Source organism: Miscanthus floridulus, chromosome 11 (genome assembly GCF_019320115.1).
Source record: "Miscanthus floridulus cultivar M001 chromosome 11, ASM1932011v1, whole genome shotgun sequence".
Taxonomy (NCBI): Eukaryota; Viridiplantae; Streptophyta; class Magnoliopsida; order Poales; family Poaceae; genus Miscanthus; species Miscanthus floridulus.
This window is the reverse complement of record NC_089590.1, coordinates 101282357-101351526: the sequence shown is the minus strand read 5'-3', so window position 1 is coordinate 101351526 and position 69170 is coordinate 101282357. Positions and strand designations below refer to the sequence as shown.

The following is a 69170-nucleotide window of genomic DNA, read 5'->3' as shown; positions in this document are numbered from 1 at the left end:
CTACTCATTGCCCTCTCATTCCACTCACTCCCTCTCTCTCTAGGATGAAGAACAAGAGAAAGGAAGGATGAACTAGAGTGATAAAGTAGAGAAGATGAAGAAGAGAAGAGCAGTCAAGCATACAAAGGGCAGCAAGATCAGCTATGGATCAAGACCTTGAGCTTCACCAAATCTCTCATCTCATGGTTAGCTCAAGAACCCTCTTTTCTCATTATCTTGAGTTTAATCCTCAAACCCTAACCCAAGTGTCTCTCATTGCATGAATAGATCATGAGGGTGTAAGGAGTATCATCATCTCAAGGGTAAGAATTAAGTGTTGCTACAACTAAATCCTCTCAAGTTTTCTCTAATTTTTCTCTCATATGGGTTTATGGAAATTTTTGCAAGAAATGTTGGAGTCCATCTTTTTAGCTTGGAAGCAAGGATGTCAAGTGCTCAATCTTCGATCTTGGTGACAAGGAACTCACCAAAATCCCAAGCTAAGTTGCCATGCCCAATCTCAATCTCTCAATCTCTCTTGTTTAGCATTTCTAAGTTAATTTAGGAAGCACTAGTTGCACTTGTTAACCAAAGTCTAAACCCTAGGTATCTTGAGCCTAGCAAGCTACCTAAACCACTATAGAAATATCTTGTGCATGCATGGAGCCCTTATTTCTACATCTAGATATGAATCACCGAACCCTCACCCAAGAAGTCATGAACATATATGTTCTGTCACTCGTTTGATGGAGTGTCCGTCAACACTGACGGAGAGTCCGGTGATCCCAAAGTCTAAACAACAGAGCCTTTACACCCTCTCGGTGCAAATCAATGGAGTGTCCACGGCAACCAGCGGAGGGTCTGCCAATTTATAAAATTGATGTCCAGAGAACCCGACAGCACCCAATTTCCATCGGAGTGTCCGTGACATTTCCTGGAGAGTCCGCTGATTTATCAACAAGGAATTTTAAAGAACCCAAGAGCTCCTAGTTCTTACCTTAGTGTCCAACAATTGGCGCGGAGCGTCCGTCGATAACTATCTCACCAAAAAATCCTAAGTCCTATCACGGAGTGTCCACCACCTATGACAGAGAGTCCGTCAATTGTTTCAAAGCCGAAACAGAGATTGTCAGTCTCAGGAGCTACCCTAGCGGAGTGTCTGCCACATGTACCGGAGTGTCTGCTGAATAACATAAGATGTAAATGTTGTCTAAAACCCTATCCTAGAGTTCAACAAACCTTAATCACAATAGATAACAAATAGTGCAATAGTAGAGCACAGTTAGATGTCTCTTCCCAAGTTCCAAATTGCGATCTCTATCTTTGTCTCCTTATCGATTCATGCGACTATCTCCAATCCATGTATCATCTCTTTCAGGTTCGATCAGCATGTGAGGATCGTGTACAAGTCATCATCGTCATCCTCAGTCATCGGGATGGCATAACCAGGCAGGCACCCCACTACTATGAACCCTATTTTGGATACTCATTACTTGTTCATTATGAGTTGCATTCCATGTAGTTGTAAGTACTTATTTAATGGAGACTCATCTTATCAATCTAGAGCTACTCATCTAAGTAACATGACCTAAAATTAACCAATGGGTTGGGATTCATTAATGCTTAGATACTAGCTTTGTTAGAAGTCAAGTTTGAGAAGGGAGAACTCACTGTTGCGCGTGTAGGATCCTACACCGAGCTAACTAATTAATAAAATTTGTAAGGTTGACAACTTACCTAGTTTCCAATTTGACTAAGGACCCACTCCAATTTGGTAACTTAAGTTGATGATCAATTTTGATAACTTCTACTCATGCGAGGGGTAAGGTCACTGTGACTGTGGGATCTCGAGTGACATAGCTCGTGGAGTAATTAAGGACTGTTCATTAGGATAGTGAGTCCGAGTAACCACCCATACAGACCACATGTCGTAAATGGGGGCGACAAGTAGTAACTAATTACGACCGGTTTGTTCGTGAAACTGGCACGAGGGTGGCGTTGGGTAGATCGTGGTAGCATTACCCGAGAACTTATTGAACCCTTTCGTGAACACTTTTGGCCGAATTTGGGAAAGGTTGGAACCTTGAGGCAACCCTTATTCAGGCACGGGTATGGAGGTTCGTCCTTGGTGTCCGTGTGGGTACAGTTGTACACCTCTGTAGAGTTCATTTGAAAGCCCAAAGTCCTTCAGGACTGATAGATCGGTTGTTCTTACTTCTAGACCCATTGTAGTTCTTGTTGATGGCACATACATGTTATGAGATATAAACTTGATCATTGAAACAATATTCTTCATACTCATCATGAACATATAATTGTTAATTAGTTTAATTATGAATCATGAGCATATCATTCTTTAATCTATGCCATGCTCGCCTGCAAATGTACAAATGCCTGATAATCCCTTTTGCATCCACCAAATACTTATATGTTGGAATTAAGTCGTGCTAGTACAAAATATACTCACGGTGCTGCCAATAAGTTATTTGCAGGTACTTTGGCTTGATGACAATTGAGCCATGCTTGATAAGCTCAAGGGTAGTAGACCTTGGAATGGAAGATTCCAAAGTGAGTTGCAAGTTAACTCTAATGTTTGTGCATGAGTGATTTAAGAGAGATCAACCATAGAATGGGTTAAATTTGAATTATAATTTCATTACATGGTACATTTGAATTATAACTATCTTTGAGTTTCAATATCAGTTGTAACATTTGTGTATTATACATGGAGTCACGTGTTAGTTTATCATTTGGATTGCCATATGTCACTCAACCGTAAAAAGAACCTGAAGAGGAGGTGCGGATGGCACTCTCCTGGGGGCCTATGTCGGTCGGGATTAGCGCAAGTTGGTCAAGAGGATGACACTTGTGTTAATTTGGCAGATATGGGAACATTCCCTCACAGTTGGCTTGATCATGTTGCTAGTGCTCAACTAGTTCTTTGGAGTAGCTCATTGCGTATGAGACAAGACATGATGTCATCGCAAAGGAGTGAGTCCAATTTGAATAAATCATTGCAAGAAGTAGAGGTGTCCCTTTTAGTTATTTCAATTGATTCTTCAATTTTAGGTTCCTTCGGGGGTACTATGATGGCTTCAAGTTTGCTAGTTAGCTCATCATTATGTTTGCAAAGGGTTTCCATTTTAACAAGCAAACTATCATATGCAACTTAAGAGCTAGCTAACTTTTCTTTTAGATCATTTATGATTTTAATTAGTTGCGTATCGGTAGTTTTGTCACAATTCTTTGCTTTTGCTTTAGTATACTTGCTAAGCTCACTAATTTGTTTTCTTTGAGTAATGCAAATTTCATGAAAGAATTGGACATTTTTAGCAAGTTCTTCATAAGAAGGTTTTCATCATCATCACTCACTCTCACTAGAGCTTGAGCTTTTGATGTTACCTTGTGCCATAAGGCACACGTGAGAAGAGCTTGATGATGAGTGTTTGTGGCCGCGCGTCATGTGTTGGGCTTCATCTTCACTTGGTGAATCATCCCAAGTATTGATTGTTATGAGGGCTTTGGCTTTGAATGCCTTCTTCTTCTTGTCCTTGGGTGTAGGCTTGTTGGTTGGACAATCTTCCACAAAGTGCCTTTTCTTTCCACAATCATAGCATCATTTCTTTCTTTGCTCTCTTTTTGGTTGGTGAAAATGCAATCTCCAATTTGGATGGGCACACCGCGAACGTTCAACTTGCGAATTATTTTCTCCACTCCTTGTATAAGCTTGATTTTCTAGAGCAAAACTATTAGTGCAGAACCAGAGCTTCGGCTAGGCCTACCAGACCTCCGGTCAAGATGCTCGGGTTAAAAAAATCAAATTTAGAATAAATCCCAGGACCTCCAGGTTTGCATAACCGAAGCTCCGATAAGAGCTCTTAGCCTGGAACAACTAAAAATTTGATTATTTTCTAGACCTTCGGTTTGCAGACCGGAGCTTCGGTAGGAGCTCTCAGATTTCAACATGAAAACTAAAACACCCATACCTTTAGCTTCTGAACTCTGATTCTGATGATCTTGGACATTCCAGAAAGTTTATCTGAAGGGCTATCCATCCCAGCAAAGGACAAGCCCCAAGATCAACATGTGAAAGTGTTGTGACATGTGTTTCTCTCGTGTTAGCACTCGGGTTCCGAATTAGTTTGAGCACTTGAGACTTATCAAATTATTCATGTTGCATCTCTCTTAATAGTACGGCGTACCTAAACTCAAGATCAAAAGGATATATCTATTTCCACCTACTTGAGTTTTCAATATCTTCATATGCCATTTCTTTCAATCTTGGACATTTGAGGGTGAACAACAATATTTGCCTCATTCCTTTGAGCAAATTCCACCTTGAGCATATGACTCGAACCATTTCCAAACATATGATTTCATATAATGTAATCAAGTAACTTTTTCAATATAATTCAACAATGATTTGATCCTCCTCACAATATGACTTCCCATAGCTTGACTTGTGCAAGACCCAATGCAAGTACTCACAATGGAGACGTAGGGCACCTTGTGGTGGCCCAAACTCTGGTCAAACAAATCTTCACGTTTCTTGGTTGGTTTGTCTCACACTTGTTCATAGTTGCATATATCATTTGTGTTTTCGCGTGTGGCTACTCGGATGTTGTGGTTTGTATTTGTAGGCAGTGTGAACTTGTTCACACACCAATAATCAAGCCACACATCAAGCTACTTTGACGCAGAAGAAAGAGGGAGGAGCAAGCACACTTTGGCGCATGCTCTGGCCAAAGTCGACTAGGCCAACATAGCATCTCGGCTAGGCCGGGTTTGGCCCTGTGCCAAGTCAAAGTCAGCCAGGCCGGCATCAGGGATTAGCTTGGCCAGGTTTGCCTGGATACTGTGACTTGATATTTTTATGTGCTAATTTTTGTTTAAAAATGTTTGCAGAGTCTACTCAACAACCCCCCCCCCCCTTCTAGGCACCGAAGCGGTCCTTCCATTTACGAGGTGGAGATCTCCAACGCCAAGCCCTCCTTTTTTAGGGTGGGTTTAGTTCGCGAAATGAAATTTTTTGGATGTCACATCGGATGTTTTGGGATGTCGGAAGGAGTTTTCGGATACTAATAAAAAAAAACTAATTACATAGCTCGCCTGAAAACTGCGAGACGAATTTATTAAGCCTAATTAATCCATCATTAGCGCATGTTAGTACTGTAGCACTTATGGCTAATCATGGACTAATTAGTCTTAAAACATTCGTCTCGCGATTTCCAACCAAACTGTGCAATTAGTTTTTTTTCGTCTATATTTAATACTCCATGCATGTGCCGCAAGATTCGATGTGATAGTTTGGGGTGAAAATTTTTGGGAACTAAACCAGGCCTTAGGCTTGCAAATGGCATCCCACGATCAATAGTTGATAGACTTCTTGTGTTGGTCAACCTGTACTCCATGCCACCAGAATATCCTAATAAAGTTGTGATCTTTGCAAGGAATTTCTTTGTGAAACATGTAGTAAATGGGAATGGGCATTGGACAACAACATCCAGCCGGAGCACAAATACATGCATTGTGGCCTCGTCATCCAACCCACTCCATAATGGTGCTTGAAGCCTAACGGGCCGCAGCAGCCACAGATGCGAGCCAAATAACACGCAAAACAGCTTTCAAAAAACCGTCAGGTTACCTACTCACTGTACAACGCTCCAAAGTCCAAACAGGTGACTGATGTAAAAGCAGCCCCTCATCAATCACCTGTCAGCTAGACACACCCAACACAGTAACCATTTGGGCACCAGAGGTATGTGTGCTAATGAGAAATCAGATAGCAGTCGATGACAACATTGAATCTTTGAATATTGGGAGGAACAGGGAGTATGCCTTACCACGATTCTCTGAATCTATCTAGAAACAAGAATTACATGAGTGGGCAATAAACAACAAACACCCACCCATGCAAGTCATCACAACTCACGATACAACAAAAAAATGCATATCCCATGGCTGGCTGTTCACTGTTCATCACTTCTATAAGCACCCACGCTACTTTAATCAGCTTTCATTCGAGTCAACAAGTTGCTATTGCTCTTAAGCTTTGCTGGTTTCAGGCATTCAACCCTTTTGGTCAAATGTTTTCAAATACTACATTCATGTTCAACCTTCTGATCTTACCACCCATGTTATAATCGAACAAAGCACGTAACATCAACTTCATCTTGTTCAATGTGCTTAAGGTTAGAGAAGAATATAATAAATAAAGTTTTGGTTCTGTGTCACGCCACTCTTCCCAACGAGAGGCACCATTCTGTACCAATTATACTGGGCCAAAATCAAATCCCATCTACTTCGAAGATTTTCTAGCAGTGCACATCCACTGCCGTGGCTTTTCAATATCATCACCTGTTGTTGTTGGTACATGCCAGCTTCCATCTTCAGATTCCTACACGCCAACAATGGTAATAGCATCGACTGTGCTGTTCAGTTTCTTCAAGGCATATGATTGTTTCTGTAGAGGGATGTAAACTTTATACAAACTTTATACAGATTTTAGTTACATCACCTGAATAACAATTGAATAGGGAGGCGGCAAGTGAAGGGTAGGGCCACGCCCAGAGAAAGTTAGTCTGACCTGCGCATAGAGTTGCATAGGTTATACACATTGAAACTTTGAGATGGAAACAAAAAACGATGACAAAAGGGTTTGGGCCTCAGCACGAGTGTGCAATGTCTAATTTATGAGCAAGCCTTTTGTGCTCCTTAAAGTGGAGCAGCAACCAGCTCTAGACAATGCAGACTTCATGGCTGTGTAATGTAAGAGATATACCTGATGTTTCTCTTTCCACCTAGGAAAAAAACTAGTGCCAAGCAGTTGAAACAAGTGGTCTCGCATCTCATCATTTGTAACAAGCAACGATCGGCAACTGACAGCTGCATACAACCAGTACCTACAGCACGACAGGAAGAGATGATTTGTGGATACAGAAAATATATAAAACGATTATGCACTGAAACAGCGTATACAACTGATACTTCAAATGGGGAAAGCAAACATTAGCATGCCCTAAATCACTCCCTCAACAGAGTGCACTTCCAACAACCTTTTGGTAAATATATATGAACTTGCTGGTATGTTAAGCAGGAAAAAAGGGGCTCACCAATCATCATTGGAACCAGGAGGGGTCGCATACAGAGCTCCAGCATTCCTCCAACTCTCCAGAATCTTCTGGTTGTATGGAGCCTTTGCAGGACCACCGTTTACACGGTTCCTATGCAAAATGATCAGTGGCAACTTCTTTGATTTAGTTACTCTCTGTATAGCATTTACAACAGAGTTAACCTACAAGGAGAGGGGGATCCAAACTTGGTATTATTAGCTCTGTCTGCCTGCCTTTGTGTTAAAGAAGTATTGGATCACAACTTTACTGGTTGGCTGAACAAAAGCCTCCTACCTGTGAAAAACTGAAAGCTTTACTATTGTAAAGGCCTACATTAGCAGCGTCTATAACAGCATCGAATGGTCCATGGCGACGTAGCCAGTTCTGCAGAGATGAGGGAGGTCTTGGGTCAGAGAGACAAGCTTATAGAATGAAAAAAGAGTAGCACTATATGGGATGGGGGTGAAAGAAGATGGTGATGGATTGGAGACAGACCTGGAACACGAGGAAATCTTCCTTGACGTCACGCTTGATGGCAAGTTCGGTGAGCGAATTTGCGAAGTTGTCAGTCTCCGTTGGATCAATGTCTATGCAGACAAGCTTCTCCCCACAACGTTGGCATGTCCCATCCTTGTCCATCTCGGTCCAGCCAACGCTCCATGGCCCCTTGCCAAGCCATCCCTGGCCATGCCAGCCGCCGCCGCCCTTGACGATGCCCTCCTTGACCTTGCTGGGATCCCACTTGTCCACCCCCGCCTGGGACGCTGCGTCCGACCGGAACCAGGCCTCGACCACCTGGGCGGTCGTGTCGCAGACCTGCCTGACGAGGGCGCGCGTCCTGTGCAGGAGCCTGTAAACCTCATCGGCCTTGCCCTTGTCCGCATTGACGCGGAGCAACGCGGCGAGCTCGGGCTCCTCGGGCACGACGCCAGAGGCGTCCATGTGGGCCTCGACCTGCTTGGCGCCGTCGGCGTCTTTAGCATCGCAGTAGGCGAAGAGGGCTGGGCCGTACGAGCGGAGGCGCGGCGGGGTGCCCGCAGTGGCCATGCGGCGGACGACGGAGAAGGCCATGGCGGGGTCGCGGGTGGCGGCGGCGAGGCGCGCGACGCTGGTGAGGGTGGCCTCGTTGGGCTGGACGCCGTCAGCCTCCATCCTGGCGAAGATGTCGAAGCCGCGCTGGGCAGCGGCAGCGGCAGCGGAGCTGTCGGTGTCAGAGTCGGTAGCGGCGGCGTTGGAGCAGAGGTAGAGCAGGCAGGTTGTAGTGGTGGAGGGAGAGCGGGACGGGGGTGTCCGGGGAGAGGGCGTCGTCGTAGAGGCGGAGCGCGGTGGTGAGGTCGGCGTTGCGGGAGCACATGTCGAGCTGGTGGCGGAGGAGGCCCTCGGGGGATTCGCGGGCGCGGCGGCGGCGGGCGGCCTTGCCTTCGCCACTGCTGGGGCTGGAGTCCTCCAGCGCTGGGGCCGTGGCGGTGGAGGAGGAGTGGCGGCGTCGGCGAGCAAAGGGGATGTGTTCGACCAAGAGGCGGCGGCGCTGGTGAGGTGGGGTGAAGAGGAAGCGGAGGGTGGCGGCGGTGGGTCGGAGGGCCGCCGCCGCCATGGCGGCACGCATGGTTTTGTTGGGGTTCCGGGTTGGGCCTTGCTTGACTGACCTCAGGAAATTCAATTCCTCTTCCCTCTTTTATCGTTCCCTTCCCCTTCCCCTTCCCCTTCCCCTTCCGGCGTCTACGAATGAATGAACAAAGACAGGACAGAAACCAAATCCCAAATCAGATAACCAATTCCACAGATAAATATGAATAAATATGCAGACACAACTCCGTTTATTCTGTGCTCCTGTTGTACAATTCTCAATGTCTTTTACAACCCCACCGGCTAAGACTTAATATGAATCCCATAGACACCAGATTCCTTAAAAAATCCACACATACTTATGCTGCCTTTGGTGAATCCATTGCCCAATCATATGCTATTATGCTACACTAGCTCTACAAAATATATCTACATTCCGAAATAAGCAACACCACCTCGAGAAAGAGCTCTACACCAACATAGATCCCTCCCAAAAACAGAGGACCTTCCAACATTATCCCCCTTAACTTGCAACTTTGCAAACAGCAACATTACTACGTATTTCCCCAGTAAAAATCTTTCTTTCCTCCTTCCAAGGGCTTTGGAGTCAGAGTGAGTGTCGGTCATGACAATGAATGGCCTCTGGCTCATCATAGCTTAGCTTCAGTTTCATTTGGTCGCCATGTCGTCTTTTGCACAAACAGCAAGCCTTCTTTATCCTGGGAGTAAGACATGCGGACCTCCCAGTGGAGAGATTTCACAATGTTCTCCACCTCACTTATTGTTTCAATGTTGTCTCTGACAATTAGCCGGCCTTCTGGCCTCAACACCCGATCCACTTCCACGATAACAGGTAATAGTTCACACCTGTCATATCAGACAGAACATGCCAACAATCAGTGTTGAGGATGAAACTCGCATGACTATAGTATGCACAAGTGCAAGTGCACTATCTAGTTGAACAGTTCAGCCCAAGGCAATTTGGTAGCCAAAGCAGCATCCACAATAGCTGACTACTCAAGGACGGCATACACTTACCTCTTCTTAACCTTGGAGAACAGATGGTTGGCGTGCAGAAGATCGTAAGTTCTCGGATAGGTGCTAAATGACTCACACCAGTCATGGTACAGTCCAAACAGCCCACGTTCATATATAATTGGAAGTGTGTCAGGTGAATCAATTGGAACCACATTCATGACCCACACCTTGAGATCGCGCAAAGCTGCTGCGAACCTACAACAGAAAATGGGTGAGAGAAATGACTGTGCTCTGGGCAATCATCTTTCGTTTCAGGAATTGCAAGTAGCAGTTAAGAAAATAAAGTCTAACACGGATCCCAGTGAAAGAGAAACCAAAATCTGAGGTCAGAGAAAGAATTCCACATGCTCAGAAGGTTAGAGTGAACAAATAAGGCAAGTGCACCTCCTTACCCTGCATATACAGCTTTCATATCCATAACATTTCTAACAGAAGACCAATCAATACCCAAACCATTCATGTATGAATTGCTCACGACTCGCTTCCAGTGTTCATAGTCTGCTTGAAAATCCTCTGGGGCAGCTTTCCCATATACTCCAGCCTCAGAACCTCTCAGCCAATAAGGCGGTTTCTCCAGTCTCAATGGCCATAACTCGGGCCACTGTGAACCACGAATGGTAGGATCTACAGGCAACTTATGCATACAAGTCCCCAATGATATGTTCCTGGACAGTGACAAGCGATGAACCTAAGATTAGGTTTATAATTAGGGGATCAGCATCAAATAAAGGTATAGCCTGTTGAGAACAGTTACCAGGCTGCATCAGGATCATCATACTCTCCACAGAGTGGAGGGTTTGTTTCAGATCTTGCTTCATAGCAGCTGTTGTCTGTTGGCTTTCTGTAAATCGCTATACCCACTCTATTCACCCTATCCTTTACTTTGTTGACCATTTTCCAGCACATTGAACTGGTTAGAGCAGACATGGCTAGAACAAGCCACAACAAAGATAACTCTTAGGCATGAAATTCGTAATTCATTACAATAATAGTAGAAAAGAAAGTTAAAGTATGAACCCTCAATAATACCTTGCCATATCTCAACATCTTCAGGCAGCTTCTGGTATACGGGTGTAGCAGACCACACAAAGTAACCACCAGGACGCAACAGTCTGTCCAGTTCAAGCAAGAGTTTACCGCCTGCCAAATAACTAACAGGCATAGTGTCACAAAACAGCTACAGAAAGGGACTGTATTGTACTAGAACAGGCTTCTCATGATGGAAAGTACCTTCAATATGCCATGGTACCCTACATCGCGCACAATGAACAACATCAAAGACCCTACTGGGAAATGGGAGCCTTTTTGTACCCATAACAGTTGATATAGCAGGTATTCCTCTTTCAAGAGCAAATTGAACCTGAGCTTCATGCTCATCTTTAGGTGCAAATGACATAGTAATCACATCTCTGTCAAATAGATATCCTCCAAAGCTAGCTACTCCACAGCCAACATCTAAAACTACACGACTTTGTTTTCCCCATGCTACGTCCTTCTTTGCCTGTGTAGTATAGCATTAAAAATGTCAGTCAATTTTGTAAACAAGCATAACTACTACATATGCATAAATTCAGTCCAAAGAAATTGGTGCAGGGCACCTACTCAATGAATCATGAGCATTTTGTTTATCATCTTAGCAGATATTTATAATGAATAGGTAAGAAAATATTATAGCGCACATTAGCAACTGAATTGATACACATGGAAAGGATATTACCTCCTGAATAAAATCAATGTAGTGCAACGCACCATGTTTAAACTGAGTCCCACCTCCCGGGAAGATGAGATACTCTCCAGAAACCTTAACCCAGTTTTGGTGTCCCTTGTATTCAACCAGCTTAGTATGAGGAACATTGTTGTACCATATCTGTAGCAACCAAACCTTGAGTAAGTAAATCGACTTGGCGGATAACATCTTATAATCATTAAGGCATATGAACGGCCAGCACAAACCTGATCTCTGCTCTTAGGCCACCTTATTGGATTCCTGTAGCCCTCTGGTAGAGGAACAAGGCAGGTAGGAGGTTTCTCAGGGCAATGCCTTTCTCGGTGTTCGTAGTGCTTGGTGGAACGGAGCTTCTTGATAGCTTCTATGTTGTCAAGGCATGGAATATAATCTGCTCCAGCGTCGACATTGCATAGCGCCCAACTAAAGCTCACTGGGCTACTGGACGTCAAGGTTTGCTCCTTAGTGTCCTTGTTAGATTGTGCAGCCTTCGTTTGCCATGGTCCTCGCTCTGTAGTGGTCTCATTGAAAAGCTCCGCTTGACTCCCATCAAGGAACACCTCTGGTTGCTCTGAGGCCCTCTGTTGGTCAGGCTTCCTAACTTGCTCCTTGACATCCTCTTGCTGATTTTCACCATCCATGCTGTCTGTTACAGGAGGCAATTGTTGTGTTACAGGTGGTGGATCATCACGGATGGTCTCCTTGGCCGGCACTGGATCAACGAGCACATCCCGTTCCATTTCACGGATGCCATCGCCCTGACCTAAGCTTCCAGTGGCAGGAGGAGAGTCATGAGGCGGCAATGGACGGACTTTGAGCTCAAATGGAGAGAACTCGGCAGGGGTGACGAGCATGGACGATGCCATCCACACAGCCACCAGGCAGAGCGCGACGAATACGGCGACGGTGGTTGTGGAGCAGGAGAAGTAGGAGGACTGCGGCGCACGCCGGACATCGAGCCGCGTGTGGCCGAACGCCATATTGATCGGTCAGTCCGATGCTCACATCCAACACGCCTGGCCTCCTACAACAAGAGGAGGTAAGAAGATTGCATACATCGCTGGCATTCTAGAGAAGGGAGGCAGTAAGAACAGTAACTTGATTGTTGGCGGTCCGATTCCAGGGTAAGAATCGAGGAGGGGAACTAGCTAGAAGAAAGAAATCGGGAACGAATCTCAAAAGGAAAAGGAAAAGGAAATCGAATTGCAGGAGCATCAGGAGTTAGGAGAAGTAATCTGGTGCGTACCTTGCGGGAATGAATCGGTGGAGGGGGAAGGATTGAAGCAGGGGACTGGATCCAGATTCCGCGTGTCGGCCGCCAAGAACAGACACCGAAATGGACAGGCAGACGTCCAACTCTACTTTATGGTCTTGTCGTCTTTTGGCGGAGAGGACTGATGGGCTGTAATCAGGTGGCGGATAATTTAGAGCGTGTTTACTTCTAGGAGGTTGGAATTTTGGGTTAATATAGTACTTTCGTTTTTATTTGGTAATTAGTGTTTAAATATGGACTAATTAGGCTCAAAATGTTTGTCTCGTAATTTCCCATTAAACTGTGTAATTAGTTTTTTTCATCTATATTTAATGTTCCATGTACAGACCGTAAATATTCAATGTGATAGATACTATAGCGCTTTTTAGAATTTTAGGTAGAACTGAACACGCGCTTACCGGGAAGGAGGAGGCACGGATCAGCTATCACGGCAGGCACTGGGCACCAACTGTCCTTCGCCCCATTTTCCTTCGTTTGCTCCAAGTAGGCTTAAGCCATGTTTAGTTTGTAAAAATTTTGGCGAAATAATATTGTAGCATTTTCGTTGTTATTTAGTAATCAGTAGTCCAATCATAAGTCTAATTAGACTTAAAAGATTCGTCTCGTGAATTTCGTCTAAACTGTGTAATTAGTTTTATTTTTTATTTATATTTAATGCTTATGCATGCGTCCAAAGATTCGATGTGACGGAGAATCTTGAAAAATTTTGCAAAATGAAGTGGAACTAAACGGTACCTTAGTTTTTCTTATTTAGTTTCAGGGTTAATTCGAACCATACTATAGCAAATGTCTGCTATTACAATTTGTCTATTTGATTTTAGTCATTACAATTCGCTCTTTACATGAATCATGCCATTTTCTACGGTTCGATGACATTGGACCCACATGCAGACAATCATATTTTCATATTGCCCAAAATACCCCTTTTCTTCTTCCTTGTTTCTTCTCAGAACTCAACAATGGTGGTCCTAGGCTGCGGGATCCCGATGGTGGCGCACCACCACGGAGATAGGAAACGACGACGCTAGGGAGGAAGGAAGGTGTGAAGCGAATGGGACAGCTCACCAGCGCCGCCGCCTCCATGCCCCCTAGTGGTCGGTGCTCGGGGGGTCATGGTCGTCGTCGTTCACGCTCGTCTACGCGCCTCCAACCGTGCCCGTGCTCACAGATGTTGACTCCCTCCGTGCTCGCGGTCACTCGTTGGCGTTGTCGTACTCGCGTCGTTGCCCATGGACCCGACCGCATCGGCGTCCACACCGCCACCCGCGGATCTAGCCATGCCGCCATAGCAGCAGGTGGCCCCAACCCTCATGCCACGCCCGCCAAACGAAGCCCACACGCGGCGCCTCCTTGCCCGTGTCTCCGCTATGAAGAGCTCCCCGTAGCAGCTTTCTCCACCGTGGATGCCACGGGAAGAAATATGAGGGAGAAAGAAAGAAGATAACACATGGGTCCAATGTAAGTGAGATGGAGAGGGGAGTGGCAAGGGCATATTGGACCATACGAAAATTTTACAGTGCTACATATGTCTACATGTGGGCCCAGCATCGTCGAGAACATAGAAAATGACATGGTTTAGATAGAGAGGGAATTGTAATTGTACGAATCCAAATAGAGGAATAGTAATGGTATATCTCAAAACTGTGATATTGAAAGGACCGAGGATGCCGCCTAGAGGGGGATGAATAGACGTTTCTAAAAATTCAACCCTTTAAAATAGCGGAAACGATTAGTGTTGGAGTTTCCAATTACTTGGAGACTCCAAATCAGAGAAATAAACCCCTCATGAGTTAGCGAAGAAGTATATAAACTATATTGAATCAACCTATAAGCTACAACCCTGCAACACAATGATTAGTGCAATGAATAGATAAAAGCAGCGTTGGGGAAAAATACCGGACACGTTCGGTATCCACGAATTCTGCAGTCCAGCTCGCAACTTGCTCCTACCGATTTATCCTTTCACACCAAGTTGCAGGCACTCAATAGTAACCTGTAGACAAGCTCAAGCAACACAAATAGATCACAAATGCCAAATGAAAAGAGAGATCGAGACACGGTATTTGTTTTACCGAAGTTTGGACTCCGTCGAGTCCTGCTCTCCGTTGAGGGGACTGCGAGCGACCCAACAAAGATCAGCTCTAGAGGATCACAAAGGTCACTCTAGCCAGAATCTTTTCCAACTCCCACTAGTTGATTCCTTCCCTTGCGGCGGTGGAATCGAATCGTTACAAACTTTTCGAGGCACACCACAATCCCTTGAGTGCTATCCGGTGATTCCTAGCCATTTAGGATCGAAGAGTCCAAGACTAACAAATGCAAATCACGAGATCGACAAATATGCACAAGTGCTCAAGGGTGGCTTGCTCTCAATTTAGAATCTCACTCAACCCACAAATGGATTTTGCAAATTGAATCAATCACTCACTAAGAGAGGGTTGGAGAGCGTCCTCAAGGCTCAAAACGTGTATAGAAGTTAGTAGAATCAGCAGCCTCCAAAGATGGAGACTTAGGGGTATTTAATTTATAGCCCCTTTGAAAAACTAGCCGTTATAAAGCCGACGTCCAGTATTGCCTGCACACCGCCAACGGTCACTAAGTCAGTGGTGCGTGTGAGGCGTCGAAACTCCTGAAGATTGCCAGAACTCTCGACGAATGAAACTCCAGAGCACAAGAGGTTGATGTGGCTGACCCAATACCGGACATGTCCGGTATTTTCAGCCACAGCTAGATCAAGTTAGCTCTAGGCACTCTCTCTCACTCGAACCTCGCATGGGTTGGCTTGAGCACTTATGTATAATCATCTATCAACATGATGCATCCCTCTTAATAGTACGACATACATATTTACTCAAGATAAAAAGAAAATGGAATTTGAGCCACTTAAGTTGATTTTCTTCAAACTATATGCCAAAGCTTTCAATCTTCATCAAGTGAGGGTGTCAACATGTCATCTTTGATTTTGTCCTTGAGCATAGCCATCTTGAGCATGTGACTTGACTCCTTTCAACAAATGTGAGTCAACTTCAAAAGCATCGAGTCACTTCTATCAATTCATCTAAGATTTGATCCTTCACTTCAATGTGACCATCATGATTTAATTGGTACATCAACTAAATGCAAGTACTTCTTTCTTCATCCTAGATCGGTTCCTCAATTGCCAAGCCATCGCTTGTCCTTCACCCTTGCTTAGTACCTCGAAGCCTTTCCTTGCTATTTTTACCATCTCAAGCCATCAAGTCATACTTTATGTTGAATCATCCTATAAGTTCATAATTCATCCTTTCAATGTAGCAAGTTTTAAAAAATGAGACCATTCCATATGCAATCCCTCATGTCTCGTTAATCAAATTCATCAACGTGCTTGCTTTCACATTATTAATAGAAATCCCACAATGAATACGCCTTGCATGAAGTTCATTTATATTGTTGTCTTATGTTTGAACTAGATTGTTTATACAACAATACATCATTTTGGCTTTTATCAAATACCTATGAGATGACCCATTTCCTATCTAACACTTAGCAAATCGGTTAGATCTTTAATCACGTTGTCATTCAATATCCAAAACCCACTAAATGGCTAGATGCACTTTCAGATATTTATAATGGCATGGTTAATTTAAAGTAGCTAGAGACACAAGGTTTTGCCAGATTTAGGACACGTTTGGCACCGGCGCATCGCTCCTCCGTGTAAGCTCCGTGGGTAGCTAGAGCCTGTTTGGTGAAGTAAGGTAGTGTTTGGCACAGCTCGGCTCTAGCTCCCTACCCTACAGCACTGTGCATCCCTCTATTGCCTTGTAGCGAGGAACCAGACGGCTCTGTCTCCAATCAAAATCAACACGCAAAAGGGAAGGGGCCAGGGATTTGGGGATTTGGTAGGCTCCTCCATAGTATTGCTACAATACCCAGGAGCCAGAGTCACCGGAGCCCCTCCAAATAGGCCCTAAGTTTGTGTGGCACTTCTCCCAAATGCGAAAAATGGCTTCAGCTTCATGCTTTGTTAGCTAGAAATTCTCCTCCGTACAAGGTGTTGGTGTGGCTTCATCCACTCAGCACTCGGAGCCGGTGGAGAAATCGATGCAAGAGCCACACCAAACGAGCTCTTAGCTTATCGAATGATTCTAGTTTCAAACTTCAATAAAAAAGCTCATGCTTATTGAGGTATTAGGGATTCGTGCTATCTTATTTTCATGGATGATGGATCTAAAGAGGTTATCCGACTGGCTGTAGAGGCATAACCTCTAGGGGTGGTGGAAGAGGCTGGTTTAGCGATGTAGGTGATGAGGGCATATAGCTGCAATATGTTTCGCATGACAATGATGACATGTTGTTGTAGCCATTGCCATGCTGGCTGACAGCTCTAGCTTCCATAACACCGCAATGTCCAAATCACAATCGCTAGTTGCTTCACAAAATGTCAAAAGTGCTTGCACGAGCAGCTAGTGCCTAATTTGATAAAAAGGCTAAAAGACCTTGCTAGAACATATGTTATGATAAAAGTTGTAGATGTCTTAGCGCAAATAATAGATAAAGAGGTATAGCGAAAGAGTCTGATAAAAAACATTAGCCTACACCGCTCTTTTATGACGGATGAAAGTCATAAGATCTTCTTTGCATATATGGTCTATAGATTTTACACAAGGCATACAACAATGTTAGTTCATATTGAGTCTATCTTTAGAGATGAGAGTGCCACCCTGAGCCGAATTGACCAATGACGGTGGTTGGGAGGATGCAGTGGAAGAGGCAAGAGGAGAGAAACAAAGTTAGAGCATAAAAAATAGATTCCCTTTTCTTATGACCTTCATACAGGGGAATGAGATGAAAAAATTGCTCCACCAAATGCCCTTTCTCGATCCCATTTCCCTCTATTTTTTCTTAATCCCTCAAATGTCAAAACCTCCCTTTAATTCCTCAAATGGAGGATCTGCCACCATTTTTCTCAATCCCCATTCCTCTTAGTCCTGTCACTGATGTCACGGGCCCACAAGATGGTGGAGTTGCTAACGTCTCTGTCGTGAGCATGTGGCTACCGAACCACCATCGCTCCGGGCGGCAGAGAGTGCAAGCCGTTGTGTCGGGAGGCGAGTGCGCGGGGCCGGGCGAGCACCTACCTCGCGCCATCGAGTCACCGTCGCTGAGGGGTAGGTGCTCGGGCTAGCCACGCCTCCGATTTTGCCACCGTGTGTGGAGCAAGGAGATAGGAGGAGGAAGAAACGAGATGTGTCGTTGACAGTTGCGTCCCACGTAAACTAAAGGAGATTGAGTATTCTCACTCTGCTGCAGCAGTGCTCCCCTGTAAGCTTCAATTCAGTTTTTCTAAATCATCACTTACATAAGGTTCCAAAAAAATCTCATACAAGATTTTTAAGGAAATGGGATATCCAATCGATGGAGATGCTCTTAGGTCTAATTTGAATGCAAGAGAGAGGCAGACCTAGAGATGGAAAGCTTCCGTAGAGAACTAAATGGTTTACTAAAATAAGAATCAAATAAATTACTCACTTTGGAAAAAAAAAGTCCAGAATCCTAGGAATTTAAGTTTCAGAAAAAATAAACCATAAAGACCAATGGTTTGTACGTACGATCCCAGCAGCCTCTATTTAGAGCTTGTTTGGCATAGCTTAGCTTCATTAGTAAAGCTGTTTTTTTTTAAAAAATAGCTTTATGAGCAACTTTTCTATGTGAAACTGAGCTGTTTTGGAAAAACTGTTTGGCAAAACAGCTTCACCAACAGCTTCATGCATGGTTGGAAGAGAGAAATGAGGGAGAGAACTAGGATAAGCTACTTTTTTTTAGCTTTATCCGAACTTATGTCTTTGTGAGAGGGGGAGAAAAATAGCTTTACGGGTGAAGCTATTTTAGAAGTGAGTGTTTGACAAATAAAACAACTCACACCAATGAGCTGTGCCAAACATCTTCTTATTTGCCAAACTATATTACTTTAAAATATACTAATATTCATTTTTTAAAAAAATACAGCGCTATTATTTTTCACAACAGCCGAACGGAGTATGTAAGGAGAAAAGGGTATTTGAGAGGAAGAGAGGAGAATTCAAGGCTGCGTGGCTGGCGAGCGGAGGACGACGGAGCAGAAGCAGCTGGCATCAGCCGCTGGACAGTGGGCCTCGAGTGAGTACCAGATAGAGAGAGGACCGGGCGAGAGCTCCGGGTGCTTCCTTGCTTTTTCAGTTGGTTTCCCCTTCCGGCTGCCCCCCCTCCGCTCAGGCCTCAGTCCTCAGATCGATCGAATCCAGCAGAGCAGTTCCAGCTCCAGCTCCAAATCCAATACAATCCAACCCCCCTATGCTTATGCTGGACCACGACCCTCCCTCCTGGTGGACACTCGAGATTTCCATCACCAATTTCACCTTCTTCCTCCGCCAGCGCCGCCGCCGCCGCCCCACACAAGGTTAGCTGCTATCCCCAAATCGATTCATCATCCGTGTCCTTCCTCCCACCTCCTGCTGGCTTCACTTCATTCCATTTCATTTCTTCTTCTACCATGCTGATGCCTGATGCTGCAGCGCGGTGCTTCCAGTCGGTCGCCGCAGCACAGACCCAGAGCATTCCCTTCGCACATCAAACTAACCAGGTTGGTACTGTACTACTTTGCTTTGGTCGATTAACAACCTCAGCAACCCCCCCCCCCCCCCCCCCCCCCCCCCCCCCCTGCGTATCTGCTGCACTTTCACCAACCTCGGTCTCCTCTCCTGGAGTCCATTGGATTGCTATCGCTATCAATCTCGTCTCATTCCGTTGTTCATGACAGGAGGCAGGCAGGCAATGCACGCACACTTGTTTAGAGCAGAGCTGATCCAGGATGGGCCTCAAGGAGCAGCATCCGCAGCTCGACCAAACTGATGATGTCATCAACTCACCCGCTTCTGTTTCTGACGACCACCACCACACACCAGGCATCCCCCGTGTCTCAAGCTGCAGCACCGACAACGATTCTGGCCTTCCACTTTGCCGAGTCTGTCATTGCGTCGAACCCGATCTGAGAGGCGAGTCCGCTCTCGGATTCTTGGGCATCGCGCCGCCTTCCCCTCCGAGGACTGACACTGACTCCACCACCACGACGTCCACCAGCAAGGATGCCATCACTGGGCCAAAGGATGATGCCGCCAGTGCTCCCAGATTTGTTGAGTTCGTAAGCCCCGAGGGGGAGATATTCGTGTGCGCCACTGACGTCGAATCGGGGCCTCTGCACCAGCAAGACCATCTTGTGGATCTAGGGTGTTCTTGCAACAACGACCTTGCCCTCGCGCATTATGCCTGCGCGTTGAAGTGGTTCATCATCCATGGATCCACCACGTGCGAGATATGTGGAACTGTTGCTGCAAATGTAAGGCCTGACGATTTCAATAAGGTTCTCGCTTCCCTCAAGGATTATGAAGCTCTCAGGGAAAGGACATCCACAGGGGAAATCTCATACTTGCAGCATGGGGCAGATACTGGTGTTGATCCAGATGCCGTCGCGGCGATACGAAGGCAGCGGCTTAGCGAGATATCATCTTGGTTCAATCCTCACAACTCTCACGTGGCTGTTGCCCAAGGCCACATTGATCAACCTCAGCCGCCACTTAGTCCAACCAATAATTCTGTTCTGGAGCATAGTGTTGTGGCAGCGACATGGGTACATACAAGATGGAGTTTGGAGAGCACTGGAGTTTTTGTTGCTACCTGCCTAGTTGTCATTATTCTTGCATGGTTGGTTGCTCCACATGTTGGCAAGGTATGTTTCGCTGAAGGTTCTCTTCTTATTTACACATCCTTGTGTGAAAATTGCAACTTCTCAACTCAATTGCATACCCCTTCTTATTATAACTGTTAAAAGAGAATTGCTCGGTAGTTCTCCTTTACAAAAACTGTACAAATCATAAAGCGGACAAACATTAAGATAACTACACAACCCTGAAAAAAAGGAGAAAGAATTAGATCCGCCATATGAAAAAAAAAATGAGAAATAATTTTATAGATGCGTAGAGCAGGTTTTCCATCTGGTGAAGGTGCTGCACGTGTTAAGTATTATTGACTGAAGGACACTGTTATCTGCTGAAACATACTTGTATAAGTTACTGATCATGTGGCTTTCTTTTTTACCCTTGAGGAACTGCAGTTTAGTAACTATTAGTGTTATTTTAAGTTATGCAATTTGAAGTTTGTTAGATAATAACAGTCATCTGATCCATAGAAGTAACTGTGAGCCTGAATTAGAAAGTTTAGATGCAGCTATCCCTTTGTAGCCTATGGTCGTTCTTGGACCATATTGAGGGTGCTCACATGCATAGTTATTTCTTGCCTTCTATAAATCTGGCATTTTGTATATATATAATTTTCAGCTAATTAGCAACGATTTCTTGCTCTCTTGAGGAAAACAAAACTAATGAGCTAGGTTGATGTAAAAGAAAGGTTCCCCTATGGATGAAGCATTTGATGTGAAGTATGATTTTGTTTTTGGGCTTCTGTGCAGAAAGCTGCTGTAATCTGTCTTCATATGCTTCTTGGAGGTTTATGCGTATTGACTGTAGTAATATCCCTAAGATTTGTAAGTAGACGGTGATCTTTCATGATATATTTCATTTCCTTTTAGCCAGATTTTTTACCTTTGGCTAAGTAAATGTTTAGAAAGCGATGGTCTTTTACCATTGCCTGAATGCTAAATGATCCTTTCTGATTGCAGGTTTTCCCAAGAATCCAGTATGGGTCCATGCAGTATTGGGCAATCTTGTTTGTGTCCTGGTTCCTTGTGTTTGGTGTTTGGGCTTCACGAACACGCAGCGCACGCTCCTCATGAGCATATAGTGTATGCATGAGTCATTGCAGCAGACCCGATTGCTTCACTATGGCAGTTTTAGGTACTGCGTCCTTGTGTATATTCACGTGTACTATATAATGCTTGCCTTTTCCCGAGTTGTTCTATATAAGATGTATATGCTTGATTCAGAAAAGATGGAAAACCATGTGCAGCGCTCGGTGTGATTATTTCCCCCATTTGTTTGAGATAAGCAAACTAGGGTAATATTGAATGCTAAAACAGATAAAACTAGCCCATAAGTAGTCAGCACCATGTTTTTTTTTTGTTTTTTTTAAATGAGTAGTCACCATGTTACAAGAGAAGAAGTTGGTCAAGCTTCAGTTATAGGGTAGTTTGTATTATGTAGTTTGGCGCTGTAGCACTGCCCTTGAGCACATGCCCCTTGGGTTGCTTCTTATTTATGCATAGAGGATGGGATGAGAAGTGATTTGAAGCATAGCCCTATTATGGTTTCTGATATTTGTTCTTCCTCCATGGAAATGATCCTTGGGCAGATTCACAAGAACTTGAGATGGATGTATCTGTGCCTGACAAGTCGTCTATATGTATAGTGGAATTTGCACATGCCACCACTTAAGATGCAGTTTTCATCAATACCATCAGGCTAGTCGATGACATGTGGGGGTCTAATCCTATGTGTCATAGACTTAGGCTGATGGTAGTAGAAGCTTGACCTTAAAACACCACTCTGGCCCTCCCCTTAGAAATGAAGACACCAATCGGTTGCAATGGGGGTATTTTGCTTCATTTCCTCCATCCATCAGGTATTCAGATATCAGATTGGGGTTTTTATTTATTTATTAATTCAACACATCAGCAGAGCATAAATAGCTTTGATCTTCCCATTGAGCTATCTATACTACACTAGTTTACACAGACACGGCTAGCTGAAAAAACGGCTGATGCTGATTTGTTGTGAGAGAAAAATACTATTATTTCGTTAAAACGGTACAACTGATAAGTTCAAGTGAACAGGACAATCAACTGATCAACTGCATTGTCCATCCTAGGCTAGGTAGCTCAAATATTATGCACTTTGCTGCACATCTAATCCATTCCAAGTAATACACACTTTGCAGGTTGCAGCTGTTTACAATTGCAAATGGACCCCTTGTTCAAAACCAACTGGTACTAGTATCTATCGCCAGCTTCATTCATTCTATTCTACTTCTTGGCTGAGTGGACTACAATCAGTCTCCTCATCCTCCTCGTCCTATACAAGTAGGAACCCCCTTCCTGCTCCCTGGCATCCATCACCTTTCACCAAGTACTGTTTCAAGAAGGGCCTCCTCCTCCTCCTGCACACCACACACAAGTTCAAGAGATCTTATCCACCTCGTCTTAACCAAAACAGTATTATGAACTACATACATAAGGTAAAGACCAGGCCGCATACCACTAGAGCTGTAAATTCTGTCTCTTCATCTACCGCATCCAGAACTGCAGTGTCTTCCATCAGATCCTGAAAAACGTTCACGGCGCGCGTGTAAGTGGTTGCTATTTCCTCTGCTCTAAATACAGACTGGGTTGATAAAGGAAAATGCTAATCACAACACTGCTTACATCCTCAGCAATGCGTAGCACACCATCCTTACCCTACACAAACATGTGACAACATTCTCAGACATCATGTACAAACTAAATTGCACCACAAGTTGAAGAACCACCTACTAACCTTGACTGCGACGAACAGAAGAGGATCAACTGGTGTATAAATCATATAGTGTGCACCATCCTGCAGATACAAAGTGTCAGCAATCACAAGCATGCCAATGAAGACCCAAGATTGACTACTTGTCAGTTACTTATTTGTCACTGTACCAGTAGCGGCATGCTACATAGGCCAATTATCCTATGAAGTATGAAGCTAACTAAATCACATCAACTGTACATCTAAGTTGACAAAAATCAGAATTTCATATTTAATATTACATCCAGGCAGTTTGCTCACCAAATTGAAGCAACAAATCTCTACACCTTCAAAAGGTACACCGTCACCACCATCACCAGAATCTGCAATCTTTATATGAGATACCAAAGAGGATATCGCAAATAGTAGATTGTACTAGTAAGCAAATAGTTTCTGAAATTGTTGAGATATTCAGCCTGTTCGCTGGTTGGTTTCTGGGCTGATAAGCCCGGTTGGTGTTGGTTTGTTGTGAGAGGAAAACACTGTATCATGGCTGATAAGTCTTGGCTCAAACCAACAAGCGAACAGGCTTGTCTAGAAAACATTTCATGTTGACTACTACGTTGGCCTAAAAAAATATATTCATCCGCAAATACAGAATTTTTTTTTGTCTTTTCTTAATCATTTTGACTAGATGACAAGATATGTTGGCCTCAGAGATTAAAAAAAAATCGATGCCTGTGATTTTGGTTACCATGAAACTCTTGAATGGCCTCTTCTGGAAAGCAGAAGCCACCCCTTGCTTGTATAACAGAATCTGAAACGGAGAGGAAAGACGCTTGTACAAGGGATATCGCGATAGAAGCAAAGGAATGAACAGATATATCCTGAGGCGTGTGCACGGTCCTTACCCGCTTTCGACAAAGTGCATATGTACTCTGGCAAGGGCATAGGCAACAGATGGAATGATTTGCTTGAGTTGGTCGTCATCGACCTAAATAAACAGGTAAACGTTGTGCATCAAACGTCTAGGAAAGGAAGAAAGCATTATTCCATTACATTAGGAACCATGGAAAAAGAAATGAATAATCAGTTGAAGGAATGTATATAAGGCAGAGAGGGTGAAGACATACAGCTACCCAGCCACTGAAATTTGTGCTCTTGAGAACCTGCACAGGCCTGGAAGAGTGTCACTTGGAGTCTGCCATGAGTATGAGTGGCAATGGACAAATGGTACGAAAGTGTTGGCCGTGGAGCTTTACATGTCAACGGGGCAGAGAAGCAAGCAGTCGTGGTCCTGCGAGCTCCTGAATACTCTTCGGATAATGCACTCCAAGGGGCGGTTGCTGGTGTCGTCGATCTGCAGAGCACAATGTTGGTTTGGCTTGAGTTATCTGGTACTTAATTTCATTTGTGATGAAAGAAAGAAATATGAGCTGAATCCAACCATACCAAGGTGCAGAACGAAAGAAAGGAAGGAGGAGGAGAGGAATGGGATCGGTAGGCGTACGATGGTGACGATGCGCTTGGATGCTGCGGCGATGCACCTGCCCTGGTCATCCAGCACGAAGCCGGCCGGTGGCTTGGGCATGGCGGCGGCCCGGGTGCCCCCAGCGAACCTCCCCTCCTCCCGGTCGTCATAGCCACCGCCGTCGTCGTATTCATAATCATCTTGGTCCAGAGGGACCCTGGGCGGACGGCGCGCGGGTCCGGGGGGCTTATTCCTGGGAGGGGGCCGTGGGCGGGCGCGGTGTTGCTGCTGACGGGGCGGCGCGGCCCGGACGGAGACGGCGCGGCGCGTGAGGCGCAGGGGCAGGGGGGGCTTGGTGGTGTGGACAAGCACTAGCTGCTGCTGCCCCCGCTTGCACAAGACCGGGGGCACGGGAGCGGCGGCGGCCGCCGCCGCCATTTCTTGTTGCCTGGGAGGGGAGCCGGAAAGCTTGGAAGAGAAGAGTGGATGGTGGATGGATAGCGCGCTCGTCCTTCTCTCTCAACCGTCCCAGTCGCCATGGTGGTGGACATGGACTGGTGGTGGGTTGGAAGACGAAATCGTTATGGGCCTGTCTGGGCCACCTCCGCATGCGGTAATGCAGCCCATGGGCCAGCACCGAGGCAGCCCACAACCCCTGCAACCCAGTACCGGCGGCGGGCAGACGCTGCTAGCGCTAGCGACTCGCACGGACGAGGAGCTTCCCCCTCACTGCCTCACAGCCGCAGCACCGCCGCCGGACAACCATGGCGTTGTCCAAGCTGCAGCTGCCGGCTGACGACAGCGTCCTCCTGCTCGTCACCCACTCCAATCTCTCCACCTTCGCTGCGGACATCCGCGTCTCCCAACAGGTGGGTGTGGCTCTCATCTTGCCGGGATCGGGATCTCCATCGTCTCTGCTCTGCTAATTGCATCGGATCGCAGACCACCGTCGAGGCGCTCAAGGACAAGCTCTGGCGCAAGACCGGCACCGCCGTCGCCTCCATGCGTCTCCAGCTCCGCGACGACACCGGCGCCAAGATCGCCGACCTCGATGACGACGCCGCGCCCCTCGCGGCCTACGCCCCCTACAACGGCTACCGGATCCATGTTGTTGATCTCGATCCTTCCTCACTCACCTCGGGTGGCTGGTTGGAAGACACTTCCCTTGTCGACAAGTACAAAATGTCCGATGAAGCATACGATAAGCTCGACAGTAAGTTTAAGTTCCCCGGCTATTCATTCCCTTTTTCTTTCCCAGTCAATGTATGCTTTTGGATATGTCTGTTTGCAACTTGCAGTGCATTAGGCCCAATGCTAATTTTATGATTTTGGTGACAGCTAACTTTCGAAAATTCAAAGAAAAGATGGTCCCGAAGAACTCTCCGTCAGAGGATAAAGAAGTAAATTACTGCTTACTGAAGTTTTGGACCGTCTTCTTTCATTTTTCATCTCGCTTACTCTATTTCTTCAGCAATCAGAAAAGCATATGGAGGATCTGTGCTCCAAAATCAAGGTCAGTTACTTTGGTTCTTCCCATGTGCATTCCATTAAGTTGCACTAAGACCGGCAAATGGTCCAAAATCAGTGTCAGATTTTTAGTGCTGATGATTTAGCAACCAAAGACACACCCTGTCAGAGCCTCCTTTCAATTACATCTTTAGTGGCTGGCACAATCACGATATATATGTACCAATTACCATCCTTGCTATAATTACAAATAGCCTAATTTGAGCTAACAATATATTACCAAATCAGCATGCTAACCTCTTTCATTGCCTGATGTCACTTTCCTCTTCCCACTGAACCTTTTTTCCCCAAGGAATATGTGAACATCCTTAGGATTGATTTTAAACTGGTACTCTTCATGGACCATTGTTGCCAACTGCAGCAAGTGATCTAACAAGTGTGTCACAGGTGGGAGATAGATGTGAAGTCGAGCCTGGTGCCAAGAGGGGCACTGTAAAATTTGTTGGTAGAGCTGAAGCCCTTGGACGTGGATTCTGGGTTGGACTGCAATATGATGAGCCACTTGGAAAACATGATGGCATGTATGTTGAGTCCTAAACTATGAAAAATAGAAAATGATAAGCTTTTGTGTAGATTTTGTTATTAGTCATTTTTGTTATGTAATGCTAGTGCATTGTGGAGTCCTAAGCCAAGCTAATAATATGAGGAGAGGTAGAGGAAGACCGAAATTGACATGGGGGGAGGCAATAAAAAGATATTTGAAAGCTTGGGATATACCTATAGATCTATGTTTGAATAGGAGTACTTGGAAAGCAGCTATTGAAGTGCCTAAACCGTGACTTGGGGCTCTTGGTGGGTTTCAACTCTAGCCTACCCCAACTTGCTTGGGACTGAAAGGCTATGTTGTTGTTGTTGTTGTTGTTATGTAATGCTAATTGCTGCTTATGTCATATCCCTTGATTTTGTGATGGGTAACCTGCTATTTTCATTAATAAATGGCAGTAGCTCTTGATAACATTTCCTTGTGCTTCGTGGATACTGCAGGGTGAAAGGCATTCGCTTCTTTGAGTGCCCTCAAGGTCATGGGGCAATTGTGAGGCCAGAAAAAGTAAAGGTAAGTAAAGGTATTTTCGTTGCTAGATTCCTAGCTCTTTACCTTGTGTACTTTGGAGCGAGTTTTGGTTAGACGTTATCTCTGCAGCGGATTGCTGAAATTTAGAGGCGCCTAGTGTTTCTTCAAATATCGTTTGGGAACATGAGGAGTAACACAACCTTTTTGTAGTAGCGGGTCATGTGACATGAGTGAGTGTTTGCATTGTAAGGTATTGAGTTTTTCTAAAGGAACAATTGTGAGTGAGTGTTTGCATTGTAAGGTATTGAGTTTTTCTAAAGGAACAATTGTGAGCATGTTTCTTTGTGACATAACCTTTTCGAGTTGGGTTGCCTATTGATAAGGATGAAACAGTTAACCGTGGCAGAGCCTTTGCTCTGTATGGGTCGTTGTAATAGTATAACAGGTGATTTCTGGTGTGTGTTTTTGCAACCATTATTATCTCCTAGATGAGCTAAGAGGTTGCCTTGTATGGGATTCTTTCCTCTGTCTCTCTCTCTCTCTCTTTCTTTAATACTCCCTCCATTCCAAATTGTAAGCCGTTCTAGTTTCTTTAGATATGTAGTTTTTGCTACGCGACTAGATATACATTATTATCTAGATATATAGTAAAAGCCATGTATGCAGAAAAGTAAGGACGACTTACAATTTGGAATGGAGGGAGTACGAAAATGTTTCTCAACAGTTTTTTTCTCGTTTTCTTTTTCGCAGGTTGGGGACTTCCCGGAGAGAGACCCATTTGAAGACGACGAGATATAGCCATATAGGCAACCGAGGAGGGGTGCGTGTGCATTTGAAAAGGGTGGGAGGCCCTTGTTGAGTTCCATTTGAAAAGGGTGGGAGGTCCTTGTTGAGTTGCATTTGAAACGTGTGTAAAATTAATTTGGAGATTTGAGTGTGCGCGCTTGCTGTTACTATCTTGTTAAGCGATTCTAACTGGTCACATCGCAAGACATGCAGTCCATGCGCAGGCGTGCCTGATCTCTGCCGACTTCTGTTACATTACATATACATGTGGGTGCTTCTCTACTAGAAAATGTAGATGGTAGAACCTTTTATTCCGTGTTCCCTGCCCCCTGCCCCCTTAAAAAAAGCGGAGGAAAAGATAAGAGAATTTTGTCAACTTATGCATAAAAGTTTTAAAACACCTTTTGAAATTGTTTATCCAAAAGAATTCGAGAAAGTTTTTTTTTAAATAAAATTTTGAGAATAGTTATTTGTATCTACAAATAGTTTTATCATAAAAAATGTATTTTATGATTAATCTAGTGATTCATAAATGTAATTAGTCATCTATCGATCTATCTATGTCAATTAAACTTAAGATTAATTGATTGATTCATCAAACAAAGGAAATTTACGTTAAAAGATGGAGGGAGTACGTGGGTCATTATAAAGAGGAAAAAGAAAACACTTGTGAAAGATAGTACTACATTAGGCCGCAATTCCAGCAACAACAGGGGCGCTAACCAAACAAAAAAAACAAACCAAAGAAAAAGAAAGCAAAAAAATGTTTGCAGTTGACTGGTCCAAGGAATTTTCAAGTCCAAAAATTCCAATCTCTCTCACTCACATTGTCGCCTGCCTGCCTACACTGACTATGGCCATGTTTAGTTGACCCTAAATTCCTAAATTTGATACTATGCAAAAAGAAGATTTCCCGTCACATCAAATTTACGGTACATGCATGAAGTACTAAATGTTGACGAAATCAAAAACTAATTACACATTGTTGCTACAGTGTTCTGGGGCGGCGCAGATTCTAGCCAACTAAGGCCCTGTTTAGATCACACCAAAAGTCCAAAATTTTTCAAGATTCCCCGTCACATCAAATCTTACGGCACATGCATGAAGCATTAAATATAGGTAAAAAGAATAACTAATTGCACAGTTTGTCCGTAATTCACGAGACGAATCTTTTAAGTCTAAATAGTCCATAATTAAACAATTTTTACCAAATACAAACGAAAGTGTTACGGTAGCCCAAAAGCCAAAATTTTTCACATGTAAACGGGGCCTAAACACGGCCTAGACTAGACCTGGCGTGGCCTGCCTGCTGCCTTCCCCTTCCTTCCTTCCTTCCTTCCCCATTCCTCCTCCTCCCTTCCACCGACCGACCCACCATGACGATGAGGTGAGGCGAGGCGAGGCCTACTCTCCGGGCCGTGGCCGACGCCGACGAGCAGCTTGCTCCATCCCCGCCATCTCGTCTTTCTCGTCCACGATACACTAGTTGTGGAAGAGATGGAGGACGGCGGCAAGGCGCCGGCCAGCCTGGGCACCCTGCGCGCGGTGCTCGCCATCCTCCAGTGGTGGGGCTTCAACGTCACCGTCATCATCATGAACAAGTGGATCTTCCAGGTTTCCTCCTTCCCACCCGCATTCTATGGATTCTAGCTTCCCCATCCATCTTCCATCTCCGCCGCGGATCTGGATGCCAGATGCTTCTACTGCCCTGCTGCCGCCCATTCTAGTTGTAGCCTTGTAGGGGAACGACTCTTCTACTTTCCAATATCTAACTGAATTCGTCCATACAGCTTACCATTTCATTATTTGCGGTTCCCCGCCCTCTCCCAGATTAGTTTGGGTGGGAAACAGACAGGGTCAAATGGACTTGGCCATTGGGGCTTGGATTATTAGTACTCTACTAGTTCATTACTTTGGTGCTTAGTCAAGCAGGGTTCAGCAGCCTAGTCACACCGTGTTTTATCTCGATTTTATTGTCTAGTCCTGGAGAGTTGCTGCTCGTATGCATTCAGCAATCTCTCTTTTGTATGTTTGGGTAAAAAATTGGGTAATGATAGACATGTTTACTGTAGCAAAACATTGTCAAATCATGGACTAATTAGGCTCAAAAGATTCGTCTCGCAAATTAGTCGCAAACTATGTAATTAGTTTCGTAATTAGTCTATATTTAATACTCCATGCATATGTCCAAACATCCGATGAGACAACGACTAAAATTTAGGAGGGGCAACCAAACACCCCCTAATAGGAGGTTATTGCAGTGACTTTCCAAGTTGCTCCTCGTGCTCCCTTTCTTCCATATACTGCCTACACAATGCAGTCCATTCACTGTGCAAGCCAACTGTCTATCATCTTATGAGTGGTGGGTGGTGGGTGGTAACCTCCCTCTATCAAAAGCCGTGCCCTTGATATAAGATGCTCTTCTCTGCAGAAACTGGATTTCAAGTTTCCTCTCAGCGTGTCCTGTGTCCACTTCATCTGCTCTTCAATCGGAGCCTACATCGCAATCCATGTGCTTAAGGCGAAACCGCTAATTGAAGTTGAACCGGAGGACCGCTGGAAACGGATATTCCCAATGTCGTTCGTCTTCTGCATAAACATTGTGCTGGGAAATGTGAGCCTGCGCTACATTCCAGTCTCCTTCATGCAGACGATCAAATCTTTCACTCCTGCAACCACAGGTACCTTGATTATGCTACCCTCGCTGGTCGTTCAATCTTCCACTTGTTACCTTGCTGTGGTATGAGAAGAGAAGATGATACGCTGGTTTCATGCCATGCAGTTATTCTGCAGTGGCTAGTCTGGAATAAGCATTTTGAGTGGCGCATATGGGCTTCGCTGGTCCCCATAGTCGGGGGAATACTCCTGACCTCGGTGACAGAGCTTAGCTTCAATATTTTTGGTTTTTGTGCTGCCATGGTTGGCTGCCTGGCTACATCTACAAAGACCATCTTGGCAGAGTCCCTGCTCCATGGATACAAATTTGACAGGTACACACTTGTCTTATGCTATGGTGCCCTGGTGCTTATTTATTAGCAGCTGTGTGCTCTGCTAATAACAGTGTTAAAAACATTTCATCTTCTTCCAAAATCAATCTGTTCTTCGAGACCATTTTTCCTGCTCAATGGAGGTTGGAACTGCTAATTATTTACTGTAGTAAGATGATTTATTCTATTTTCTGCAGCATTAACACGGTGTACTACATGGCACCCTTTGCCACCATGATACTGGCTCTACCAGCAATGTTGCTTGAAGGAGGCGGTGTAATCAACTGGTTCTACACACATGATTCAATCGTTTCTGCGCTGATTATCATCCTAGGTTCAGGGGTGCTTGCGTTTTGCCTTAACTTCTCCATCTTCTACGTCATCCATTCAACAACAGCAGTGACTTTCAACGTTGCTGGCAACCTCAAAGTAAGGCATGACTATATTCTGGGCCATGTTCTTCTCCCTACTCCCTCTGCTCGACATTGACATCTTAATGGACATGCTTCTGTAGGTCGCGGTGGCAGTGTTAGTGTCATGGTTGATCTTCCGGAATCCAATCTCTGCGATGAATGCAATTGGATGTGGAATCACCCTGGTTGGTTGCACTTTCTATGGCTACGTGAGGCATCTGATCTCGCAACGGCAGGCTGCAGCCCCAGGGAGTCCAGGAACAGCGCATGCGAACCTGTCAAGAAATCAGATGGAGATGCTTCCCCTTGTGGACGACAAGCAAGAAAAGGTTTAGCAAGTTAGCATTTCTGCAGTGGAAGAGGTACAATACAAACAGATGGTATGCCCAGAGAAGACTGACAGCGGTGACATAGTGCTGGGTTCAAGGCTCTGCATAAGCTAGGGCTCGCAGTAGTTTCTTCACTTCTTTAAGAGAGAATTATATATGTACTCATGTGTGTGTGGTGAGGTTGGTCAGAGACAAGTAAATTGGAACTTCTTATAGCATCGTTTCCTCCTTCCATTTGTGATATTAATCTCCAGTATCAGAATTCAATTCGTTATTAGGAAGGTTGATTTGCTGTGGTGTCTATGCTTATCCTACATACTGGACTGCTGACCTGGGAATTTAGCGTGTGCTCTGCTCGAAAGCTGCAGCGTGCTCTGATGGGTGATGGCGTGCCAGATGCTACAGCATTTTCCAAAGTTGCGTTCAACGTTGCCATGGCCCATGGCTGCGAACGATATGCTGTCATGCAATGCAAGGAATAAAGCCAGGCGCCTAGAGTCAATGTTGCCCGGTCCGGCACTCCTAGATAAACAGATAGACATGCATTGTGGTCGTTGACCTCAGCAGTCAGCACATTCAATTTTTGCCTAATCTATAAGCTGGAAACTTTGACAGCTTCTGCTATGTATGTACAACCTTCGAGAATGAGCCAGAAGAAATTGGTTTTTGATGTGAAGAGAATTAAGCGCACGCCAGGATTGGGCTTGGATGCTGAGGTTTCTCATCGATCAGTCCCGGCAACTTGGTGGTGTTGCCGGCGTGGGCACAGGACTCGCAGGCCACCGACGGCAGATTCTCCGTGCTCCAGTCATCTGGAACGGTCAGGAAGTGCTTGCTCATGAACTTCCTGAACCTCTTCTTGTAATCCCTGGGGGAAATCACTGTTGGCGATTCATTCCTGGGCACCACCAGGGACGCTTTCACCATTGTCTCCAGCTGCTTGTCCCATGTATACTGCCTCAGGTAGTCGATGATGCCGAATACGAGCTCATGCTTCTGCCTGTCCACTCCAACCAGCAAAGAGTAGTCCATAACATTGATCGACTGCAAGCACAGGTATTTTTGTGATTGTGAGCACGTCTTCAATTCCATCTATCTATGAATTATGATATGGCAGCACAAATGGAAGTCATACATACTGTGAGAAAGGACGTATCATTCCAGATTGCCCGCTCCAAGAGATGCTTTGCTCTTCCACCAATATAGATTGGAGAAACACGCATGTCATCCACAAAGTTTTGGTCCAAGTAGACGGTGCCATGGTCATTTGAGTCGGAGACATATCGCGAAAATATGGCGCCTTTCAGATCATATGTCCGCGACACATTGTGTCCAAACAGGATGTTTTCCATCACCATCAGATCCATCTTAATCTCCTTGCCATGTCTTATTTGCTTGACCTGAAACAAAACATGATGCTCACGGTTTAATAAAGTAAGACAGCAGTGGGAAGGAGGAAGTCCTGCAACAACCATTTGAAATAACTACCTGATAGATTCCTAAGATTTTGGCAAGGCAAGTTTGGCTTCCCGTGTCCAGAGAATGGTTGACATGTTTGAAGTAATCAGGCGCAAATTTGATGAAGGACTCAAACTCTGTCTTCTTTATTTGCTTTATGATGAGCCTGTCATCCATTGTTTTTGCAAAGAATGCCTTACTCTTTCCGCCTTGAGCATCCCACTTCTTGCAACGGCTCAAGGAAGTAATATATGCAAGCTCCGATGGGCAGCATTTCTTTCGGAGGTTGTAGAACTGGTTAGAGTGTACACAGATGACTGAGTACTTCCCTTTGAGAGCTATTCTCCCGTTGACAGATATTTCTGGATGGAGAGAGGATGATAGAAGTGAGCTATCATAGCTGGAGAGGTCGTCAGATGAAATGCTTGCCTCAGAATCTGAAGATCCAAAAGACAACGACCAGGACAAAGAAGCAGAGGAACTTTCAGATACCGAGCTGTAAGACTTCTCTATTGTTTTAGCATACTCTCTACCCCTGATATCTGCTGTCTCAGTCTCAGGGATAGCATCCATCAGTAAGTGGCGACGTTCCTCAGATATAGCAAGAGCTTGGGATATTATACTGGATATCTCATCCTCTGATACACACAGGATACTGCCACCTGGACCTACTGTGAACTGTGGAGAGCTTATCTCATCGGCAGATTGTCTGTGTTTGTGCAAGGGGGATAAATGAGTTGGACAGTAGTGGTTAACGACTTGAAACCTTTCCAAACATCCAGCTTTCACTTCCTGCCTGTAAGCCAATCTGGACTCATTCAGTGGGTTCCAAACCCATTTTTCCCCGTCACACCGTTGCGGAATATTGCTCTGAACGCCCAAGCAATTTGAGGTCCCGGAAGATGGCACTTTTGTGCTATGCTGATCATTGTAATGCTTATTCCATGCATCATCAAGCAAGGTTGATGCATGTCTGTACGTCCCTGGTTCACTGAACTTCTCTGGCTCGATACATCTATTCTCAAAGGATGCTTTGCTGCTCATGCGCTCACCGATCCCGCCTGCTTGAGCAACTACTGCAGTTTGGTCACCTGTAAATTCAGAGATTTCCGCGATGCCATTTCCGACTATTGCATTTTCAGCAGATGTACAGTCTAGAAGTTGATGCAGCCGGTGGTCCCACACATAAAGTTCCAGCAGAAGATCCTGATAGAGCCAATTTACATTAAGGATATCATCCACAGAACTTGATTCCCTATTTCGATCAACAGCCTTTTCTAGAGAATCCTGGATGATGATAAAGATAAGCCATGAAATAATGATTACCAGAAATGCAGAGTACATTAATCAGTGCGACCGATGGAAGGTTCATCTAAAAGAGGACAGGAATTTTTACCATGAACTCAGCCTTCTCTTTAATCAACATCTCTTCAAGTTGAGAAAAGTCTTTAACAGGAAAGAAGGCACCACAATAAATTGCCAGCTCAGGAAATTGATCCTTCAGCTTCTGTAGTACGCTTGTGACTTCAGAGAAAAGTGTAACTCCTGTAGCAAGAACCTTAAAGAAGTGCAGCAGAGGCATTAGGCTCCACTATGGATGTTCACAAAAGAAGCATGAGATGGAAACGACAATTGAGAATGATACATACATTTCTTACCTCTTGCCCGTACCAGTCATGCATATTGGGATTGTGAAACTCAAGAGTAGGCTGTGGTTTGCAGGCATTGTAAATTTCGACCGAGGAATACTGGAACATTGCAACTTTGGAGCCCAACCTGAAGTTGACAGATCCCAAATAAATGAATAGAAAAGGTTCAGTCCAATATACAATGGAAGCAAAATAATTTATGAAATCATATGCAGCTGATGTTATAAGGTTCTTGACTCTTGAGCTTACCCAAAAAAGCGCAGACAATCCCTATTGAGTGAATGCCCGCATATTGACAGCCTTCTAGCAGTTGAGTGGCTTGAAAAACTGAGTTCAAGGAACTTCCCAAATGAAAGGTAGTGTGCTTCAGTTGACATTATCACCCTTCGTGATGATCTGGAGATCCCATTTTCATGTTCACATCTTAGACATCTAGTCCACATCCAAATCTTTCCTTCTGATTCACCAGGTAAACGATATTTAGGCAGCAAGCGCTTCACAAGAACAGTCAGATTCCCGTTGCGGTGAGTGTAGGAATACATGTGAGCCTCTGGAGGCTCTCCACATGAGGAACAGCTGAGGTTCTGCGAAAAAGACACAATCATGAGTCGTGAGCATATTCTTCAAATTGAGTTGGCAAGGTTCTGTATCAGCCAAAAAGAATGGAAGCAAGAAGTCATTTGCTTGGAGGTATCGAATTCATTTGCTTGGAGGTATCGAATTCATATTCAGCTGACAGAAGTAGATCGGTAAACATAACTAGAATGATAACAATGTTACCTGCTTCTGCAAAATGTCTTGCAAATAGCGTCCTAAGGAAACATCAAAATTTCCATAGTATCTTATACGGGATAGACGGCTCTGCTCGCAGATAACCTGCTTTGTGATACACTGGCTGGACAGCAAAATAAGTATGCTCTGAGACTCCAAGACATCATCCACCTCATCTATATCAGATGTCTTGTCTCCGTTATTGTAACTGGTGCTGTGTTTAATATTTTCCAATGACTGCTCATGTTTTTCACTAACCGAAGGGTCATCCAATGTCATTTGTTGATTGGTTTCAGAGGATGCTTGTTCCCGGGGATCCCTTAAATGATCCACATTCTCACCAGAACCAATTGGTACTCCAACGTTTGGGCTGACATGGATACCGTTACTTGCCATGCCTTCATTGTATTGAGGCCTGTCTTCCATCTGATGATTAGTTGCCTCTTGAGAAGCAGTGACCGGTAAATAAATGTTATGATAATGGAATATATCAATGAATCTTCTCGGTGATTCTGGGACTGCTGATGCTAGTCCTTCAGAAGGGAGTGCTTGATTAGAATCATAATAGATTACTGAACCCTCTTGGAGCTCATTAGGGAAGTTCTTCTCGAGTGGATTTAGAGCATTGAAATTTGTAGAAGAAATGGTAACTGGCACCCCATCAGTAGATTCCTGTACTGATCCTAGTGGCGATGGTCCCGCCTTCCTAGTGACAGAAACTTCTTCTTTGGAAGAATTCTTATTGTTCAAGATTAGTCTCTGATCTTCGAAGAAGGACGTCTCAAGAACGAGGCGGTATGCTGCAAACACTGTGTAGTTCATGACTTGCTTGATTTTCTTCAGTTCTTCAGTATTTGCTCCCCTTAGCAATATCTGCATGACGAAAAGAATCACCATTGTCTATCATTCACAGTGAGCTGTTAATTTACTAATGATTTATAATAATTGCACAAAATTAGCACTTGGTGTTGTCAGCACAAAGAAGGGAAGAAGACATCTATTCCATCTATATACTTTCATACTTCTCGATGCAGCTATATCATTAATTCCTGCTAGTATCTCATTGTAGTATAGATTATAGTGGTTCATCAATTAGTCTTAATCTATATGCGTGTAAGCTAGGCCAGAATCATGCATGACAGTGCTTTATTTTAAAAGAAGCAAAAGCGTGTCAAATTATAAAGAAGAAAAACGCATCCTGCTGTCAAGGCAGGTATATATTCTGCTGTGAACATATACATAAAGCAGAGATTTCATTAGAAAGGTATGCCCATGCTCATGCATGGATCTTGTCTTAGTATAATGCAGCATCAGTGGTGGGCTGTGAAAGGTATGATCATGCATGAATCTTAGTATGATTAATTAGAAAGGAAGTAGCAGACCTACCGTGCATCCCAATGGCTTCTGAAAGCCTTCCAGGAACATTAATGTTTTAGATGGCCTCTTTCCAACTCCAGTGCTGCAGGTAAGGTTGTGCTCCTCCGTCACTTTTTCAATGTGGAAGTAGTCACACTGCTTCAGCTTTGGCTTGCTGAGAACCTCGGAAAACGAGAGTATGGGAGCGCCGGAACAGAGAGCAACCCTCTGCAGCCGGCTGAGCTTCATGTCAAGCACTAGAGTGACTCCTTCCTTGAGAAGAAGCTCCTGTATGTCGCGTGAAACCGTTTTCTCGACCATGATGACATTTGGGCGGCAAATCTCCATCATTTTGCTGACAGACTTGTCTAGATGCTCTTTCTCCTGCTCTATGGAACTGAATGATGAGAAGCCAACATGGGAATGGCCGAGGACTCCGCTAAGCAGCAGCAGCCTGGGATTGTGACACTTGGTGGGCATGTGCTTATGAGCCACATTCTTCCTGAAGACTAAGCCCTTGACGACCTCACTGCATGCAGATGCAGTGGAAGACAAGACATGCATGCACATTATATTTATTCTTGACATGTGGTGTTTAATAATAATAATAATAATAATAATAATAATAATAATAATAATAATAATAATAATAATAATAATAATAATAATAGATGTCGGCTCATAGGATCACCGGCTCAGGTGAGTGAACCACTCACCAGTCTTGCCGAGCACCCGCTAGTGTTGTCGAGCACCCACTAGCCGTGCCGACTACGAACAGACGTTGTTCGTCCCCACACGCTATGGCTGGAGCTAGAGGAAGAAGGGAGAACAGAGCAGGCACGCACAATACAAGACACTAGCGTTGGTCGAAACCCTGTCTGTGAGATGGCAAATCTGAACTCTTTTTATTGAGTTGCCGTGGTGGTCTATTTATACAACTCTATCCATCTAGTCCTAGTATAGCGCATATGCTGTAACAGTAACTAGATAACATACAGGGCTGACTCTGCGCCGGTCTCTGCATGTGGCTACAGTGCTGAAGGTGAGCTGTACGACGCCTGCACCTGCACCTTTCGACGCCGCCTTCCCTTGTGTTCACACAAGGAAAGCAATAGTTTATTCTAACAATTCTTCCTCTAAACCTACTGCTATCCCTTGTACCCCCTCCATGCCGATCATCTCCTTCAGCTTCGTGAGTCAAAGACGTCCGAGTGGCTTGGTGAGGACGTCCGTGAGTTGTCGACCAGTTTCGACGAACTCGATGACAATCTGCCCTCCATCAACACAGTCCCTGAGGAAGTGGAACTTCATGTTGATGTATTTGCTCCGGTCATGCCGAACCGGATTCTTCGCGAGGGCGATGGCGGGCTGGTTGTCCACCATCAGTGCTGGTGGGTGAGCTTCCACACCGGTCAGCTCGTCCAGCAGCCGGCGCAGCCACACAACTTGGCACATCGCTGTGGCCGCCGCTACTTACTCTGCCTCGCACGTAGATAGCGCTATCACTTTTTGTTTCAGCAACAGCCATGAGATTGGGGCCGACCCGAGGAAGACGAGCACGCCAGAGGTGCTCCGTCGTCCGTTGATGTCCCCCGCCATGTCTGCATCGCTGAACACAGTGAGTTGCAGCCTACTCCCACCGGTCTTTGGGAAGATGATCCCATGATCCACCGTCCCCTTGACGTAGCGCAGTAGCCGCTTCACCGTATCCCAGTGATCCTCTCTGGGATCCTCCATGAAGCGACTGACGTAGCCCACGACGAACGCAATATCCAGCCTCGTGTGGACTAGGTAGCGCAGACCGCCGATAATGCTCCGGTAGAGTGTTGCATCCACCTTCGCCGTGGTGCTGGCCTTCGTCAGCTTCAGCCGCTCCTCCATCGGAGTCACGCATGGCTTGCACTCAGCCATGCCACTCCTCTCCAACAACTTGGAGACATACGCGCTCTGACCGAGCGTGAGTTCCTCCTTCCCCTGTCTCACCTCGATGCTGAGGTAGTAGGAGAGTGCGCCGAGATCGCTCATTCGGAAACGAGCTGCCATCTCGTGCTTAAAGCTGTTGATGTTCTCCGTGCGCGTGCCGGTGATGATCAGGTCATCCACATATGTGCCGACGACGAGCTCCTTCTTCCTCTGTCGCCATGTGTAGAGCGCGTGCTCGGTTGCGCACCGCTGAAATCCAAGCTCGTCCAGCGTGGCGTCAAGCTTGGCGTTCCATGCTCGTGGGGCCTGCCACAGCCTGTAGAGCACCTTACGCAGTTGGAGCACCCTGTGCTCCTCTCCCTTGACGGCGAAACCTGGAGGTTGCCTAACGAAGACCGTTTCCGCCAGTTCGCCGTTGAGGAAGGCTGATTTAACGTCCAAGTGATGGACGCGCCAGTCCTTTGCTGTTGCCAAGGCTAGTAGTAAACGAACCGACTCCATGCGCGCTACTAGCGCAAAGACCTCCTTGAAGTCGATGCCCTCGCGCTGAACAAAACCTCGGGCGATGAGGCGTGCCTTGTGCTTGACAATGGCGCCGAGCTCGTCCCGCTTAACCTTGTACACCCACTTCAGGCTGATCGGACGACATCCTGGAGGTGGATCGACGAGCTGCCATATCTCATTTTCCTCGATCGCCTTCATCTCCTCCAGCATCGCCTGTCGCCAGTTTCCGTCCTGCTCGGCCAGTGCGAACATGGGTGGTTCCTCTGCACTGACGAGCAGCAGCTATGCGTCATTGAGCAGCCGACTAGCCAATCCTGAGGGTCCTGTGTCGCCGACAATATCGTCCAGCCTGTGGAACCGCACCTCCTCACCTTCGTGGTAGGCGTCCACGAACTCAGTGATGTCACTTGGAGGTGAGGCAAACTCGATTAGCGTTGATGGAGTTTCCTGTTCCACCGGAGTGCTTGGCATAGCACCTTGAGTGCTCAGCACTACTTCTGGACAGCTCATCATAACTCCTGCAGTGTTCGGCCCTACTGTAGGAGTGCTCAGCCTTAGTCTTGGAGTGGTCGGCACCACTGTAAGACATCTTGGCTCGGCCACGGGAGTGCTCGGCACCTGTCCTGGAGTGGTCGCCACCACTGCAGAACCTCCCGGCACCACTCCTGGCATGCTCTACATCCCTCCAGGAGTGCTCGGTACTCCTCCCGCAGTGTTCGGCATCCCTCCCGAAGTGTTCGACACTGCCCCAGGAGTGCTCGGCTCTACCGCTGGAGTGCTCGGCACCTCTTCCCCAGCGTCTCCACCACCATGGATGACCAAGTGCTCGACGATGAAGGTGCTGGTGAAGCTGCCAGCTTCCCCTGTGCTCGGACTGCTCCAGTCCCAAGCCGCCTTCTCGTCGAACACGATGTCGCGCGAGACAAGCACCTTGTCTCCATGTGGGTCGTAGAGCCGGTACGCCTTGGTACCCTCCACGTAGCCTAGGAACACTATCGGTGTGCTCCTGTCCTCTAGCTTGGTGAGGTTCAGCTTCGTCTTCCTGACGTGGCCGATGCAGCCGAATGTCCGGAGGAAGGACATGCTCGGCTTGCGCCCATACCAAGCTTCGAACGGCGTCTTGCCCGCCAGGGCTTTGGTCGAAGCGCGGTTGAGGATGAACACCGCCGTGGTCACCGTCTTCTCCCAGAACCTTGCCAGCGTGCCTTTGGCCTTCATCATGGATCGGGCCATGTTGACCATCGTCTGGTTCCGTCGCTTCACCATGCCATTATGTTGTGGCGAGTACGATGTGGTGTGGTGTCGCTCCACACCCTGATCCACGTAGTACGCAACGAACTCCATCGAAGTGAATTTGCCGCCGCGATTAGTCCTCAGCACTCGGAGCTTCTTGCAGCTCTCGGCCTCCACGCGCATCTTGAACTTCTTGATCATTGCCGCTGCTTCATCCTTGCTCGTTAGGAGTTGCAGCCATATGTAGCGACTGCAATCATCCACGAGTAGGAGGAAGTACCGCCGACCACCGTTTGAAGCTGGCGTGATCGGCCCGCAGAGGTCGCCGTGAACGAGCTCGAGAGCGTCCTTTGCGTGATACTTGGCCGCCTTTGGGAATGGTAGCCTCCTCTGCTTCTCGGCCAGGCAGCTGTCACACAGCTCGCCTCCGTGCTTGATGTGGGGTAGCCCTCGGACCATCTTCTCCAGCCGACCAAGCGCGTCGAAGCTGAGATGTCCGAACCGGGCATGCCACATCCACGGTTCCTCGGAGTGCCTTGCCGCCAGGCACATCGGCTGCTCTACCTTTAGGTCGAGCAGGTACAACCGGTTCAGGGACCTCTTCACCTTGGCAAGAAGTCGCTGCTCATAGTCCCTGATCCTAAGGACTCCGTCCTTGATCAGTACCTCGCTACCGCGCTCATCCAGCTGACCAATGCTGATGATGCTGGAACGTAGCTGCGGGATGTAATATATATCCGTTAGCACGCGGTGCTCCCCGTTCTAGCACCTGAAGATGATGGTGCCACGCCCTTGGATAGCCACCCTTGAGCCGTCACCAAACTTCACCGTACCGGTAACATCGTCGTCAAGCTCAGAGAAGGATACCTTGGAGCCCGTCATGTGGTTGCTGGCACCAGAGTCCAGATACCACCGCTACTCCTGGTCGGCGCCCACACGTCCGAGGTGGACTTGGGCGCGTGGTTCGTCGAGGTTGACAATCTTCAGGGCCTTCCCAGGTCCTTCCACCGTTGTCGCCTCTTCCCTCTCCTCGGCCTCGACGTCGTGTAGTGCACAGAACGTCGCCATTAGGATAGTGTCCTCATCCTCATCATCAACTTGCGCCAGATGAGCCTCAGCCTTCTTTTCCTGCTTGTGATTTGGGCACTCCCGTGCCCAATGGCCCATCTTCCCGCAGCGCCGACAGGCGTTGGGGTCGACTTGCTTTTTCTTCTTCGAAGAAGCCCTGCCGCGGCTAGAGGAGGCTGCCTTCCCAGAGTTCCTCCGAGCAGCCCACTCATCTTCCGTCAGCAGTAGTTTGCCGATGTCCTTCGTTGTTGTCGCTTGCTCTAGGCGTTCGACCACCGCCCGTAGACGGCATGTCACATCCTCAAAGGTGAGGGTGGACAAGTCCAGCATCGTCTCTATGGAGAGAGCGATCTGGATGTACTTTGCCGGCCTGGAGTGGAGGTACTTGGAGATCGCCTCCTCTTCGTCGATGGTGACGCCATGGCTCTTCAGCTTGCTGATGAGCGTCTGTAGGTGGAGGAAGAAGTCCTCCACCATTTCACCATCCTTGAACTTGAGGTTGGCGTACTCCTGCTTCAGAAGCTGGGCAGTCGCCTTCTTTGCGCGGTCGGAACCGACGCGCATCGCCGCAATAGCCTCCCACGCCTCCTTAGCCGAGCTCTTCGCCCCCAACGGCTCCCTGTACTCCGCCGGTATAGCAGCGAGGATAGCCTCCAACGCTGATATGTCATCTTCCTCATTGCCGGTGCCCTTGTCAACAGCATTCCAGAGCCGTCGGGCTCTGAGCTTGACCTTCATGGTCACTGACCACTCTCCATAGTTGGTGCGAGTCAGCATCGGCCAACTGGTGCCGCTGACCTCCCGCACCGTGCGAACAACGACCTCCGGTCGTGGCTGGGCAGCCACAGCAGTGCCAATGCTGTCGCCCAACTCCGAACCGTCCGTCATCGTCAGCGGTTAGTCTGACGACGACGCCTGTATGGCTCTGATACCACTTGTTGGCCCACAGGATCACCGACTCAGGTGAGTGAACCACTCACCAGTCTTGCCGAGCACCCGCTAATGTTGTCGAGCACCCACTAGCCGTGCCGACCACAAACAGGCGTTGTCCGTCCCCACACGCTATGGCTGGACCTAGAGGAAGAAGGGAGAACAGAGCATGCACGCACTATACAAGATACCAGCGTTGGCCGAAGCCCTGTCTGTGAGATGATAAATCTGAACTCTCTTTACTGAGTTGCCATGGTAGTCTATTTATATAACTCTATCCATCTATTCCTAGTACAGCGCACATGCTGTAACAGTAACTAGATAACATACATGACTGACTCTGCGTCGGCCTCTATATATAGCTATAGTGCTGCAGATGAGTCGTGCGGTACCTGCACCTGCAGCGGATACAATATCACAGTAGAGGGCCTTTCGGCGCCGCTTTCCTTTGCTGTGTTTACATAAGGAAAGCAGTAATTTATTCTAACAATAGATATAATTAACGTATTATATACATACGTACCATTGGCGGGGTGTACCAGATGCTAGGCACTTGACCTTGATGTAAGAGGACGGGTCCATTTGGTTGCCTACAGCAGTGCCAACATCAGGCTTGATCACAAGGGCAGCTTCCCAGGAGAGGGAGGTGACGATGTCAAGCCAGCAGCAGCTGTTGCTGTTGCTGGTGGTGTCAATGCCAATGCCAGCCGACTCTAGAAAGCGAGCGGTGAGCATCCTGAGCTGCCCGTTCATGGCTCTCAGCATGGCTTTCTGCCGTTTCTCCCTGTCGGCAGCAAGGGCGGCGTTGGTGGCGGACTGATCAGCATGGCACCACCTGATACTGCTGCTGGTGGTAGCATCATCGTCATCATCGGATCCGTCATCCTCATCTGTGCAGTAGGATGTACTACATCCGGCTCGGGCATCGTAACAGGTGGGCTCATCATCATCATCATCGTCTTCCAATTCCATGCTGTCTGCAGCAGCTGCCTCATCAGGCGGTATCCAGATGGCGTCGTCGTCGTCCTCATCCGATTCAGTGGTAACGACGACAACGTTGGGCATGTGATTATTGTGAGCCCCATCGTCTCCAGATGGGCAGGCATGCAGCAGATGGTTTGGATTAGCACCACCAAGGGCAAGGGCATGGGCATCGTCCTCATCCCTGTGAGTGCACGCAGGGAGTCAACAACTCTGATCTGCTGCATGAATTTGCACAAGCTAAGAGAGTACTGGGTCGGGGGCAGTACCTTGTGTGCAGCAGAATCATGGTAATAATGGAGCTCCAAAGAACGGCAGCATGCAGTTTTGTTGGTGTGTGCCCCTCCGATCCCCTCCAAGAAATCCTTAGCTTACTTGTGAGGAATTGAAATCGATTATGTATACTGATGCATGCTGCATCCAATCCAACAAATCGATGGGTTTCTCAACAGATTTTAAAACAAACTAGCACGCATGCATGCATCGATATATCTGTCCGGCTAGCAGACGACTCACCTACGGATCGGAGGGAACGAACCCTGATGATGGATGATTATTAGAGATGGACCGACGACGATGGACTGGAGTTATGTACGTGGTTGGAGGATTCTGGAAGAAGCAGCAGCAGCTACGAAGGAAGGAAAGCGAGGAGCAAACGGTCGGGACAGATGAAAGGAAATACTAGAACTGGACTTGATGCCATGTCTTTGGCATCAATTAATATCGAATTATCGATTGATTGGTTGATTAATATAATATAAATAAATTCATCCATCATATATTCCACAAAAGAAGGAGTATATTAATTAGTACGAAGAGATGGTATCGAATTATTGTCCACCTGTATGAGTGTATGTATGTTGAACCCATATATATGCGGGCGATTCTGGATCTAGCTAGTTGGACACAAGGCATGCATGCATGCTGACACGTGTACGGTATACATGATCGATCGCCTTCCTTCGCTGTCTAGCCTAGCCGTCTCCATCAACCATCAGTGATCAGATCAGCTTTTGCAAGGGCGTCCACAATGTCAATTTACGAATAGCTAGCGAGATTAAACGTAAAAATAATATAAAAAAATAAACACTGTAGTGGAGAGTGTTGTGAGTTATGAGAGATGTGTTTTTGAAAGATCGTGCTAGAGTAGCTATTTGAAAGTCGCTAGTTATTTGGGAATCGTTGAGGACGCTGTAGGTACACCTCCTGCCTATAATGCAATGCAGCACAGCAAAGTATATGGATCCATTCCGATTCATACAGTACACAGATAATACGAGATGCAGGAAAACGCCATGCCACGTGTGTATGCATGTATGATTAGGCCAGTCTCAATGGAGATTTTATAGAGTTTTATGGACATTAAATATGTTGACATGGTACTGTCTTGATAAAGAGAGAGAAGATAAAAGTTTCATAAGAGTAGAGAGAGTTTCATAGAGATAAAATTCTTCTACACTGTTTTTAAAATATGAATATGTTGAAAACTGAGAGAAAAACCTCCGCTGAGTCCTTAGCTAGCACAGCATCGATCGATCTGCAGCTCGATGATCACTCCCATCTGCAGCACCCACGTGTCCCTGCATCAGCTCAAACCTGAATACGAGAGAATTTTTTACCTTTTGTGCCTCTTGACAATGACAACACATGCTCTCTTATTGTGCATCGTTAAATGTACCCATTTCAACGTGCACATCCAACGATGCACACCATGAGAGTATATATCCTCCAAGGCAAATTTTTACTTTGCTTACGAGGGGGTTAAGGTTCAAACTTGGTGGCTTTGCCCTACTGAGGTGGCAACTGGCAACATCCCATCCATGGCTCTACGATTATGTGTATGGGCATTTTTAGCTCCAACCTATTTTTCTTATAGAAATTTTGTTAAATATTGAGTTCACGTATGTAGTAATTCACAATGTACAGCCACATGTGTGTTTGGCAGGGCTCCAGATTCTCGTAGAAACATTTCAGACTCAGATTCTCTCGAGAAACGTTTTTGGTGTAGAATAAGAATCACTTCATGAAATTGTTTGACTGGTGGATCTCCGGATTCTGATTCATAAGAAAATGTTTTCTTCCAAAAAAATCTATAACTAGAAATATGCTTAAAAAGTTCTAAGTTTTTTGTGGACGGAGAACAACTTAATTAAGGCCCTGTTTGGCATGGCTCTGGAGCTAAACTCCAGCAATTCCAACCAATTTTCCAGCCAAACACCCCAGCTCTAAAACTCCATGGAGCTGCCAACTCCATGAAGCTGTAGTGCAAATGGAGGTGGAGTTTCGGAGCACCTCTTCTCCTACTCTAGAACTGGCCAAAATAGATCTAGACGTGGAGTTAGGGTGAAATTACCCGCAATTGCCACTGATTACACAACTCGAACCGTTTTTCTTTCTATTCGCTCTGCCTCCCACACCTGCGTGCGGCCGACTCCCCCTCCCTCCCTCTCTCTCTCCGCGAATCCGCGTGACCGGGCGACGCGCGCTGGGCGACTGCGCCCTCCGCCGGCCACGGCCCAGCGACGCCATCGCTGGCCGGCGCCCCTCCCCTCCCCTCCCCCGCCTCTCTTCCCCCTCTACTCCATCCCCCACCTTTTCCCTAGTGGAGAAGAGAAGAAGGTCTCCTCCATCCCCAACCCTAACCCTAGAGGAGAAGGGGAAGAAGGACGCCTCCATCTCTGCCGGAGAAGAAGGAGAAGAGGGCGACGTGAAGCCCCCCGCCGTCCCTAGCAAGCGTACGCGCGGCTTCCTCGAGACTAGGCGACCCCGTCTGCTGCCACCGCCCCCTCACCCCGCCTGTGGCTACCGGACCTCCCCCGCTAAGCCCACCTCGATCCAGATCCAAGGTAACTCCTCCGTCTTCTCACCGTGGCCGCGCCCCCTCTCCCTCCCGTCCGGGACCGGTTCTGCTCGGGGTGCTCCGTCTTCTCACCGTGGCCGCGCCCCCTCCCCCTCCCGTCCGGGACCGGTTCTGCTCGGGGTGAGGGGGCGGCCTTTTTTGTTTGCTGGTAGTGGTAGCCATGGAAATCAGAGTCTTTGTTTCTGAAACTTGAATGGATACGCCTAGCCAGGTCTCCGAATCTCCTAGGAATTGTTTCTAAAACTTGAATGGTAGTGGTAGTGGTAGCCATGGAATTGTTTCTGAAACTTGAATGAAATTTAGGTTGTTGGGGGAATTGAAAGTTGAAACACATGCTGTAGTTCACGGTTCACCTCACCTAGTAGGGGAACTGGGAAGTGTCATTCTGGCAATGATGAAATTCCATCCTTCCATCACGCATTTACCTAACTGCATTATAATGATATCTGTACCTAATGGAGTACTCTCTTGTTTACACACAAACTGTTTTTTCATCATTTATATACCATAAGTTGGTTGTCTGTCATGAAATTGTTTGAAGTGAAAGTTCTATTGCCCATCATGGCATCACATGTTGGATAGATTAGAGTCTAATATGAAATTTGTGAGTTCGATAGATGCCTGAAATTGATTGGAACTCGGAGAACACTCGAGTACTATGTATGTTGTTTGCCGAACAAGTTGAAAAAGGAAATCGGCCAAACACACACTTGAATGCACTTGGTTATGCTGAGGTTGAGAAAGGGTTCAAAGAAAGGACTGGAATTGTGGCTACCAAGGTTCAGATCAAGAACAAATGGGACAAGTTGAAGGAAGATTTCAAGGCATGGAAGAAACTAATGCTGAGGCAAACAGGGACTGGTTGGGATCCTATAAAGAAGACTATTGCTATGGATGGTGAATGGTGGAAAAAAGCTAGAGCTATAAGTTGGTTCAAGATTTTTGCTATATTTGTTTTCCATATAACAAATCTGTTTGTAATACTTTATAATAATATGTGTTGTTCTGCTTATTTCAAGACATTCCGGGTTGTGGAAAGTTCAAAAAGAAGGGCTTTGAGAATGAAGATGACTTAGCCAAGTGTTTTGCTGACATCACTACTATTGGTATTGATCATTGGTCTCCTCATGTTGTGAATGTTGAAAATGTTGATGAGACACAAGAGGAGGCAACCAATTTTGATCCACAAGATGATGATGTCAGTCCTGAAACACAAGAGGAGGATATTGGTATTTCTCCTCCACCTGCAAGTGGCAAGAGATTGGCTAGGCCTGTTGAAAAAAGTGGCAAGAAGGCGAAGTCTGGAAATGCACTCCTAATTCAAGAAGCAGTAAATAGTATGGCAAGTTCAGCCAATGAATATGTTTCGAAGAGACATGGAAAATACTCTATTGATGAAGTGATGGAGGTTGTGATTGCTTGTGGGGCCGGCTATGATAGCAATGAACATTACATTGCAACTGAACTGTGATTAGGTTCACTTGGCTTAGGAGGAAGTACAATGATAAATATGACAAGTAGAAATGGTAGTGAGATTTTTCTGTATGGCAGTTCTGTATGGCAATAAACAGTATATTTTTCTGTATGGCAGTTCTAGCTACATTCTATTTTTTTGTATGGCAGTTCTGTACTTTCTGTATCCTACAGAAAAATTCCCCATCGATGGCAGTTGTATTTCATTTGTGTAGTTCATACAGAAAATTCCCCATCGATGAAAGTTGTAGTTCATTTTTCTGTATGGCAGTTGTAATTCTGTATGGCAGTTCTGTATGACAAGTAAAAAGCTTTCTGTAGTTCATTTTCATTTATGTCAATGTTCATTTTTCTGTATGGCAGTTGTAGTTCATTTTCATTTTCTGTATGGCAGATGTCTTCAAGTTCTTGCAGTTCATATTTGTGTAGTTCTGTATGGCAGTTCTGTATGACAAGTAAAAAGCTTTCTGTAGTTCATTTTCATTTATGCCAATGTTCACTGATGTCTTCAAGTTCTTGCAGTTCATATTTGTGTAGTTCATTTTCTTGCAGTTGTATGGCAGTTGTATCTTACATTTCATTTATGTCAATGTTCACAGATGTCTTCAAGTGAGTCTGATGATTCTAGTGATGGGGAATTTTTTTAAAATGGTTGAGAGCAGTGCAAAACTAGCACAAAGTTATCATGAATTGTATATGGACAAGGCACCGCCGAGGTTTATGTTTTCACAACAAAGTGGAATGGGATGGCTGATGGAGACGGTTAACACTCCAGGGGAGTGTCATCGAATGCTTCGGATGAATGAGGTTATTTTTCATGATCTTCATGATGTGTTGGTTGAGAGGTACGGATTAAAACCATCGAAACACATTAATACATATGAGATGTTGGCCATTTTCCTATTCACATGTGGTGGGTGTGAGTCAAATAGAAGAGGACAAAATAAGTTCAAACACTCAGGTGAAACCATTAGTAGAAAATTTCATGAAGTTTTAGATTGTGTGGTTGCCATGGCACAAGATTTCTTGAGACCAACAGATCCTAATTTCCGCAATGTGCACAAGAGGATTAGGAATGACAAGAGAGCATATCCACATTTTAAGGATTGCATTGGTGCACTTGATGGAACCCATGTTCGTGTGTTTTTATCACCTGAAGAACAAGTGAGATATATTGGTAAGACTGGAATTGCAACTCAAAATGTGCTTGCCGTTTGTGATTTTGATATGCGCTTCACGTATGTGGCTGCGGGTCAACCGGGTTCTTTGCATGACACTAGTGTATTGTACCATGCATTGGAAGCAGATGTAGATGTCTTCCCACATCCACCTCAAGGTAAATATTTTGCTTACGTTCTTTTTCATATTTGTATGCACAAACTTATCTTGTTTTACATATGTGTAGGCAAGTACTATGTTGTAGATGCGGGCTATCCTAATCGTCCGGGGTACCTAGCTCCATACATGGGTGAAAGATACCACTTACCCGAGTGGCATCGAGGTATGGAACCAAATACTCCAAAAGAGAAGGTCAACCATATACACTCATCTGTTCGTAATGTTATTGAGCGCTCATTTGGAGTATTAAAAATGAAATGGCAAATCCTTTACAAGATGCCCGGTTATTCAATGGCCACACAAAAGAAGATTGTTGCTGCTACCATGGTCCTACACAATTTCATACGTGAACATGCTAGTGTTGATGTGGACTTTGCTAATTTTGATAGAGATCCTACCTTCATGCCTACTATTCCGGAAAGGTACAACAAGTATGCCGTGTCTCAACATGCCTCCGATGGATCAACTTCGGAATCAAGCTTTGTGACTATGGACACATTTCGTGATAATATGGCTACATCCATCGCCCTAGCATGGAATTAGTGCAATGATTATTGTAACGACCTTATTTTGGAACTATGAACTTATTTTGGATCTATGTGTACTCAGATCAATCATTGCAACCATTTGCTGAACTGCCTTGTTCTGTTCAATTTTGAATCGAAATCTGAAAATCCGAATGCAAATGCAATGCAATGCTGCTCTGCCACTCTGAACCGGCCGCCAGCTTCACTAATTAGCTAGTGCATGTACTTTCACGGTAGTTGCCACAGATCTTTTCACCAATCAGCTAGTGCAGCAGCTACCCTCTTCATTTTTCATGGTAGTTGCCACAGATCGATGACAGTCAAACGAAAGTGTGCCTTCTAAAATCTTCTTGGCATAGTACAACAGTAGTACTTCACTGCATTTACTTTCATTTCATATTTGTGAGAAGTAGTTCAAATCGAACCAGGGGCAACAATGGCAATCTACCCTTAAACTCCTCTTTTCTAGAGCTGGGGACACCCTCCCAGCCAAACACCTCCATCAGACAACTCCAACTCCACCCAGAGCTGACTCCACCAGGAGTTCTAGAGTGGAGCAGCTCTACCCAGAGTTAGAGTCATGCCAAACAGGGCCTAAATACAACTCATTTTTACTTGTTGCACTAAAAAGCTAATTAACTGAAAAAAGAACAAAGAAAATGGAAGCAATGAGATGAGAATCTGCGCGAAACCAGCCTCCTCGTGTTTCCACGTGCATATGTAGAAACGGGTGAAATGTTTCTCTCCATTCTCACAACCAAAACGTTTCTTCTATCAAACGTACCCTAAATCTATTTTAGTTTGATGCTAGTCCTACGTGTTTTGTTAGACATGGTTAAGGGACTCTTTGTTGATAGATTTAACATGGCTACCATCCAAATAGCTCATATTGAAAGGGCCAAAGATGCCGTCTAGAGGGGGTGAATAGGTATTTCTAAAATTAGCACCTTCAAATACGAAAATGATTAGAATAGGAATTTCCTATGACTAGAAAATTCCAACTCTGAGAAATAAACCCCTCAAGAGTTAGACACAAAGTGTACAAGTGATATAGAAAAGATCTAGGAGCTGTAATCCTGCAACACAAGAGTTAGAGCAAAGAACAGATAAAACAGCGCATGCTCCAAATATTAGACACGTCCGATATTGATATAGGACAGGCCCGGTATTCACGAGTTCGTCTGCTCAATGCCCCAACTTGCTTCTTTTGATTTCGCTTTTGGATCCAAGCTGCAGGTACCTACTAGAGATAAAATGGAGCATAGAGAACCTACACAATAGCTCGAATACCACAGTGAATCACAAATATCGAATGAAGATAAATTGAGACACGATATTTGTTTTGCCCAAGTTCAGACTCCGTTGAGACCTACTCTCCGTTGAGGGAGCTGCGAGCGACCCAGCAAAGGTCAGCTCTAGAGGACCCACGAAGGTCACTCTAGCCAGAGTCTTTTCTAACTCCTTTTCTATGACAGAACCGTCTGAAATAACACGCTTTCGGAGCCGCTCGTCTTCCACTAGACACTAAGCACCCCGAAAGTAAGCTACACCAGGCGGTTCCGTCGAGCACACCCCAAGGGAGAACTCGAACAATCCACGTTTTTCATCCATAATCCAATAACGAGAACAAGTTTACAATACTTAGTCCATTTCATACAACAAGAGTTCTCAGAAATACATTATTACAATACCAAGTTCAGAGTGCAGAATTTAAACAGCGGAATTGAAATAAACATCTAATGATAAGATACAAGGATCCGTTTGTGCCCACTAGAAGAATCCTCCACACAACAACCACTCCTCAAGCTGCACCTACAATAGGGGTAAATAAACCCTGAGTACACAATGTACTCGCAAGACTTACCCGACTAGTGGGAATAATTTCCTGACTCCAAATGATATGATAAGCTTTATGGTTTGTTGGGTTTTCTTTTTGTGAAAAGTATTACTAGTAGTGAATCCTTATGTATGTGTTTTATTAGCAGTCATGATTAGTTCATTAGCTAACCATGCTATGTAAGCACTTGTTCTACTTTCAAGCAAGAGTTGAGCAATCAAATCCATTCATCCCCTTTCATCTTCTAGTTCTTACTATGGTGCTAGACCATAGCCAAGTCGTACCGTATCACATGATGATTCGTGAACCAATATATCCTAGCTGGGTACCCCAAAAGACATGCCCCGCTTGTACCCCAAGCACAAGCAAGTCCAACCCCCCACTCTCCTGTCAAGGGGTCCAGGTCCCCGTCCAAACTTGGACTCCAAGTCCCCACTCCTGAGTCTTAGACTCAGTGTGGTGCTTATACCTCCACCATCCTCGTCTCCAATCAGTCGGTCCGAAAAGAGCCAAAACCCACGACAAGAGAGCAACAAGCCTTCCTGCTCCTATAAGCAAGTATGTGCTTAGGATAATAAGTTTGTGACCTGACTACCATCCACAGCAACGGACGGTCCTTAACCGACACGGACAGGGAAAACAGTGTAACCAAGCTATGCCCCATTGGCCGTGGGACACAACCTATTACACCCACCAATACCCGTACCATATCCCTACCCGGTCTCCATTTCCTTTCACCATTTTACCATGAGAGTAATATTAATAATCACCTATTGTGAGTAATGGTAGGTTACTCACGCTATTGATAGCCTAAGCATAGCAGCTACTCGACCTATGCTAGTAGGACTCATATGTAGGTTTATCTATGCATGTAGTTTCAATATAAATCATGTAACGTAAATGCACATTACATACATATATCCAGTGATTATTCAAAATAAGGGTTATGCACCGGGTCTTGTCTTGGGCAGGCGGATTGTCAGCTATGTCAGTCATCGATGGCTATGGGGCTTCCTCCTGTACGGGAACCTCCTCCTCGTACTCCTTGATCTCCTCCTCGTACTCTTGCTCTCCGGCAGTCACGAACTCCACCAACTCGTTCTCTACATGCATGCAATGATGATGCAACACTTTGTATTTTTGCAACAACAACTCTTAAAAATAAGAATACACATGCTAAGCTACTAAGCTAGCTCTAATGACTAAGATACTAAGCTAATCATTATCTCTACCAAATAGATTTTAAGCTCACCCTACAAATGCTTAACTTTTATAAACCAATATCATGCCATTATTCCTTTAGCCTTAATGGGTATTTAGCTACCATATTAAGTAGTCTATTTTAGGGCTGCAAAAATTATAGTGAGCACATAATAATACAATCAAGCTACTATAAAAATTTTAGAGTTTTTGTTATCACGAATCTACCACAAAAATTCCTATAATTATTAATCAAAATAATACTAAGCATCTCAACTATTTTAATGCTCCTTAGCAACCACACAGATATGTATGAACTAACTATACTAATAGGTAGACAATGTTTTTGGGAACCTAACAAAATTAGTTTCAGAATTTTTGGATATCTACATTATTTTATATTAATTACTAAAGTTTAGCTCAGAATTAAAATGAAAAGCTATTTCTATTTTCAACAAAAAAATAAACTGATTTCGGCCCACGCGGGGCGTGGCCCATGCGCGGAGGCGGCCCGCAGCGGGGAGCCTGTGCGCGCACTGGCACTCTTGCAAAAATGCCCTCACGTTATCAGATAATAGCGCGAACACTACCTGTACTATTTCTATAGACAGTGACTTTGCAATGGAGCCCTCGTATCTTTTCACCTTCACACTAGAGAGGTCCCAGAGATGCCCCGTGCTCGCCGCCGCGGCGAACGGTGGCACTAGGCTATACGCCGGCCACTCGAGGCTCGCACCGACCCAACTAATGAGTCAAACTCCATATAAGACCCTAACACCTACCCTATGCGGCGATACAGAGCAACAGGGCGCACTGGAGCGAGCTGCCACCGTGCGCAGTCGCCCATGACGGCGTCGCGATCATCTCGGCGAGCTACAATGCTAATAGGATGGTAGAGATAGGGGATAAGCACCAGGGGCACACCGCAAACCTAGCCAAAGTGGTGGTTCGGCCGATGACTACCTGAGCAGGGCTGGCCATGTGCACACGACGAGCACGGCGACGAGCCACGGCGGACATGGCCACGTCAGTGGCGGCGGGGAGGTGGTAGCGCTCCCACTAGCGTGCGCACTATGGAGAGGAAGCCAAGGTGAGCTAGTGGTGCAGAGGAATTTGCGCGTGGTGAAGTGGTGAAGGCTGGCCATGGCGCGGGCGGTGACGGGTCTTAACGGCATGGGCGAAGCTCTAAAATTGAGGCTCGGCTGAGCTAGAATCAATGTAGGGTGGGGCGGCTGGAGAGAGGATGTGAGGGCGGAGGTGCGGACAAGAGGGATTAATGAGAGGTGACCCCTCACAGCTATGGTGCCGGTGTGATTCGACGACGGTAGGAAGACAAGAACAGAGAGAGAGCGCGAGGGAGCGGTGGGAGAGGGGCAGCCAGCAACTCGGCAAGGGCGTGCCTTGACAGGACGCGGTTGGCATGACCGGCGTAGTCCACGGCCAGGCACTAGCCAACAGACACGCATGCTCACAACCGGCGTGGCCCGTGTGCCGCAGTGCCATCAATGGCAAGGCGACGGCGACACAGCCACTTGCGCATAGCGTCAAGGCGGGCCAGCGGCGCAACGCAGCTGTAGGTGTGCAGCGTGGTGATGCAACGGTGGCGGCAGTGGCATCGTCGCGGTGTGTGCGTGGAGGCTGCAGTAGCACCAGATATAGCCACTGTGGCAGGGGTAGTCGGGCGTAGAGCGGACCAGCAGCCTAGCGGTGTGGCCAGAGCGGCCAAGCAGCGGCAAGGCCATGGTGGCCACGGCCAGTCGGTGCGCAGCCACGTGCGTGCACGGCACAACCACATGGCAACGCAGGTCGGCCATGCGTGGTGACCACGTGCACGGCGCTAGGCAGCACAAAGCTGTGATATGCATGAATTTTAAAGCGCTGATCACGATCAAATCGTTGCTCCTAGACCTAAACCGGCTTCACTACACTCAAGATGGAACTACTAAATCGAATTATAGCACTACACCACTCCTTAACCCAATCTCTCCAAATAAATTACTAAACATAGCAGCGTCTAGCTGTCCACAGTCTTAGAAATTTTCTTAGCGTTTGAGCTAATCTTAATTTCATATTGCATTTCTAAGCTACTGAAAATATTACTTAGCAATACTCTTTTTCAACAGTAGGAATTTCATTGTCATCTACAAAGTTTGTACTTCCAACTTTATTTAAGTATCACACACATGTTCTATAGTATTTTTGCTTAGTAAAAATTGGTTTTAAACCCTACTTGATATGCATGAACCCTCGAACCAACTTTCGTTTAGTATTTTTATTGATCATTTTGACTTACAGAAATTGATCTACACACTTCACCACATGCATTAATATACATGTATGATGCTCATGACATGTTTTAGTAGATGATTAATGGGGTAACACCGAGGGTATTACATTTTCCTCCTACCACTAGTTGATTCCTTCCCTTGCGACGGTGGAATCGAACAGTTACAAACTTCCTGAGGCACACCACAATCTCTTAGGTGCTCTCCGTCGACGCCTAGCCATCTAGGACTGAAGAGTCCAAGAGTAACAAATGCAAATCACGAGATCGACAAATATGCACAAGTGCTCAAGTGGTGGCTTGTTCTCAATTTTGAATCTCACTCAACCCATAAGTTGAATTTTGCAAATCGGATCAATCACCCACTAAGAGAGGGTTGAAGAGTGTTCTCAAGGCTCAAAAACATGTATGATTGTCAATAGAATCAGCAGCCTCCATAGGTGGAGGCTTAGGGTATTTATAGACCCTACTCAACAACTAGCCATTTTCTAGCTGTTGGAATGCCAACACAGCACTAAAAATATGACCATTAGAAGCTATGCGAGCCGTCGGAACTCCCGATGCTTGACATGACTTTCTCACCTTGATCATCTACTTGTGCTATCTCCTTTACTTGTTCTTTCTTGGTAACCTTCTTCTTGCTTTTCTTGTCCATGAGACACAAGTGATTTGAGATAATGAGCTTGATTCATCACTTGGCAGCCACCGAGCTTGATCATCATTGCAAGAGTCTGCTAGTTGTCTTGCTGCCTTGGACATATGAGCAGTCAGATAGCACATCATGCACCTACAACTTACACTTCTTGCTCCAGCTTGGTGCTTCACTGGTTCCTTGAGGTTTCTCCACTGCATGAAGATTCAATGGATATGTCTTCCATTGATTCATACTCATATGCATCATCACATTTGGACTTTCCACATAAATCAATAAGTCTAGTCCAAATAAGATGAGCACTCTCCAAACGTGTTTGTCCATTGAAAATTGCTTCATCTAGAATATCTGTACTCAATGTACAAAAAATGACATTAATTGCTTGAGCATTGAGTTGCACACATGTCTCTTCCTCTTTTGGAATGTCTTTGTAGTTGTTGCAATCAACTATAGGAAGAGAGATGCTTACATCCACAATACGCTCAACAAGAAGACTAATAGCCCTAAAAGTATTAAGTACATGAATTGACCAAGATAGAAAGTTTAAACCATCAATTTGGAGAAGCACAAATTCTAACTTGATAGGAGTCAACATCCTTTTCTCATGGCGGTAAAGCTTTTAGTGAGACCTTGCTCCGATACCAATTGAAAGGGTCGAGGATGCCGCCTAAAGGGGGATGAATAGGCGTTTCTAAAATTAACACTTTCAAATGCGGAAACGGTTAGAATAGAAATTTCTAATGACTATGAAATTCCAACTCTTGGGTGCTCTCCGGCAACGCCTAGCCATTTAGGACCGAAGAGTCCAAGAATAACAAATGCAAATCACGAGATCGATAAATATGCACAAGTGCTCAAGTGGTGGCTTGTTCTCAATTTTGAATCTCACTCAAGCCACAAGTTGAATTTTGCAAATCGGATCAATCACTCACTAAGAGAGGGTTGGAGAGTGTTCTCAAGGCTTAAAGCATGTATGAATGTCAGCAGAATCAGCAGCCTCCAAAGGTGGAGGCTTGGGGGTATTTATAGACCCTACTCAACAACTAGCCGTTTTCTAGCCGTTGGAATATGGACACATCCGGTATTGCCAGCACAGCACTAAAAATATGACCGTTAGAAGCTACGCGAGCTGTCGGAACTCCCGATGCTTGTCGGGACTTTCGACTCTAGGAACTCCCGACTCTTGTCAGAACTTCCGACGAACCAAACTTGAGAGCACTGAAAAAGTTGTTGTGGCTGACCCCGTACTGGACGTGTGTCTCTCTTTCACTCAAACCTCACATGGGTTGGCTTGAACACTTATGAATAATCATCTATTAACATGATGCATCCCTCTTAATAGTACGACATACCTATTAACTCAAGATTAAATGAAAACAGAGTTTGAATCGCTTGAGTTGATTTCCTTCAAACCAAATGCCACAGCTTTTAATTTTTCATCAAGTGAGGGTGTCAACATTGATTTTCTTCTTGAGCATAGCCATCTTGAGCATGTGACTTGATTTCATTCAATAGATGAGAATTAACTTCAAATGTATCAAGTTACTTCTGATAGTTTATCCAATTGTATTTAATCCTCCACTTCAGTGTGACCATCATAGTTTGATTAGTACATCAACTAAATGCAAGTACTCTCTTCTTCACCCTAGCTAGGTTCCTCGGTCATCAAGCGGTTGCTTGCCCTTCACCCTTGCTTAGTACCTCGAAGCCTTTCCTTGATATCTTCACCATCTCAAGCCATCAAGTCACACTTTGTGTTGAATCAACCATAAAGCTCATTTGCATAGAAGTATTTTCATTTCAATGTAGCAAGCTTCAAATATGAGATCATTCCATATGCAATCCCTTATGTCTCATTAATCAATTCTTCAACATACTTGCTTTCTCATAAACCATAGGAATCTCACAATGAATAATCCTTGCATAAATTACATTTGCATTGTTGTCTTGTGCTTGAACTAGATTGTTTATACAACAATACATTATTGGCTTCCATCAAGTACCTGTGAGATAATCAACTTCTTGTCCAACACTTAGCAAAGGTTTAGACCTTTAATCATGTTGTCACTCAATCATCCAAAACCCACTAAATGGCTAGATACACTTTTACATATGCTGCCTGGCCTCTTCCTCTAAGCATTTTGGTGTGGTTAATTGTGGTTGACGTGGGATTTTTTAATTTTGATATATTATATTGTTTTTCGGTCACCCCTAAAATTATTGAAATTCTCAAAAAATTCGAAGAACTTGTTTAGAGACTTACAAATGAAGTATGATTATTTTTTTTAAATCACAAATGAAGTATGACTTTTTTCTAAAAAAATTAGATCTTGACAAAATATTAGCATGATTTATGACTACACTTCTATTGAGTAGAAGAATATGCAGCATGAACAATAGAAAAATAGGAGTCTAGAATTATATAGCACATGTATTAGTGTAATATAAATTTCGATTTTTTCTTCGTCCACCCCATACTGCAAGTGCAAAGTCTTGTTACCTAGGGGCGAATGCTAGGGTGGGTCGGGGAGCTCGCGCCCCCATACCGCTACCAGACCCTTTGAGACCATATGTTATTGGCTTATTGCCTAAACAATTAGTGGTACGTGCTATTCTCCTCTAAACTCATAATTTGAAAGTCCATGTATGTTTGACTAATTAAATTTGTATATTTTTGTAGATTGCTTCTCGGGACGAATAATGGGTATCACCGTCACACACGTCGCATGTTAGTTTGGTAATTTGGTTGTATGCTTTATTTTTTATGATGTATTTTGTCTTTTTCATCGTTCAACGATGTTTATATGAGACTACTTCAAACTATTATACTTGTCTTATGTCATAGTGAAGTTATATTGTTATGGCGCTTTCCTCCTCGCCTGGTTCCTCCTGCTATATTTCCACCTCCACGTCCCCCACCTAACTGGAAGGAAGATATAAGTAGCAGCATCGTGCTCATAATCATCACGCCGTTGTTGTCTGTCTTAGTAGTTTTGGCAATTTGCCGCTGCTTGTTGGTTTTGCTACTCTCGGTACAAAAAAAGAGATTGGGGAGTTGCCAAGGTGACATCGAGTTGCAGGTGTTCTCGTCGCAGAGGATACCGATGAGGAACTAGCTGGAGACCACTTCCTCAATGACGTTACCTCCGACAATGCTACCATCCACGCTGGCTAGGGCTAGATCCAGCGATGGGGAGGGGTTGGGGGGCTCGAGCCCCCCTACCTCTACTAGATCCTTGGAGGTAGCGTGGATGGTTCCTCTGATAGATCACATTGAGAGCTCTAATTTTGATATAAAAGTACCTTCATTTGACACCATACAAAAACGATATTATTTTTTCTAATGTGACAAGCGCTAGTACGCGAAGGGCAGGCCTGGTGCAGTGGTGAGAGCTGTCTTACTGAGTCACCAGGTCGTGGGTTCAAAGCGGTCTCTCCGCATATTTTGCGGGGGAAAGGCATGTCTCGGTTTATCCTTTCCCCAGACCCCACTCATGTGGGAGCCTCCGGCACTGGGTCTACCCGACAAGCGCGAGTGCGCGATTATTATGCTGCTAAAGTTTTATATTATTTTTTCAAGCATCTTAACAACCTTAAATATAAAAATAAAAAACTATAAAGTTAAATATTTTATTGAGCTACAACTTTGATGTAAAAAGTATCTGTAATTGACACCATACAGAAAAGATATTATTTTTCTTATACAACCAGAATAATACACATTTTTTCTACGGGTACGTGGAAAAAAATGGATGCAATCATAATACTTTGACTTCCTGGAAGCATCGGACGGAGCAAGTTTCGTTCCAACCCATTACGCGGACGTGCCACCTGTAACAAAAAATAATAATCATCATGACGCGCGCGCCTAGCCAGAGGACTGGAGCTCACGCCATCCATGCATCGCCAAACCTGCTTCATAACCTACAAACCATACAAATACAATAATAACAAGCTATATATATATATATATATATATATATATATATATATATGTATATGTATATGTATATATATATATATGTATATGTATATATATATATGTATATGTATATATATATATATATATATATATATATGTGTATATATATATACACTACTCTATAGCTGGCTACAAAATAACTTATTCTGTAGCCATTTTGAGTTATGATAATTACTATGTTAATTTACGAGATTATAGTAACTCCTTGCTAAGTGGTTTATTATAACGTTATGGTAAATATCTCCATGTGTTATAATAACCCAACTATTAAAAATATGTATTAACATTATCGTAAATTAGTATATAAAATTATCGTAAATAGAAGTGGCTACAGAATAACTTATTTTGTAGCTGACTACTTAATATATATACACACACCGGTCATCATCTACTGATGATGTAGGACTCGCATTTATTTATTTTTAAGCTGCCAATAGATTATTGTAGCTATATCACACACACCAGTCATCATCTACTGATGATGTAGGACTCGCATTTATTTATTTTTAAGCTGCCGATAGATTATTGTAGCTATATTATGTTCCATCCGATTCATTCAATTCAGATGTGTAGCTGCTTTCCGCAATGATGTACTCTAAACAGCATCATTCAAATCAATCATAATAGTTTGCAGGACTCAAGAATCAAGACCATGACTTGGAAGAATCATATATCTAGTAATATTGTTTTATAAAAATATATAGAGTACTTAAAATTAAAGTACCAGTATTAATATGACGTTAGGGCTGGGACAAATGTAAAATTTAGATGTTATTTCAAATTATCTCTCATAATATAATGGTTGTGGTGGATAATTCAGATGTTAAAAGGGGTTACTTTATGCATTTTTATAATGATGGAGGCAAATATTTTTTATAAAATATAATATATCCAGTAACTATTGTCAATGGTGATTATTAGATTAACCAATTAAAAAGACTAATGTTTTTTTACTGTTGTGAGAATTTTTAAGAATTTATCTTTGACTGTCATGAGAATTTTTAAGAATTTATCTTTATCTAGCGTATATATAGTGTGAGAATTAACCTGAAGCCTCTAATTAGTAATAATAAGATTAACATAGTCTCTTTTGGAGTCTCTAATTAGTAACTGTAAGATAAGATTGGAGCTCAGGAAAAAAAAACATAGCTTCAACAAGGTTCATTATAAAAAAGAAAAAGAGTTTCTGATCTAGAATTGTAGGATTCACAAAGATCGCTGTGACATCGATGACTTAGAAAAATCATAATCAGATAGAGTGAATAAATGCAATCTGCGTTATTAGGTGGAGAGGTGCACGGTGCACCACATATTCATCATGTAGACGCACTCGATGGATGGATCGATATGCATGATGAGATGGACAAAATTTAGCTGCGAGAGACAGATGATGAGTGAGAGGGCATGTATGATCCGGCATACTCGCTAGCTCACATGGACAAGAAAGCGACCAATCAATCATGCAAATTTCATCTCCATCGATCGGTCGATTAATTGGTCGATATATATATGCTGTGTGTGCATCCTCGCCCATGATCGATCATTAATAATTTATTTATTATGACTGTTAATTATTTCAACCGCATGCCTGCCTCTGGCTAGCTTCGCCTCGCTAGGATCGGAGCATTCATCTATCCATCGTACTCGATCGTGTCTTCTTCGTTCATCTACTGAATTACTCTTGCCACGTCTCTAAATTAAAACATACTTATTATATATATTATTATATACTCCTTGCACCGCAACGACCGTCCAGGTGCATAGTCACTCATTTTACAACGGAATTAAGGTGCATATGCGCCCATCTGAAAATTAGATACTTTTTTTTAAAGAAAAAAAGTATACAAAATTGGCCTCTCAACAGCCACACATGACCAAGTCTGACAATTAATGTTGTGATGAGCATATTCACTAATAAAAACAGAGGAAAGAGCACAAACGAATTGTGATGAAATAGAAAAAAAAAATCGTATGCAAATGATTTGTATGTGTGTAGAAAAGATTGGTTTGCCGTCAAAGGAGAAAAACAAGTAGACTAGATAAATATGCATGTTTGCCAAAGAATCAATATAATAATCTTAAGAGGTACTTTGAATATTCAGATCAATCAATACAAGTTTTATGTCGTTTAAACTTATATACTCCCTCTATCCCAAAATAAATGATGTTTTTTACTTTTATATAGATACCATGTTTGACCATTTGTCTTATTCAGTTTTTTTTAAATAATAAAATACTATATAAGTCATTACTAAAGTGTATCTGTTGATAAAATAAGTCCTAACAAAATAAATAATATTTATAAAAAATTGAGATGTCTAAAAAAATATCATTTATTTTGGGACGAAGAGAGCATTTTTTAATAGTTGTTGGTATAAATTAAATTGACCTTTCTCTGTTTGTAATATGATTATCATTCTAGGACGGAGGGAGTATATATGCCATATTGTTCTGGATGACATGTTAAGTTATAGATGCAATGGTATACAGATATAGGCGATGTCATATCGATATATTGCATTTAGTTTGCCACCTATTAAGCAGATGATGAACATGCAGCTAGTCTTGAGTATCTGATCTTCTCTAAGCGCGCACGTTATCACGTACTAGTATTGTTAATAAAAGTCGACGTGGCCTTTCCACGTACTCATGCAAAGCGTGTGCTTCAACGAAACCACCACCACCAATGATGCATGCATGGCACAGGATTAGTACAATACAATAACAATGCCGTACGTGTGCAGGCACATGACACATGTACACCTCGTGGATCGACCGGAGTCGTCGGAGCTCAACTGATATGACGGAAATTCCCTTGGAGTCCCTGTCAGTGTCAGTGTCTCACACACACACACACACACACACACCGTCGGCGAGATGTTGATTTCTTGAGTTGAGATTATGTTCAAAACAAAACAAAACAAAACAAAAAGGATTGAGTTGAGGGTGCAAGTGCAACGTAACTCTGCCACCGTTGGCTGAATTTTCGTCCTCCAGCCCACCAGTGAACAAGTTTTTTTTTTTTTTTTGAGTGGAACCAGTGAACAAGTACAGTCCAGCATGCGATGCGTGCACCGGCAGTCATTCTATTGGGCCGGGCCGGACCGGCCCGTTGTTCTCTCTGACTGGCTACTGGGTACTGGCTAGGCCATTGGATCGTGTGTGTCTTTGCCTACCTTCTGGGCTATCGATCCATCTGTATATAAGGGAATGAAAAACTTCTTTTCATCGTGAACTACGGCTCTAGATCCTTCAGTTTTCTTCCTTCCAACTCTAAAATCAGTCAAATCGTCTCTCTCACCACTCTAAATTAGTACCTACCTGGTTCAGTTAGAGGTGGGTTTCAAGATGTTTCTGTCGTTATTTTAATTAAAAATGTATAATGAGTGAACAACTAAATAAGGTTTTTAAACTACGAAAATATCATTAACCTTGTAAAAAATTTTAGAAAAATTCTAGATATAGATTGGGATACATTAAACCTAAATAAAATGTTTAGAAATCATGAACGTACATCTACAAGCTTTAATAAAATATTTATAAACCGTGGAAATATATCTAGAGCTTTCAAAAAAAAGATTTAGCTCTTGGAAAATGGAAAATGTCCATAAAAATTGGAATTTTTCTAAAATATTGTAATCAATGTATAAACACGTTTTTAAAACTTCCAACAACAAAAGCACATAATGCTAATAAATATCCATATATGATTGCATCATGTGTTTTTATTATGGAATGTCTCTAAAACGATTGATTAGATAGGGGTTTTTCATATATATATATTTTTGGGTGTTTTTTCTCTTTTTTCTAGAGCTGAATCTAATTTCTATAAGCTTCTAGATATATTTTTTACATTCTCCAAACTTTTAGGAGCTTGGAGACCATCTTCATGGTTTAAAAACCCCACTAAGTGTTTTCCAAAACTTTTGAATTAAAAATGGCATAAACTACCCTGAAAATCACTTCCAACTAGAGTTGGAAGGCGACTTAAACGATTTTGAAACTTGATTGTCCGGTCTCGAAGCTCAAAGAGAAAACATGGAGCACACAATAGTTCGGTAAGGAAAAAAGGACTTTCTTTTTCTATATTAACTAGCAAGCATGTTCATGGACGTTGCAACTGAATTTATATAAGTTCAAAGAGAAAACATGGAGGATCATACAACAGTTTGGCAAGGAAAAAAGACTTTCTTTTTCTATATCAACTAGCAAGCATGTTTCGTGGATGTTGCAACGGGAATTTATATTTTGTGTCATTTGTTCTAATATATTTTTGAACCAGATTTCGAATTGTGGTTGTACATGCTCCCATTTCAAAAAGAACCATCCAAATATGCCCAAAAAAAATTCCAACAAAAACAGAGTAGATATATGATGAAAAGTTCTATGTTCATGTAAAATTTAAGATGCAACAAAAATCTATGCAAGAAGATAAGAAAAAGTGAAATCAGTCATTTGAACGGTTGTGGGTTATGGACTAGACATGAACATAGAACTTTTCATCATATATCTATTCATATATTTTTGTTACTTTTTTGTGGGCGCATTTGGATGGTTCTTTTCAAAATGCGAGTACGAGAGCATGGGAAGGGGTGGGACTGTGGGAGCACAAAATATGTACTCGTTGTATTCTAACTCCTATAATCTTAGGTCATGAGTGTGAGTCACCGATGATACAATAAACCAATTAGAATTTAAAGTAGAATGTACCACATACTAGTATATTACTAATTTCTTTAATATTAAGTATAGATACTTCATCCGTCCTAAAGTAAGTGTCATTCTCACTTCTCAAGAAATCAAAGAAATTTTAACTTTGATCAATTATATATAAGAAAATATTTTTTCTCGAATATGCAAGAGTGTTGCTTATCATTATATTAAGAAGAAAGAAGTTTTTTTTTACAATAAGCCTGTTCCCTGGCCGACACCTTGAAAGCTACATTTTGGTGACACAATATCGACAACGTCCTTGAGGGTGTGCCACCCCTCGGTCGCAAGAATCCATCGATCCGCTTTGGCCTTTATCACTGGTAGTAGTATCATTAGAAAATATTAATATTTATAGTACATGATTAGTATTGTTTTTTCTTAAATATGTAAAAGATTTGTGTATCATTGTATTAAGATCGAGAAATAGTAAAAGTTGTAACGACGTGCCACGAACATGGCACACTAGGAGGGTTAGTATTATACAATTGGCTTTGCCCTTCCGAGCAGAAGGAGATCATGGCTATTACTCGCTAATCGTGCTACCTAGCGCGACGTCTCGTCCGTTCTCTTTGTGAGTCAGGGAAGAGCTATTGCATTGTCTCAACATGCAAGGGGTTGAGCTGGTCGACGAAGATACTATCATAAGTGTTCTTAGTTGTTGTGGTCATCTGTCCGTCGAGCATCCCCATCCGCTTCATCACCAGCACCTCTCCCCGCTTAAAAGCTGGGATGCGTGAGAGTGCCTAGACGACGGTCCTCCTCCTGCAGGTCGGTAGCTTTGGTTGTGCCTCCAAAGCCGACTGAGGGAGCAGCGGCGATGACACCGACACCTTACATAGGATCTTGTCAGTGAATCATTTTAGCCTCTAGACGATGGAGCTCCCACCTTCAGCTGGTAGGGGAGTGGTGGCCGCGTCCGCGCCTAGGGGGGTGGCGCCGTCTGGGAGCGCCTCAGCATCCAAGACATCGTGCTGCCCCCCCCCCCTCGAGGTGGCGTGACGTGTGGCTGCTCCTGCACAGGCGACGAGTCTGTTATCCACTGGACAGCCTTCATCGGCGAACGAGAGTTCACCAGCGATGCGTCCGCTTCCTGGGAGTCAGCTACCAGATGAGGCGAGCACCCAGGCGCAGGGGCGGGCCCAGCTATATGCAAGGGTATTCAGTTGAATACCCAAATTTTCTAGCAAAAGATTGTATACATATGGTGTATGTAGTTATATACGTATATGTACTAAAAAAATAAGACTAATCCGTGAAGAATTCAGACAAAAAAACGTTGCTACTCCCTCCATCCTCAGTTCCCCACCAGATGTTCCAACCCTAGTTATTGAGACCGGATCGGACCGGCGGTTCGACCGCTAAAAGACCGAACCAGAGCCTAGACCGGTCCGGTTCACTTAAAAGACCATCTATGCGATCGAACCGCTAAAAACCGGTTGAACCGACCGGTTTTTTATGGAACCGGTGAACCGGCCGGTTCCGTCTGAACCGTCCCGGTTTGGTAATCTCGTCTGGTGGTGCGCGTGCTGCTTCCTGCTGGTATCCCATGTGAGCAACTGGCGCTGGGCCTGGGCCTTTCTGCTACTGCCGCCTGTCGGCCTAGCGTGTTTGAGCGTGCTGTGTGCGTGCATATAGTACTTGCCTGCCAGGCTCCGTGCTTTATGGGCGTGTTTGGATCGAGCCCTCGCAGGCAGATGCCTGCCAGGCAGCTCATCCTGTCCCCAGGAGTGGAAAATCGGACGCCTGGGACTCACGCGCGCTCCAGGCAAGTCTGGCCAGTCTGAAACCAAACAAGCCCTATGTTTTTGTTGTTGATTGACTTTGGATGCTTTTTTATTAATTTCAAAATTTAATATCTTTTTCATTCTAGCTCTAAAATATATAAATAATATATCTATTTTGATTATCTCGACGAGCTCTTCACAATGGTACACTTTATCTCAGCATTGAGATTATTTTCCAACACTGAATATTTGAATTACTATTTAAATCCTTTTTTAGAACCTATCAAGTTAAGGTCTATCTTGCTACGATGCATTATGGGATGTTGTAGTTTATTATCTTTTAACAATTTGATCATTTGAGTTAAGAACCGACAACAGACAAATGTTGATTTTGGAGTACCTGTTGTGGACTTGTGGCTAGATTATTTCAAAGGTGGTTATATAATTGTGTTTTTATTAGTTTATTTGTATATATGATCAATCATATGTTGCTAAATTGAATTAAGAACATGTCATTCTATATATACATATGTATGAACCTTATAGTTGTGCAATTAAATTTGTGTTGTTTATCATCTGTTAATTATTAATTATAGCATATATATATCGGTTCAGAGTTTTTGTGGCCGGTTCAATTCGTCCGGTCCAAAACAATTGAACCAGCGGTTCAACCGGTTCTAAACGGTTGGATCAGTGAACCAGTGAACCGACGGCTTCGCCGGTGCGATCTTCGGTCCGGTTCTAATAACTTGGGTTCCAACAGCCCAATACAACCCAATACGGCCTGTGTATATCTCTTTCTCTATCTGCCTTCGATTCCCCTTCTCCGGATTCGGCAAATTAATTGGCTTCCCAATATATCTCTCTATTTGCGTATCTCTCTTTCTCAAATTGTGCTCGTGCTCAATTCTGCGCTATATATTTGCTATATATTATGCAATTATACCTATGCAGAGTTATACATGCCAAATATTAGCCTTTGATTGTCAAAAAAAATATACCCCTTTACATTTTAAATACCCACCCTCAAAATCTTGGACCCACCACTGCCCGCGACAAACGAGGCGGCGAGCTCCTCCAGCATTGGGTCGACCATGCGTAATTTTTTTAATATACTCTTATAATAAACTTATTGAGCTAATATTTTCTTTGAACCTTAGTTAAAATTGAGAAAGGGTGTACATCCCGGCTATACTTAATTTTTTTGACGGAGCGAGTAGAAATTAAGCGGTGAAGGCGACGTGACACCCTCCCTGTTCACGCGGCTCGATCATATCGCAGGCAGGCACTCACCGACCGACCGACACCCTACTCGATCCTACACTAATAGCGTCCGTGCTCTCCTCTTGGTTACGGCCTGTTTAGTTCCACCCAAAACCCAAAATTTTTTGTGTAGTATTCGTCATATCGAATCTTGTGGCACATGCATGGAGTACTAAATATAGATGAAAAAAAAACTAACTGCATAGTTGGGTGAGAAATCGCGAGACGAAACTTTCGAACCTAATTAGTCCATAATTAGACACTAATTACTAAATACAAACGAAAATGCTACAGTACCCAAAATCCAAAAAAATCCTGATCTAAACGGGGCCTTATTTGTTGTCACGTCTCTGCAATGTCGTCGTGGGCGGTGGGTGCACACTTCACGCGGTGCATAGCTAGCGTTTCTGCATGCCCTCGCCCCAAGCCAACGAACACAATCATATCATCATCACATCGGCCATACCCATACCGCTAGCTAGACTAGACACGTGTGTGGATATATAAATAATGATCTGTTAGTAGCTGATGATGATGGGGGTGGGTGTCTAGCTTGTTAACACGCTACTACAGGATGGACTTGTTGTTCCGGACGGTAACGGTCTTTAGTCTCGGTTACCGCGCCGGGACAACGATTTCGGGATTAAAGGTGAAACCTTCAGTTCTGGATCATCGAGCCAGGACTAAAGAGAGACCTTTAGTCCCGGTTGATGTTACCAACCGGGACTAAAGGCCCTCTAGCCAAGCAAACGTGGCCGCACCATTTAGTCCCGGTTGGTAACCCCAACCGGTACTAAAGGTTCATTTTCATTTTCTTTTTTTTTAATTTGTTTTCAGTTCAGTTACACATATTTGTTTAATATATAATATGTTTTTATGTACGTATTCTACGCTGCTAATATAAATACACGCACGCATATAATTACATCTAATTCTCATCTCGAGCATTATTATATTCGAATAAAGTATGAAACTATATATATTATAGATATATATGTATATATACAACACTTTCATAATCTTGTTCTCGGAACTAACGATATCAATAAACATTTAATTTACATCATTAGTTCCTTAGGATCAAAGTAGAACTCGCCGTTGGGATTTAGCACTTTTTCTAGAAGATATCCTGCTATTGACTCTTGAACTGCTTTCAGATGGTCTTTTTGCATGACCCTTCGTTTCAACCATTCAGTCTTGCATTTGAAATAAAAGGAAAAGTATTAATACATACATATATATATATATATATATTCATTTAAAAATAAATAAAAAATTGATATATACGTACTCTGAGGACATCTTCAGGAGTTCTTCTTATGTGTGCAGTGATAAATTCATAAACATACTATCCACACAAGTTATTACCTGGTTGCTGCTGCAAACACCACTGTATGAGAAGAAGATTATTCTCATCATCTCACACGTAAATTGAAGTACGATATAGTAATTAAACACGTGGGAAAGTATATATAGTATAACTTACTGGTATTTCAACTACATTAAGTGATGCCTTACAATCCTTACGGTGTTGCCGAACAAACTCTTTCCAAACCCTGTGCGACCAATAATGTACGATCGTTAATAAATTATGGCAAAGTCTATTCAATAATAGTTGTGCGCGAGAGATCGAAATTACCCCTGGATAATGTCTATCATATCTTGGTATAGTGCCCGCTCTTTTCTCAATGAGTCCAAGATTACTAACCGACTTGAGTTTAACTCAATGACAATGAGTATCCAGTGAAACCTGCATTGGTTTATACACACA

The 69170-nt window shown here is 44.3% G+C and overlaps 6 protein-coding genes and 2 pseudogenes across 15 annotated transcripts; 4 read left to right on the top strand and 4 right to left on the bottom strand.

Annotated features, from left to right (window-relative positions):
• Positions 1 to 5775: 5775 nt before the first annotated feature.
• LOC136492865 (proteinaceous RNase P 1, chloroplastic/mitochondrial-like) lies at positions 5776 to 8839 on the bottom strand (annotated as a pseudogene).
• Positions 8840 to 8889: 50 nt separating this feature from the next.
• Positions 8890 to 12823, bottom strand: LOC136492864 (probable methyltransferase PMT26). 3 transcript variants are annotated; one of them, XM_066488927.1, is made up of 9 exons: positions 12668 to 12820; positions 11649 to 12437; positions 11413 to 11562; positions 10926 to 11196; positions 10725 to 10835; positions 10450 to 10624; positions 10088 to 10360; positions 9696 to 9890; positions 8890 to 9524 (listed from the first exon to the last, which is right to left on the bottom strand). In XM_066488927.1, the coding sequence occupies exons 2-9, from the start codon at positions 12399 to 12401 to the stop codon at positions 9308 to 9310; spliced, it is 2145 nt and encodes a 714-aa protein (XP_066345024.1). In that variant the 5' UTR covers positions 12402 to 12437; positions 12668 to 12820; the 3' UTR covers positions 8890 to 9307. The 3 variants fall into 3 exon arrangements, with proteins under 3 accessions (XP_066345024.1, XP_066345022.1, XP_066345021.1); XM_066488925.1 differs by lacking the exon at positions 12668 to 12820 and adding an exon at positions 12520 to 12656 and having other exon boundaries at positions 11649 to 12445; XM_066488924.1 differs by having other exon boundaries at positions 8891 to 9524; positions 11649 to 12445; positions 12668 to 12823.
• A 5938-nt stretch (positions 12824 to 18761) lies between these two features.
• LOC136492860 (uncharacterized) lies at positions 18762 to 21821 on the top strand. 3 transcript variants are annotated; one of them, XM_066488920.1, is made up of 5 exons: positions 18764 to 19109; positions 19239 to 19292; positions 19470 to 20435; positions 21174 to 21248; positions 21384 to 21819. In XM_066488920.1, the coding sequence occupies exons 3-5, from the start codon at positions 19521 to 19523 to the stop codon at positions 21495 to 21497; spliced, it is 1104 nt and encodes a 367-aa protein (XP_066345017.1). In that variant the 5' UTR covers positions 18764 to 19109; positions 19239 to 19292; positions 19470 to 19520; the 3' UTR covers positions 21498 to 21819. The 3 variants fall into 3 exon arrangements, with proteins under 3 accessions (XP_066345018.1, XP_066345017.1, XP_066345016.1); XM_066488919.1 differs by having other exon boundaries at positions 19225 to 19292; XM_066488921.1 differs by lacking the exon at positions 21174 to 21248 and having other exon boundaries at positions 18762 to 19109; positions 19225 to 19292; positions 21384 to 21821.
• Positions 21822 to 22534: 713 nt separating this feature from the next.
• Positions 22535 to 25156, bottom strand: LOC136492861 (uncharacterized; annotated as a pseudogene).
• Positions 25157 to 25291: 135 nt separating this feature from the next.
• On the top strand, positions 25292 to 28111 carry LOC136492863 (tubulin-folding cofactor B-like). Of its 2 annotated transcripts, XM_066488922.1 has the most exons (7): positions 25293 to 25488; positions 25562 to 25832; positions 25958 to 26019; positions 26091 to 26132; positions 26534 to 26667; positions 27131 to 27200; positions 27909 to 28111. In XM_066488922.1, the coding sequence occupies exons 1-7, from the start codon at positions 25384 to 25386 to the stop codon at positions 27954 to 27956; spliced, it is 732 nt and encodes a 243-aa protein (XP_066345019.1). In that variant the 5' UTR covers positions 25293 to 25383; the 3' UTR covers positions 27957 to 28111. The 2 variants fall into 2 exon arrangements, with proteins under 2 accessions (XP_066345020.1, XP_066345019.1); XM_066488923.1 differs by lacking the exon at positions 26534 to 26667 and having other exon boundaries at positions 25292 to 25488; positions 26098 to 26132.
• Positions 28112 to 29251: 1140 nt separating this feature from the next.
• On the top strand, positions 29252 to 31974 carry LOC136494266 (UDP-galactose transporter 1-like). The gene is made up of 5 exons (XM_066490437.1): positions 29252 to 29558; positions 30376 to 30625; positions 30727 to 30934; positions 31129 to 31360; positions 31446 to 31974. Exons 1-5 carry the CDS (start codon positions 29442 to 29444, stop codon positions 31677 to 31679), a joined length of 1041 nt encoding a protein of 346 aa, XP_066346534.1. The 5' UTR covers positions 29252 to 29441; the 3' UTR covers positions 31680 to 31974.
• Positions 31975 to 32156: 182 nt separating this feature from the next.
• Positions 32157 to 44202, bottom strand: LOC136492859 (putative 1-phosphatidylinositol-3-phosphate 5-kinase FAB1D). 5 transcript variants are annotated; one of them, XM_066488914.1, is made up of 11 exons: positions 44063 to 44202; positions 43816 to 43960; positions 43089 to 43730; positions 36938 to 37436; positions 35561 to 36424; positions 35030 to 35364; positions 34781 to 34907; positions 34528 to 34689; positions 33162 to 34418; positions 32813 to 33073; positions 32157 to 32717 (listed from the first exon to the last, which is right to left on the bottom strand). In XM_066488914.1, the coding sequence occupies exons 2-11, from the start codon at positions 43833 to 43835 to the stop codon at positions 32355 to 32357; spliced, it is 4530 nt and encodes a 1509-aa protein (XP_066345011.1). In that variant the 5' UTR covers positions 43836 to 43960; positions 44063 to 44202; the 3' UTR covers positions 32157 to 32354. The 5 variants fall into 5 exon arrangements, with proteins under 5 accessions (XP_066345011.1, XP_066345015.1, XP_066345013.1 ...); XM_066488918.1 differs by having other exon boundaries at positions 34790 to 34907; XM_066488916.1 differs by having other exon boundaries at positions 43816 to 43920.
• A 2821-nt stretch (positions 44203 to 47023) lies between these two features.
• LOC136492560 (uncharacterized) lies at positions 47024 to 49924 on the top strand. Its single transcript, XM_066488534.1, has 5 exons — positions 47024 to 47333; positions 47426 to 47873; positions 48274 to 48325; positions 48432 to 49215; positions 49285 to 49924. Exons 1-5 carry the CDS (start codon positions 47024 to 47026, stop codon positions 49758 to 49760), a joined length of 2070 nt encoding a protein of 689 aa, XP_066344631.1. The 3' UTR covers positions 49761 to 49924.
• Positions 49925 to 69170: the final 19246 nt, after the last annotated feature.

Coding starts and splice junctions, on each gene's coding strand:
- LOC136492864 (XM_066488924.1), bottom strand. CDS start 12,401: ATGGCGTTCGGCCACACGCGGCTCGATGTCCGGCGTGCGCCGCAGTCC. Junction 11,563..11,648: donor GGCCTAAGAGCAGAGATCAG/GTTTGTGCTGGC, acceptor TGGTTGCTACAG/ATATGGTACAACAATGTTCC. Junction 11,197..11,412: donor ACATTGATTTTATTCAGGAG/GTAATATCCTTT, acceptor TATACTACACAG/GCAAAGAAGGACGTAGCATG.
- LOC136492860 (XM_066488920.1), top strand. CDS start 19,521: ATGGGCCTCAAGGAGCAGCATCCGCAGCTCGACCAAACTGATGATGTC. Junction 20,436..21,173: donor TTGCTCCACATGTTGGCAAG/GTATGTTTCGCT, acceptor GCTTCTGTGCAG/AAAGCTGCTGTAATCTGTCT. Junction 21,249..21,383: donor TAGTAATATCCCTAAGATTT/GTAAGTAGACGG, acceptor TTCTGATTGCAG/GTTTTCCCAAGAATCCAGTA.
- LOC136492863 (XM_066488922.1), top strand. CDS start 25,384: ATGGCGTTGTCCAAGCTGCAGCTGCCGGCTGACGACAGCGTCCTCCTG. Junction 25,833..25,957: donor AGCATACGATAAGCTCGACA/GTAAGTTTAAGT, acceptor TTTTGGTGACAG/CTAACTTTCGAAAATTCAAA. Junction 26,020..26,090: donor CTCCGTCAGAGGATAAAGAA/GTAAATTACTGC, acceptor CTATTTCTTCAG/CAATCAGAAAAGCATATGGA.
- LOC136494266 (XM_066490437.1), top strand. CDS start 29,442: ATGGAGGACGGCGGCAAGGCGCCGGCCAGCCTGGGCACCCTGCGCGCG. Junction 30,626..30,726: donor TTTCACTCCTGCAACCACAG/GTACCTTGATTA, acceptor CATGCCATGCAG/TTATTCTGCAGTGGCTAGTC. Junction 31,361..31,445: donor ACGTTGCTGGCAACCTCAAA/GTAAGGCATGAC, acceptor ATGCTTCTGTAG/GTCGCGGTGGCAGTGTTAGT.
- LOC136492859 (XM_066488914.1), bottom strand. CDS start 43,835: ATGATTCTGCTGCACACAAG. Junction 34,908..35,029: donor GATTGTCTGCGCTTTTTTGG/GTAAGCTCAAGA, acceptor TGTCAACTTCAG/GTTGGGCTCCAAAGTTGCAA. Junction 32,718..32,812: donor ATGATACGTCCTTTCTCACA/GTATGTATGACT, acceptor CTGTGCTTGCAG/TCGATCAATGTTATGGACTA.
- LOC136492560 (XM_066488534.1), top strand. CDS start 47,024: ATGCCTGAAATTGATTGGAACTCGGAGAACACTCGAGTACTATGTATG. Junction 47,874..48,273: donor CATTACATTGCAACTGAACT/GTGATTAGGTTC, acceptor TCTGTATGGCAG/ATGTCTTCAAGTTCTTGCAG. Junction 49,216..49,284: donor CTTCCCACATCCACCTCAAG/GTAAATATTTTG, acceptor ACATATGTGTAG/GCAAGTACTATGTTGTAGAT.